Source organism: Nicotiana sylvestris, chromosome 6 (assembly GCF_000393655.2).
Source record: "Nicotiana sylvestris chromosome 6, ASM39365v2, whole genome shotgun sequence".
Classification (NCBI taxonomy): Eukaryota; Viridiplantae; Streptophyta; class Magnoliopsida; order Solanales; family Solanaceae; genus Nicotiana; species Nicotiana sylvestris.
The window spans coordinates 66,691,933-66,764,021 of NC_091062.1; the positions used below are offsets into that span (position 1 = coordinate 66,691,933).

At 39.8% G+C, this 72,089-nt stretch overlaps 2 protein-coding genes and 1 non-coding gene across 3 annotated transcripts; 1 reads left to right on the top strand and 2 right to left on the bottom strand.

Moving 5' to 3' along the window:
- Positions 1-26,935: 26,935 nt before the first annotated feature.
- On the bottom strand, positions 26,936-27,042 carry LOC138872237 (small nucleolar RNA R71). The gene has a single exon (XR_011400705.1). It is a non-coding gene; the product is annotated as a small nucleolar RNA R71 (small nucleolar RNA).
- A 3,905-nt stretch (positions 27,043-30,947) lies between these two features.
- LOC104223146 (phospholipid scramblase family protein C343.06c) lies at positions 30,948-50,149 on the top strand. Its single transcript, XM_070150212.1, has 12 exons — positions 30,948-31,061; positions 33,034-33,621; positions 34,449-34,535; positions 38,948-38,989; positions 39,118-39,162; positions 44,688-44,753; positions 44,870-44,926; positions 45,017-45,078; positions 47,366-47,486; positions 48,843-48,914; positions 49,383-49,489; positions 49,636-50,149. Exons 2-12 carry the CDS (start codon positions 33,034-33,036, stop codon positions 49,664-49,666), a joined length of 1,278 nt encoding a protein of 425 aa, XP_070006313.1. The 5' UTR covers positions 30,948-31,061; the 3' UTR covers positions 49,667-50,149.
- Positions 50,150-56,033: 5,884 nt separating this feature from the next.
- On the bottom strand, positions 56,034-58,579 carry LOC138870725 (uncharacterized). The gene is made up of 6 exons (XM_070148559.1): positions 58,196-58,579; positions 57,691-57,857; positions 57,243-57,557; positions 57,018-57,187; positions 56,685-56,872; positions 56,034-56,435 (listed from the first exon to the last, which is right to left on the bottom strand). Exons 1-6 carry the CDS (start codon positions 58,577-58,579, stop codon positions 56,034-56,036), a joined length of 1,626 nt encoding a protein of 541 aa, XP_070004660.1.
- Between the last annotated feature and the right edge of the window lie 13,510 nt (positions 58,580-72,089).

Consider the following 72,089-nt stretch of genomic DNA (forward strand, 5'->3'; position numbering starts at 1 on the left):
CGAGGCTCGGAATCGATAAGCCCGAGGTCCCGAGTAACTAGCATATCAGTTTGATTATAGCTCTATCCTTAACTGTATTTCGTTTCTAAATCTCATACACTTGGTATCGATTGCTTAACAAACTAGCATAAAAATATATCAAGTATTTTTAGAGTTCCATCAACAAACTTAATTGTTATTACTATTTTCACGGTAAACAGTTTGGCGCCTATCATGGGGCTAAAAATAATAGTGATTATTTTCTTGCTGGTTTCATCACTCAACGCAAGTTATCTTTCATGCTTTTTCTTGTCCAAGATCTTCGATTTCAGGTCAATATGTCTAACTCAGTGAATGGAGGCGAAAAAAACAATCCTGAGGACCACGGGGAAAACGGTGTGGTTGTTCTAGGCGTTGTTATGCCACCACAAAATCCCGGGAATGCACTGGAGCTGGTCCCCCATGGACGCGGTCTCACGCGACGCCCAGCGCATCAACATAAGCTCCCATACTGACAGGAGCATGCGCCAAGGGGATCAACAAGAAGCACAGAAAACCCCAACTAGGGAAGAACGTGAGGTTAGCCTTCATGTTATTTTTGAAATGTTGCAGGCATAATAGCTAGTTATTGCTCAGTTGCAAAGTCACTAGAAAACTCCCAGCACGGTAGCACCGGGGACAACTCCTCCAGCCGAACAGGTGCCGGAGAGATCGAGCAATAACGGGTCGATGATCGATCCCGCCATCATAAAAATGCTCGAGGACCTCACCAAAAGGATCGAATCGGGCGAGAAAATGATAGAATCCAATGACAAGAAGATCAAGACCTACAACTCCAGGGTCGACCAAATCCCAGGCGCACCCCCGATCCTAAAAGGTGTGGATTCGAAGAAGTTCATACAAAGGTCGTTCCCCGAGGAAGCGGCCCCGAAACCCATTCCAAAGAAGTTCAGAATGTTGGAACTCCCAAAATACAATGGGACCTTAGATCCCAATGAGCACGTTACTACATACACTTGTTCAGTAAAAGGCAATGATACAAGGGATGACGAGATCAAGTCCATCTTGCTAAAGAAGTTCGGAGAAACACTCTCGAAGGGGGCCATGATGTAGTATCACAACCTGTTACATCTCGTACTTTTCTACAAAGGATTTGAGACATTATTTTTAGTAACCACGACTGTTAATATTAGACAAAGTGAGTATAATAACTTGAATTAAAGACCTCTTATCGATTAAGACTTTCAAAAATAGATCCTACATTGTACATATCCCGATGTTAGCAAAATAATAAAAATAGAAATTTATTATGAAAGTCTCGATTTTATTTGAGCAACCTCCTTACCCTCATGTCAGCTCTAAGCCATACACGTGATTTACTATATGCATGATTGCATCAATCCTTGATAAGTAATTGTGTAAACTGAACCAAGAAGTAATTATAAAATACGTAAAATTCAGTAAATATTGTAATAAAGTTGGTAAAACAACCTTGATACTGTTAGATACATTTTGATATGGTATTTATATTGAGTGGAACGCTTTTGTAAAAAAGTTTGAAAAATAAGATTTTATATAGTTATTAATATTATTACTTTCGAATATATTTTAAATTATACACATAATATGAGGAAGTTTATGAAATTTTTTTTATTGTAAAGATAGAAATTATTTTCTCACAAGAAAAAAAGGGTTATCTTTTTACCATTTTAAGAATTAAGCATACGAGAATTTTTACTCTTTATATGAGATTAAGAAAACTATAAGTTGAGAAAATATATGTATTTTTATATGGACGTTTTAATGAAATAATAGTATATGAATTTATTTTACATGGTACCACATGATCGTAATAGTACAATGTATAAAGTGTATTAAAAATAAGTAGAATTTTAAGTAAGTCGAGATAATTCTTAATTATGTGAATAATCGGGTAATTATTTATTTTAGTGGGAGATTAATTAAAAGTTGGATAAGGCCTACAAGGCCTTAACGTGGCAACATGTGTGGACTTTAAACTAAACCTAAGGTGACTAATTAGGTTGGGAGGCTAGATGGCACCCTTAGAGGAAATCTTGGCTAAAGCCTTAAATCACTCAAATTCAAATAGGTGGTGGGGAATACTACAAAAGAAAGTGCTGAAAATTGAAAAAAAAAAATTAAGGATACAGTACTGGAAAGTGGTACAAGCTAATAGAATAGTAATGTTATGTAGCTATCGTTGCCCTTTGAAGAAGACTTAAAACTCAAGTTAATGAAGGTTAGTTACACAACACATGCAATGGTGAGAGTTCAACATGCCAAGTTTGTCTTGCTTCTTATAACAAATGCAACGAAGAACTTTATCCCGAACTAAAGAGGAAAACAAGAGCGGTGAATTGACTCAAGCTACAAGAAAGTCAACAAATCCAATGGTGAGTTTTACCTGCCAAGTTTAACTCTTGCTTGTCAGAGTGAAGTGTCAAATGCATTAGCAAGTAAATAATTATTAGACAGAAATCAATCACTGTCTCAAAGTATTAGGAACTTCTTTCATTAATCTGAGGATAATTCTCTTGAATATGATCCAAGTTTGAATGTTCATCTACGACCTTCTCGAGTTCTTATGAGCAATTAAGGTATGTTAAGGTTATCCCTTATTTCTTTTTGGCATAAGCCATACGATGCAAACGAAATGAGAAAATGTACAATTCCATAAATAACTCTATTCATAGAAGTATTAGAGATTTCTATGTTCTTGAATTCCCATATGTGTTATTATTCTATCGTCTATTCATGGGTCTCAGAAAATACGTAAGTTGATAAAGTTTGTTTCATGATACTAATCAAAGGCATAATGGTTTTATGACACTCCGAAAGATTTTATTGACGTACTTATCATGCATTGTGACCAGATGGCATTATATACATGTATATATATATATATATATATATATATATATACCACCTTTTGATCAGCTGGTATACGTTGATGATTTTGCCCACAGTGGCTGAAATGATTTGATGGGATGCCCTCAGAGGCTTGATGATATTATGTATGTACAAACCTATGCATTGCATGACATTCACACGCATATGCATGACATTATAAATATTTCATAATTTACGGAGCTATCCAGACTTACAGGTATAGATAATCAGTTCAACGAGCCTTCATAGTAGACAAAATTGACATTCAGCAAAGGATTAGTACGACTCCACCTTATTTGGAGTGCAGCTGAGTCTATGAGTCATCGTGTCAGAGTTTTGCTGCAAATTTATGGGTAGGCCGGTACCCTGTCTCATCTGATGTCAAGTAATCTTAGAGGCTTTGTAGACAGAGTTTCATTTTGTACAGTATATCAGTGGCCTTGACGGCCCATATGTATTCATGTTTTAAGAACGGCGGTTCATTAATATAGCATTTGCCCACATACAGTTATACATTATGAGTTGTGGCCATATTGGCCCATGATAGTTACAAAAGGAATGAATAAGTTACAGAGTAGTTCGCTCGGTCCACTACGGCACGGGGTGCCAGCCATGCCTCCCCAGGTTTGGGGCGTGACACAACCTAGCTCCTAACTCCATAGATTCATTTTGCCATGCTCGCAGACTCCTTCATAAAAGCACATGTCGGTTCCATCAAAGTAGCAACGAGGAAATCCGATGTGTTCAAAATCAAACAGAGAGAGAACTAAATCCTACGAGAATTCGTATCCCGCTTCCAAATGGAACGGATGGAGCTATCGCCAGTCTCCGACGACAGGGCAGTACAGGCTTTCACTCAAGGTCTGAATGAACAAAGCTCGGTGGCTTCAAAACATTTGAAACAGAATTTGATCGAATATACTGCTGTGACCTGGTCGGACGTCCACAACTGATACCAGTCAAAAATCAGGGCCAAAGATGACCAGTTGGGAGCCCCCTCGGGCTTAGTATACCCAAGTAGGCTCTTGGAAAAGGAGCTAAAACCAAACAAAGAAAGATATTAGCCGTACATCGAAGACAGGAGGAATGCCCCGAGGCGCAACCTGCCTCGCAATGATCGAAGGATAGATCGAGGAAAGGATCCTCAAGGACTCATCAACAAAGCCAGGTTCGATAAGAACGCATGGCCAACGGGGGCACCCCACTTATCAGAATACAACTTCAACGTCGACGTATTGGACATTGTGTTCGCCATAAGTAAAATCAGAGACGCCAGGTGGCCCAAACCTGTACAATCGGATCCTTCACAAAGGAATCATAACTTAGTGTGCGAGTTTCACAACACGTACGACCATAGGACCGAGGATTGCCACCAACTCCGAGAAGAGGTAGCTCGACTACTTAACAAAGGTCATCTCCAGGAATTCCTTAGCGACCAAGCCAAAAATCAGTTCTGGGAAAGAGAGGCGGCCAAGTAGAACGAAGAAAATGAGCCACAACATGTCATCCATATGATCCTGGGAGGCATCAATGCCCCACAGGAACCCGTAATGAGAAGGACAAAAATATCCATCACCCGAGAAAAGTGAACTCGGGGATATATTCCCGAGGATGCCCTCACATTCAGCTAAGAGGACACCAAGACCTTGTCTCAACATCACAATGACGCACTGGTAATCTCCTTCCTTGTAAAGTCTTTTCAAATAAAACGTGTACTCATGGATCCAGGTAGCTCGCCAAAATTATCAGGTCGAGGGTGATAGAGCAGCTCAGACTGCTTGACCAAATCGTGCCTGCCACTCGAGTCCTCAATGGATTCAACATGGCAAGTGAGACAACAAAAGGAGAAATCACCCTCCCAGTCACCATGGCCGGCACGACCCAAAATGCCAAATTCCATGTCATCGAAGAAGACATGAGGTACAACGCCTTATTCGGACGACCGTGGATACACTGCATGAGAGCAGTACCATCCACTCTACACCAAATGATGAAATTCCCGACAAAGGATGGGACTAAAACCATCTACGAGGAATAACATGCGCCAAGGGAGATGTTTGCGGTGCACGACGTGACACCGGCATTAATACCTCCACTCGCAAAAGAGCCAAAGGGTAATCAAGCCACACTTTCGATTAAACCCGATCGAACTAAGTAAAGGACCGTACCGCATCCTCGTCTCGAGTAACTAGGACGTATCGGTCCTCGAAACGTCGCCGGCACATCCTACACTAAGGTATAACCATCTCCCTTTCCATTTTGTATTTTGTACTAACCCTTATGCAGGCGCCCGATCGAAGCAGTCAGAGCGTTAACCCAGCTCGAAGACCTCAAGGTCTTAAAGCATCTATTGCACTCTTTTCCTTCGACCGAGTTTTTATCCCGAAAAGGGTTTTACCGGCAAGATTTATAACGAGGCAACATTTGCATGCTACCTATGGGGGACACAACAAGTGTTCGAGGCTTCTTTTGCAATCGACCCAGAACACTAGGGGCATTCCTCCGGAGGGTCATACGCTCGGAAAAGCTAAGAAACGCCAAAAGGGGTCCCAGTAGGAAAATGATGTACCGGGCCGAACGGTCGAACGAACTGTATCCGTATATCCGGAGCCTCCTACGGCGAATACATGTACACTTTGCACCAAATAATTGAAGAATATCTTTTATCAAGGCATCTCACACTCCAAATGAACCTCAACACCTTCATAAAAATGACTCCTCCGCCAAAATTGTCCTGAACACTCGGGGACTGGCGTCCACAATTCAACACCTGAATGACCTCCGGGTCGGGACTCCAAAATCATAAGCCCCAAGATGAGGCAACATGAAAATCTTAAAACATCTCCAACACTGAAAGTACCCCGAATACTCGGGGACTAGCGTCGAAATCTCAAAAAATGCACGACCTCAGGGTCGGGATCTCTAAAATCTTAAGCCCTCGATGAGACAATACGAAGTCTGCAAATAATGGCTCCTAAGTCAGGAAATCCTCGACGACTTGGGGACTTCCGTCAAGCGCCACCTCCATCGACTTATCAAAACCCGAGGCCCTAAGAACCCGAGCGGGCAAACTCAGTCCCATAAGACCTCAACAGCATGTAAAACCTATAAGACCTCAACGACATGTAAAAACTGTAAGACCTTAATGGCATGTAAAAACTGTAAGAACTCAACGGCATGTAAAAACTGTAAGACCTCAACGGCATTTAAAACCTGTAAGACCTCAACGGCATGTAAAAACTGTAAGACCTCAACGGCATGAAAAACTTGTAAGACCTCACTAAAGGCATAGACCCAATCCCAAAGTTTCAGCTATATATCGAACTTGTAAAACCCCTAAAAAGGAATACCCTCGATATAGATGCTGAAACTACCTCATTTGGGACTCAAAGGCTCCGGTCGAACACAAGTGACCCCAGTCACATGGCTGTACCAGCCGAACTAGCATGACTCAGGGATGCCCGACCATTGCTACAAGGCGTAAGAGCCATTATCGCCAGCCCATACAGGCCTTCACATTACTCCGAATCTACTTTTGAAAGAACTGATTAAACAGGCTACCCTCGGCATAGGCAAAAGAGCTTCGACCATGTCAGCTCCAAATCACATGCTTCGAGCTACTCAACCTCCGAGCCAAACCTCCCGAGGTGCTCGAACATCACCGCAAGTTACTCAAAATCGAGGTTCTTCCTAAACTGACGACGAGTCAGGCAAAAATTACTTCAAAAGTCCTTAACGAGAGGAAAATAAAGCCTACATAAAAGGTCATATCGACCGAGCGCGTAAGAGCCATTGTCACCAGCCTAATTAGCCTCAGTTCCACACACACAAAAGGTCGCATCGACCAAAAGCGTAAGAGCCACTGTCTCCAGCCTGAAATCTAAAAACTTGAGGGTCAAAACGAGCTTGAGTCATAACCCGATTCGAAAACTGGATCCAAAATAGTTAACTATATATACCTAAGGGCAAAGCGTAAGAGCCATTGTCGCCAGCTTACATTAAAATGACACTTCGACCCAAGGCGTAAGAGCTATCGTCGCCAGCCCGCGCAAACGTAAAAGCCTGAGGGTCAAATGGTGCTCGAGTCGAAACCCGACTCAGAGACTAAACCCAAAATGGTTGAACAAAAGCATAAGAGCTCAAATGTCAGCTTATACCAAAGGTCGCATCGACCTAGCGTGTAAGAGCCCCTCGGGCCAGCCTAATAAGCCCCAGGGTCGTATCTTGACTCTAAGGATTCCTACCAACTCGCAGAACAGTCTGATGGACAAATTCAAGATAGTAAGAGACATAAAAAAAATAAAGCTACAAGGTTTTCTTTCATACACATGCGCGAAAAAGCGCAATCTCCGTCTAAAACATGCTTCAAAAATGCTACATACAGATGGAAAAATCTATGCCCCCCCCGGGGGCTACAGCCTGCCAGCCTCATCTTTGCTTTATTCGGCATCGGGCAAAAGCAACCGAGCATCATGCTCGTTCGCCCTTGCTAGCGCCAATTCCTCTAAGAGGGCGAAGCCCCTAGCACAGATCTCTTCGAGGGTCTTTCTTCGAGATTTGCAGCGAGCATATTCTCCAACCCTCCCTCTACGGTCGAGGATCCTTCTTAGCTCAGCTTGAGCATCGGTAGCATCCTTTGAATAGATCGACATCTCCCGGTCAGCCTTAGTCCAGCTCATCGCAGCTTCTGCCCGAGCATCGACGATCTCAGCCCTGACCTTCGAAAGCTCGGACTTAAGCTTAGCAATCATGTATGTCTGAACCGAAGAATTATCACGGGCTAAGCGAAGTTGGGTTTCACAAGCAGGAACTTTAGCCAGAGTGTCCTTCCCCTCTAAAGCCTGAGCCTCCGCCCGAGCTCTCAGCTCATCATATTCACGCCTGGCTCGGCCAACTTCATCTCAAAGGCGCTCCAGGGCCTCCATCTTTTTCTGCAACTGAAATAAACTAAGTATTAGCCTCAGGAACTAGGAGGTGGGGTGCACGCTCACCCAGGACAGAAAATTACCTGCTCCTTTAGGTGGTTCTCGTAATTCAAGCTCCGGCCCACCTCATACTGCAAATGTACCAACTCGACTTCTTTTTCATCACAAAGGAGCCTAAGGGATCTCTCCTCATCCAGAGCTTTCCATAGCTTGGCTTTACAACGAAGCGGCCCGGACTTAAGCTTGTCGAAGGCCTAAAAAAGAAAACCCAATAAGGAAGGGAAGGCGCGAAGCTCGAAAGACTTGTGCCGAAACTCACCAAAAAGTGAAACCGCTGGGCTTCCTCAAAGGCCGAGCGCACGCCTGCCAATCTAGTTCCTTCAGCCCTGAAAGAGTCGGCTCCGATCGAAGCATGGTCACTCGGTGTAAGTAACCCCGGGTTTCTAGTATCTCCCGAAGTATTGTTGATGGAGAAAGAAGGCGACAACAACGGATAAACCCTCTTTCCAGAACCGGGAACCACGGACACGGCAGGCTCAAACGATGTTTCCGCTCTGAAGCCCCGATCCCGTTCTACCTTATTTTGAGCATCGTCGCCCTGTAAAAGTATCTCTCCCTTATTGTCGTTGTTCTTTAGCCCGGAAGTTGGCAATCCTTCCCCCTCTCCGAAGGAACGCGGCCTCGCCTCAAAAATCTTTTCAATGCCTACAACAGCAAGCTTAATGCGCATAAAGGGAAATTGCCTCTCCATATGAAGGAAGGGAGGGGAAAGTATAACACATCGCTCACCATGGTGTTTCATTTCCCACTTGCCCCGGGACATAGCTCGCCACTTGCGCTCATCACAGGTCGAGTGGGTCGCTAACTTTCGGACCCAATTCGGCAAATCAGGAACATCGCCCAGCGCCCATAAAATAGCTGCGAGAAAAGAAAGGAAGACACGGTTATGAAACTAGGTTTTTGTCATAGGCAGAACTGAGAAGGCACAAGATGCACCACTTACGCGTATAGTTCCATTCCTCAGGGAATGGCGTGAGCTCCACGGTGATAATGTCAGCGGTCCGCACCCGGACGAAACGACTCATCCACCCCCGATCTCTATCTTACTTATCATCAACAACAAAGGTCATGGTCGATCGGCATCGCAAGGTCACACCCCGATGGTGGAAGGGCCAGTACAGCCTGATAAGATGACTAAGAGTAAAATCAAGCCTCGCCCTCTCCCCAAAAAATCTCATCATCAGCATTGTTCGCCAAAACGACGGATGGATCTACGCCAAGGTAACCTTATACTCTAGGCAGAAGTCAAGCATAACCCGATCAAGGGGGCCCAGTGTGAAAGGGTATGTGTACACATTCAAGAATCCATCGGCATGATCTGTGATGCCCTCACCCGGGGGGAGTGTCTATGACACTACCTTCTCCCCCCATCCGCAGTCTTTTCTCACTAGCCCAAGATGTTCTTCTCCTATCGAAGAATAAACTTTCAAGGCATACTCTCGTTGGTCCTGAATGCTGTAGGCGGAGCTCTTCCCTCTCTGCTGGGCAGACCCTGATGCAGCGATCATGGTTACGGCAAAATTGGGGAACTAAAGCAGGAATTTGTGCAAGTACATTAGTACTGAAATAACGAAAGGATTGACGCGGAAAGGGAAGGGCAACTACTTGAAATGGTGGGATCTCCAAAAAAGCAAAAACATCCTTGTATATAAAAAAATGGCGATGATCCGCTAGCCTCAAAACCGACTAAAAGCATCATCACCAATCCCGAGGTGGTACCCGACCTCGAGGACCTCCATCAAAACAAGGTTAGGCTCTAGGAATCCAATAATACCTTCTCCAGTCCCGATGTGGTACCTGACCTCGAGGACCTCCATCAGAACAAGGTTAGGCTCCAGGAAGCCAATAACACCTTCTCCAGTCCCGAGGTGGTACTCGACCTTGAGGACCTCCATCAGAACTGTCATGACCCCAGTTCTCCCTCCGTGAACTATCGTGATGGCACCTAGTCACTCCGACTAGGTAAGCCTAACAAATGTGGAAAAGAAATAATTTGCGGAAAGAAAATAATAAAAAAACTGAGACAACAAAATGAAACAGTGTTTAAGATGCCACCTGGAATATAATAGTACAAAATCTCAACCTAACACTCCCAAAATCCGGAACCCCATGAATCACAAGTTAAGAGATTACATAAAAAGCTCTAACTCCAGAAGTGTCTATCAACAAGGAAAATACAGAAGGGCTATACTAGTATTGAGGATAGAAAGAGACTCTTCGGTCTGCGGACGTGGCAGATATACCTCGAAGTCTCTACAACAGCGCCTCGCCTCAAGGATGATAAGACTGAGTGGACGTACCTGGATTTGCACATCAAAAACATGCACAGAAAGGGCATGAGTACACCACAGCGGTACTCAGTAAGTGCCAAGCCTAATCTCGGTTAGGTAGTGATGAGGAAAGTCAGGGCCTTACTGAGATTAAATGAAATATAAGGTATAACAGTGTGGAGTAAGACAGTATAATTAAGTGCAACAGTAAGGAAATAAAATAGCATAGAAAGAACAACAGATATTATAACAGAGACAAAATAATCACAAAAAGGAGTACAGCTCAACACAGAGATAACAACCGGGGATCTCCCAAGATGCCGTCTTGTGGTCCCAAATATAAATATCTAGTAGATCTCACGGGTGCAGTCCCGTAGTCCAACTCACAATGAATGGGGATCTACCAGAAATCTGATCTGTAGTCCTAGATGTAAATATCCAGTACAAGGGGAATCTACCGGGTGCAGTCTCATAGTTTCAAAGTAAATGTGCAGGGGGATCTACCGGAATACAAATCTGTAGTCCCAAAGTAAACATGCAGAGGGGTCTACCGGGATACCGTCCTGTAGTCCCAAAGTAAATGTGCAGTGGGATCTACCAGGATACCGTCCCGTAGTCCCAAAGTAAACACACAGCAACAACACGAAGAATACACAATTCAATTCAAATTCCATACTAAGGTAAAACAGGTACTTCCAGCCTAGCATATTACACATAACCCAAATAGGGCAGTTGAGCAAGTAAAGCAATTAAGTCAATTAGACATGCTTCCCTAAGCTAACAACAGACTTAAATTGCAAGTAGTATAAACAGGAAAAGAAACACAATTAAATTTACTTAAAAACTGGATTTTCAACAATTAGCATAAGTACGCACTCGTCACCTCACGTACAAGGCATTTCAAATATCAATAATACCAAATCCTAAGGGGAGTTTCCCCCACTCAAAGTTAGGCAAGCCACTTACCTCGAACCTGCTCAAAAGTCAACCCGAAACCGCGTTCTTGCCATGAGTACTCGACTCCAAATGGCCCAACTCTATTCAATTCAATTGCATAATGTAAATAACACTTCAACTAACTGATTCTACAAATAAATTCAAAGCCAATACGCGAAATTAGGTAAAATGACCAAAATTCCCCTTGGGCCCACATCTCGGAATCGGGTAAAATTTACATTTTCAGAAACCCCGTACTCTCACGAGTCTATACATATCAAGAACACTGAAATCGAAGTTCAATTGACCCCTCAAATACCCATTTTAAAGTCTCTTAATCTCAAACCCTAATTAACCATTTTGCACTTTTTTCCTAATTTTTCACCACTAATGAGACCTTTAATCGCATATAAACGAGTTATGAAGTCCAGAATATTACCTCCAAGTGATTACCCTTTGATTTCCTAAAAATTCCCCCTCAAAAGCTTCAATCTCATTCAAAAATGGTGGAAAAATGAAGAAGGGTCGCGGATTGGCTATTTATATACTGCCCAGTTATTTCCTTCTTTGCGAACGCGACCACTACCTCGCGCTCGCGAAGCACAAAATCACCAACCAATTCAACTCCTCTTTCGTGAACGGGAATACCTCCTCGCGAACGCGATGCTCAAACTCTCCAAGCCTTCGCGAGCACAACTCCACCTACGCGAACGCAAAGCACAAAGCTCCTGGGATTCTAGCTGCCCCAAATACTCTGCGCGAACGCGGAACCTGACTTGCGTTCATGATGCACACTATGCCATACCCTTCGCGAATGCGGGAGCAGCGTCGCGAACTCAAAGGGCAAATTCTTTGCAACACAGAACTGAAGAAATCTGCAACTTTCAAAATAAGAGTTTGGTCTGTTTAACCACCCGAAACTCACCCGAGGCCCTCGGGACCTCAACCAAACATGCCAACATATCCCATAACATCATTCAAACTTGTTCCAGCCTTTGGAGCACTCAAAACAATATCAAAATACCAATTTTACATCGGATTCAAGCATAAGAATTCCAAAAACTCTCAAATTATGCTTTCGATCAAAAAGTCTATCAAACCTCGTCCGAATGACTTGAAATTTTGCACACACATCACATTCAACACTAAGGAACTACTCCAACTTCCGAAATTCCATTCCGACCCTCAGATCAAAATCTCACTATTGAACCAAAAACTTCAAAAATCCAACTTTCGGCATTTCAAGCCTAAATTAGCTACGGACCTCCAAAACACAATCTGAACATGCCCCTAAGCCCAAAATCACCCAACGGAGCTAATGGAACCAACAGAATTCCATTCTGAGGCATTCTTCATACTATTCCGACTGCGGCCCGAATTCCACAACTTAAACTCTCATTTAGGGAGTAAGTGTCCCAAAACTCTCCGAAGCTCCAAATAAACCCTCCCGACAACTCACAATAGCAGAAACAAAAATGGGGAAAGAAGTTAATAGGGGATCATAGCGTTAATTCTTAAAATGATCGGTCGGGTCATTACATCCTACCATACTTAAACATTTGTTCGTCCTCGAACGAGCACAGACACATATCTGAAGTAGTGAAAAGATGAGGGTAACGGCTGCGCATATCCTGCTTGGTCTCCCAGGTCGTCTCCTCGACTGGCTGACCCCGCCACTGAACCTTCAGTGATGCAATGTTCTTTGATCTTAGCTTCCGAACCTATCTGTCCAATATTGCCACTGGCTTATCAACATAAGATATATCCTTGTCCAACTTGACTGAACTGAAATCTAACATGTGCGACAGATCACCGTGATACCTCCGGAGCATCGAAACATGAAATACCGGATGAACTCCTGCCAAGCTGGGAGGTAAGGCAAGCTCATAAGCAACCTCCCCAACACGCCTCAATATCTCAAAAGGGCCAATAAACCTCAGACTCAACTCCCCTTCTTCCCAAATCTCATAACGCCCTTCATAGGCGAAACCCGAAGCAGAACCCGCTCTCCAACCATATAGAAAACATCACGAACCATCCGGTTCGCGTAACTCTTCTGTCTGGACTGTACGGAGTCTATCCTGAATCACCTTAACCTTCTCCAAAGCATCCAGAACTAAGTTTGTGCCCAATAATCTGGCCTCACCTGGCTCAAACCAACCCACTGGGGATCTATACTGCCTACCATATAAAGCCTCATACAGTGTCATCTTAATGTTGGACTGATAGTTGTTGTTGTAGGCAAACTCCGCCAATGGCAAGAACTGATCCCAAGACCCTTCAAACTCAATCACACACACACAGAGCATATCCTCAAGTATCTGAATAGTGTGCTCGGACTATCTGTCCGTCTGAGGGTGAAATGTTGTACTCAACTCCACCCGAGTACCCAACTCATGTTGTACGACCCTCCAGAACCGTGATGTGAACTGAGTAACTCTATCTGAAATGATGGAAACTGGAATACCATGCAGACGAACAATCTCCTAGATATAAATCTTCGTTAGACGCTCCGAAGAATAGGTAGTACACATAAGAATGAAGTGCGCAGACTTGGTTAGCCGATCCACAATCACCCAAATACCATAGAACTTTCTTAAAGTCCGTAGGAGCCTAACTACAAAGTCCATGGTGATCCACTCCCACTTCCACTCCGGAATCTCTATCTGCTGAAGCAACCCACCCGGTCTCTGGTGCTCATACTTTACCTGCTGACAGTTGAGGCACCGAGCTACAAATCCAACTATATCTTTCTTCATACGCCTCCACCAATAGTGTTGCCTCAAATCCTGATACATCATCACGGCACACGGATGAATGGAATACCGCGAACTATGGGCCTCCTCTAGAATCAACTCCCGAAGCCCATCAACATTGGGTGCACAAATCCGACCCTGCATCCTCAATACCCCGTCATCACCAATAATCACATCTCTGGCATCATCATGTTGAACCTTGTCCTTGAGGACAAGCAAATGAGGGTCATCATACTGACGCTCCTTGATACGATCAAATAAGGAAGATCGAGAAACCACGCAAGCTAGAACCCGACTGGCTCCAAAAGATCCAATCTCACAAACTGGCCGCCTAAATCCTGAACATCCATCGTCATAGGCCTCTCTGATGCTGGTAAATAAGCCAAACTCCCCAAACTCTCTGCCCGGCGACTCAAAGCATCGACCACTATATTGGCCTTGCACGGGTGATACAAAATAGTGATATCATAGTCCTTCAGCAACTCTAACCACCTTCTCTGGCGCAAATTAAGGTCCTTTTGCTTGAACAGGTGCTGCAAGCTCTGATGATCAGTATAAATCTAACAAGGCGTACAAATAATGACGCCACATCTTCAAGGTGTGAACAATGGTAGCTAACTCAAGGTCATGGACAGGATAATTCTTCTCGTGTACCTTCAAATGTTTTGATGCGTAGGTAATCACCCTACCATCCTGCATCAATACCGCTCCAAGGCCAATCTGTGAGGCATCACAATAGACGGTATAAGTCCCCGAACCTGTAGGCAATATCAAAATCGGGGTTGTAGTCAAAGCTGTCCTGAGCTTCTAAAAGCTCGCCTCACACTCTTCCGTCCACTGGAGCGGAGCACTCTTCTGGGTTAGCCTGGTCATAGGGGCTGCAATCGATGAAAACCTCTTCACAAAACGACGGTAGTAACCCACCAAGCCAAGAAAATTGCGGATCTCTATAGCCGAGGATGGTCTGGGCCAACTTTGCACTACCTCTACTTTCTTCGGATCCACCTGAATACCCTCACTCGATACCACGTGGCCTAAGAATGCCATGGAATCCAACCAAAACTCACATTTTGAGAACATTGCATATAACTTCTTTTCCCTCAGAGTCTGGAGCACTATCCTCAGGTGCTGCTCATGATCTTCCCGACTCCGGGGATACACCAGAATATCATCAATAAAGACAATGACGAACAAGTTAAGATATGGCCGGAACACATTGTGCATCAAATGCATAAAGGTTGTTGGGGCATTGGTCAGCCCAAATGACATAACAAGGAACTCGTAATGACCATACCGAGTCCTGAAAGCAGTCTTCGGGATATCTGGCTCCCGAATCTTCAACTGATGGTAACCTAAGCGCAAGTCAATCTTAGAAAACATCGTGCGCCCTGATTCTGGTCAAACAGATCATCAATACGAGGCAAAGGATAATGGTTCTTCACTGTAACTTTGTTCAACTGGCGATAATCAATACACATACGCATAGAACCATCCTTTTTTCTTCACAAACAAGACAGAAGCACCCCAAGGTGATACATTGGGCCTAATAAAACCCTTATCAAGAAATTCCTGTAACTGATCCTTCAACTCCTTCAACTCAAGAGGGGCCATACGATACGGAGGAATAAAAATGGGCTGAGTGCTCGGTAACAGATCAATGTCAAAATTAATATCTCTATCAGGCGGCATGCCTGGAAGATCAGTTGGAAACACATCAGGAAAATCCCGTACTACTGGGACTGAATCAACTGAAGGGGTATCAATACTAACATCTCTCACATAAGCTAAATATGCATCGCACCCCTTCTCAACCATTCGTTGAGCCTTAAAGAAGGAAATAACTCTACTGGGAGTGTGATCTAAAGTATTCCACTCAACACGCGGTACACCTGGCATAGCCAATGTCACGGTTTTGGCGTGACAATCAAGAATAGCATAATAGGGCGACAACCAGTCCATGCCCAAGATAATATCAAAATCTACCATGATGAGTAACAATAAATCGACTATGGTCTCAAAACTACTAAGAGCAACCAAAAACGACCGAAAAACACGGTCCACAACAAGAGAATCTCCCACAAGAGTAGAAACATAAATAGGGGAACTCAAAGAATCCCAAGGTACACCCAATTACGGAGCAAAATAAGAAGACACATAAGAGTAAGTGGAGCCTGGATCGAATATAACCGATGCATTTCTGTGAAAAACCAGTATAATACCTATGATGACAGAATCGGAGGCAACAACCTCGGTACAGGCAGAAAGGGCATAGTATCGGGCCTGGCCTCCCCTTCTAGGGCGACCTCTACCTCCCCGACCTCCACCTCTAGTTGGCTGAGTAGGTGGGGTAGTAACTGGAGCTATAACCATAGCCTGAGAACTCTGCAGGGCACGTTGTGACTGACAAGTCTGTGGAGGTGCACCTCTCCTAAGCCTGAGGCAATACCTCACCATATGGCGTATGCCACCACACTCAAAACAACCTCGCGGCTGATGTGGCAGTGGAAACTGTGCGGTACGGATACTTTGAGACCTTTGAACACCTGAAACATTATGTGAAGTCTGAGACGCAAACTGAGCTAGCTGACCCACAAAACCTCTACCATGTCGTACTCTTCCTCCAAAATAAGGACTAGTGGATCTCTCCGGTCTAAGAGGTCTCCTCGTTTCCCTATACTCTCTCTCTTGACCTTGTCTATCCTCTCTCTCCTCGACCCTCATGTCCTCTACTCGATGAGAGATCCTCTTCACCCGCTTGACTAGGACCACAGGCTGTGTCTCCATGACACCTAGAACCCGACCAATGTGAACTCGCTGCTCTAGAGTGGGGGCAATGGGAGTCTGGGTCCCTCCCCCGATTTGTGAAGTAGTTGGTATAACCTAAATCAACCCTGCCTGAACCAATGTACCAAGCATGCTCAGGAAATGTGCTAAGGTCTCTTGAAGTGCTGGAGTAGTAATAGTAGTAGGCATATCTGGTGCCTGGGCTCTGGCTGGAACTACTGGTGGCTCCTCGGTGGCAGCTCGCGCGGGTGCTCTGGCTACACCACATGCGCGCCCTCGGCCTATACCCCGGCCCCGACCTCTGACGGCTCTCGTAGGGGGCGCGGGTGTCTGATCATATCTGGTAGCACACATCCTCACCATCTATGAGAGAATGGAAGACAGAGGTTTAGGATTGTGATGTCAAAAATCTCACACGACAGGGAAAAGAAATGAAGTGGAATTTTCCTAATGGTTACATAGCCTCCCGTAGATAAGTACAGACGTCTCTGTACCGATCCGTGAGACTCTAATAAACCAGCTTGTGATTCATGACTCCTATGAACCTAGAGCTCTAATACCAACTTGTCACGACCCTAGTTTGCCCTCTATTAACTATCGTGATGGCACCTAGTCTCTACGACTAGGTAAGCCTAACAAATGCGGAAAGAAAATAATAAAAAAACTGAGACAACAAAACAAAATAGTGTTTAAGATGCCGTCTGGCATATAACAATACAAAATCTCAACCTAACACTCCCAAAATCCGGAACCCCATGAATCACAAGCTAAGAGATTACATAAAAAGCTCTAACTCCAGAAGTATCTATCAATAAGGAAAATACAGAAGGGCTATACTAGTACTGAGGATAGAAAGGGACTCTTCGATCTGCGCACGCGGCAGATATACCTCGGAGTCTCTACAACAGTGCCTCGCCTCAAGGATGATAAGACTGAGTGGAAGTACCTGGATCTGCACATGTAAAACATGCGTAGAAAGGGCATGAGTACACCACAACTGTACTTAGTAAGTGCCAAACCTAACCTCGGTCGGGTAGAGACGAGGAAAGTCAGGGCCCTAATGAGATTAAATGAAATATAAGGTATAACAGTGTAGAGTAAGACAGTATAATTAAGTGCAACAGTAAGGAAATAACATAGAATAGAAAGAACAACAATAATTATAATAAAGACAAAATAATCACGGATAGGAGTACAGCTCAACATAAAGATAACAACCGGGGATCTCCCAGGATACCGTCCTGTAGTCTCCAAATATAAATATCCAGTGGGTCTCCCGGGTGCAGTCCTGTAGTCTAACTCACAATGCGTGGGGATCTACCGGAAATTCGATCTATAGTCCCAAATGTAAATATCCAGTACAAGGGAATCTACAGGGTACAGTCCCGTACTTCCAAAGTAAATGTGCGGGGGATCTACCAGAATACAAATCCGTACTCCCAAAGTAAGCATGCAGGGGGATCTACCAGGATACCATCCCGTTGTCCCAAAGTAAATGTGTAGAGGGATCTACCGGGACACCATCCCATAGTCCCAAAATAAACACACAGCAACAACACGAACAATACACAATTCAATTCAAATTCCATACTAAGGTAAAACAGGTACTTCTAGCCTAGCATATTGCACATAATCCAAATAGGGCAGTTGAGCAAGTAAAGCAATTAAGTCATTAGACATGCTTCCCTAAGCTAACAACAGGCTTAAATTGCAAGTAGTATAAACAGGAAAAGAAACACAATTAAAATTACTTAAAGAAAACTGGATTTTCAACAATTATCACAAGTACGCACTCGTCACTTCACGTACAAGGCATTTCAAATATCAATAATACCAAATCCTAAGGGGAGTTTCCCTCACACAAGGTTAGGCAAGCCACTTACCTCGAACCGGCTCAAAAGTCAACCCGAAACCGCATTCCTGCCATGAGTACTCGATTCTAAATGACCCAAATCTATTCAATTCAATTTCATAATGTAAATACCACTTTAAGTAACTGATTCTACAAATAAATTCTAAGCCAACGTGAAATTAGGTAAAATGACCAAAATGCCCCTCGGTCCCACATCTCGGAATCGGGTAAAATTTATATTTTCAAAAACCTCGTACTCTCATGAGTCTATACATATCAAGAACACTGAAATCGGAGTTTAATTGACCCCTCAAATACCCATTTAAGGTCTCTTAATCTCAAGCCCTAGTTACCCACTTTGCACTGATTTTTTCCTAATTTTTCACCACTAATGAGACATTTAATCACATATAAACGAGTTATGAATTCAAGAATATTACCTCCAAGTGATTCCCCTTTGGTTTCCTAAAAAATCTCCCTCAAAAGCTTCAATCCCATTCAAAAATGGTGGAAAAATGAAGAAGGGTCGCGCGGATTGGCTGTTTATATATTGCCTAGTTATTTCCTTCTTCGCGAACGCAGCCACTACCTCGCATTCGCGAAGCACAAAATCATCAACCAATTCAACTCCTCTTCTGCGAACGCGAACACCTCCTCGTGAACGCGATGCTCAAACTCTCCAAGCTTTCACGAGCGCGACTCCACCTACGCGAACGCGAAGCACAAAGCTCCTGGGACCCCAGCTGGCCCAAATACTCTATGCGAATGTGGAACCTAATTCGCGTTTGCGATGCACACTATGCCAAACCCTTCTCAAACACGGAAGCAGCGTCGCGAATGCGAAGGCCAAATTCTCTACAACATAGAACTGAAGAAATCTGCAACTTTCAAAATAAGAGTTTGGTCCGTTTAACCACCCTAAACTCACTCGAGGCCCTAGGGACCTCAACCAAACAGACCAATATATCCCATAATATCATTCAAACTTGTTCCAATCTTCGGAACACTCAAAACAACATCAAAATACCAATTTTACATCGGATTCAAGCCTAAGAATTCCAAAAACTCTCAAATTACGCTTTCAATCAAAAAATCTATCAAACCTCGTCCGAATGACCTGAAATTTTGCACACATGTCACATTCAACACTATGGAGCTACTCCAACTTCCAAAATTCCATTTCGACCCTCGGATCAAAATCTCACTATTGAACCGGAAACTTCAAAAATCCAACTTTCGGCATTTCAAGCCTAAATTAGCTACGGACCTCCAAAACACAATCTGAACACGCCACTAAGCCCAAAATCACCCAACGGAGCTAACGGAACCAATGGAATTCCATTCTGAGGCCGTCTTTACACTGTTCCGACTACAGCCCGAATTCCACAACTTAAACTCTCATTTAGGGACTAAGTGTCCCAACACTCTCCGAAGCTCCAAATAAACCCTCCTGGCAACTCACAATAGCAGAAACAAACACGGGGAAAGCAATTAATAAGGGATCGGGACATTAATTCTTTAAACGATTGGCTGGGTCATAACAAGAACAAGGTTAGGCTCTAGGAAGACAATAACACCTTTTCCAGTCCTGAGGTGGTACCCGACCTCGAGGACCTCCATCAGGAACAAGGTTAGGCTCCAGGAAGCCAATAACACCTTCTCTAGTCTCGAGGTGGTACCCGACCTCGAGGACCTCCATCAAAACAAGGTTAGGCTCCAGGAAGCCAATAACGCCTTCTCCAGTCCCGAGGTAGTACCTGACCTCGAGGACCTCCATCAAAAAGAAGCTAGGCTTTAAAAGGCCAACGACACCATCTCCAGCCCCGAGGCAATATCCGGCCTCGAGAATCTCCATCCAAAAGAAGTTAGGCCCTAGGGAGCCATTGGCATCAGCACAAATCCCGAGGTAGTACCTTATCTCAAGGACCTCCTTCGAAAAATAAGTTAGGTTCCAAGAAGCCTTAAACAACATTGCAGGTATCATCCTAAACCGGACAGTCCCTCATCCGGGACCTATCTACAATGCCTTAAGATTGCATACATTAAGTTCAAGACAAGTCTCCAAATTCCTCGAGTCAACCCTAACTCGGGGACTGTTCTCGATGGTCTAAAGATTGAGTCTCCATTTAGAGGTTCGAAGCCCTACTTCTTTTCGACTCGAAGTCAAGGTCCCGGCGACCCGAGTTTATTGGCCCGATCCAGGTTCGATCCAAAGGATCGCAAAAGGTTCTGTGCAAGGCCATATTAATCGACCAAAGGCCAGAAAGAATACTCACACCCAGATTTGATATTGGCAACAACAAACAAAGTCATGCATTCAGAGTCTCCACAAACATAAAAGAATATAGCAAGCATCGAAGACAAATTGGAGAAATATCTTTGTATTCATGAAACATTCGATTACAAAAGCCCAAGAAGGGTCCTTACATATGATTACAAAGGCCCACGAGGGTCCTTACATGGAAACAAAGAAGCAAAAGGGTACATATGTAGTGAAAGCCTGGGAACTAATCTACTCTCGAAGGTTCATCTCCGATAGCAGCATCTCCTAGCACCACCCCCTCGAGCATGCATCCTCGACGGTGATACCTTCGACTGCCACGTTCTCTAGGTTCACATCTCAATCTCACAAAGCAGTATCTCTAAGGGCGAAGATAAAGAAGAGGAAAGCGGGAAGGAAAAGAAGAGGAAGGTGATGCAGAAGAGGCAGAAAAAAGAGACATAGCCCGCCGAAGCCAAAGGTTGAAGATTCAGCGGGCCTCAACTCTACTCGCACGGCCACTCCGAGTCCACCTTCCGAGACATCGTGTCGTGCGAGCTTGGCGGACGATGCGCCATTTTATCCCTTAGGAAAAGACCCGAGGGGTGAAATGTCGTACCAGGTAGGAGAGTGAGCAGCACTGTATAGTCCGAACACTCTCCCGAGCAGCGGTATAGAGTCCAAATGTTCCCCCAAGTCGGAGCAGGTCAACCCCCTTTATCTCGTCATCTCGATCTAACGACGACAGTAGTGATAGTCGTAACAATAACAACAACACCAACGAGACAGTACAATCTCGCTCGACACAGCAAAGCCCAGGTAAAAGGCCATGGCGTGAATAATAATAATGCCGCCATAAGACCTGAAGACTAGAGACCCCAAACATGGCGGGTGGAAATGGAGAAGAATAATGAGAATGAGAAGAAAGGAATGGAAAGATGTTCAGAGGCACTTGGATACAAAGATATCATGGAAAGGCCCTATTTATAGGGGATGATAATGTGGCCAATCAATACCTTTGAAAGATGGATCGACAGGCGCAATCAATGCACCATCGAAAACTGGATCGACGGTGATATGGTCGCCTTGAAGAGTGGGAATCGGCAGCGCATTGAATGACGCTGAAAAGAAAAGTCCATGGGACTTTCTGGTTATCGAGAAGGTTTACATCATAAGTATGATATCGTCAGCATGACATCATTGCGGGAAGTCTGAAGAGTTGGATGTCGAGATCATTTCTTATCGCTCCTCTCTAAGAAAGGTGGAGACTATCTGTATACGGTGAAACTGGAGGATCCAATTTCTCATTATTAGAGCACCTCGGAAGACCATCTCGAAGTCCTGAGGCTACAAGGTTATGATCGAGTCTCCTCCCTCAAGGTTAGTCGACATTCGATCCCAGGATAACGTCGACCACGGCCATAGTAGAAACGGGGATTTCTCAAGGCACGTGGCTAGGGCTGACAGAGCCTAGAGAGCTATTCTAAGACCCGAGTCAGGGTGTCATCTAGTGGTCACATCTCCATATCTTTGTAATTAATATTTGTTGTACTATGATGGGATTTCCCTCCTATTTAAAGGGGATCCCTATCATTTTATAAGGGTTGGTCACTCCAGTTGCTCCACCGCTCCATAAGAAATATACAAGAACTTTCTCTTTTCCCTCTAACATACTCTCTTGATATTATTGCTCTCATTTAATGTATTTATACTTGGTCTCTATTTATTACTTATCATTGGCCATAAAGAGCCTCCCTCAATTATCCCATAACTCTTATCCCTACCCCGATTGCCATCAACAACTCGTAGCCGAGCCCTGAGATCGACCTCGAGGCCCGGAATCAACAAGACCGAGGCTCGAGTAACTAGCATATCGGTTTGATTATAGCTCTCTCCTTAACCGTATTTCGTTTCTAAATCTCATACACTTGGTATCAATTGCTTAGCAAACTAGCATAAAAATAGATCACGTATTTTTAGAGTCTTATCAACAAATTTAATTGTTATTACCATTTTCACGGTAAACAGGTATGTATGGCTAAAACCCTTCTTCTTAGAATGGAATCTTACGGTGTTCACGTAATTGGTGTAAGTCCCCCCATTGATCAATATAGAGTTTGCTATTCCGAATATGTTTGTGTTGTAAGATATATGTTCAATGTGTAATCCAAATGCCTTAATGCTTCATCATGTTATCTTATCAATTGAGGATGTGTTCAAAATATGGAATATGTGTTAAAATGTGGACTTCAAGTCAAATTCGAATAATTATTTTTATGCCAAAGTATATGAAAAACCTCTATGTGCTTAAGATTCTCAAATTGCTCATATGTGTACTAATGTCTTATATGATAGGCCTTAGTGTTGTTGATGATGATAATAATGTTGAATGTAAAAAAGGAAACTGGAATTGTGAAATTCGGCCAAGTTACATGAATGACGTTATAAATGAGGGCACTCATGCCAATGTATTGAAAAGATGGGAAAGAAACATGAAGTGAGATGACTGATTGAAAGGATGATTCAAAAGACGGCCTAGCCGATCGGGTCGTGATCAGATGTCATGCCGTACAAATGGTGGTAACTGTGCTGGAAATGGTAACTGAAATTGTGGATATGGTTGATGTCTCAAATGAGATGACCTGGCCGATCGGGTCGAGATCGGACTCCATGTAAGATCATGGTGGTATTGCGGATTGTGGCATATCGGCACTAAAGATTTCCCAACCTAATAAGATGGAAATTGGGATGAGAACTTATGTGATCCTTACTTGATGTTTTAGTATTGTTTGAAGCTCTTATTTAACTTATGACTGTTTCCCCCTTGTATTATTATTCATCCTATTGAGATGGTATTTTAGCTTTACATACTAGTACTATTCGACAATACTAACGTCCCTTTTGCCGGGGGTACTACATCTTTAAATTGATACGTGTGGTTCCATAGCAGACAGTGTTGATCGCAATTAGTGGTGCATCTTCTTCCCAGTAGACACGGTGAGCCCCACTTCATCCCTTCATGTATTGTATCTCTTGTCCATAGTGTTGTCACGTTTTGAGGTATAGCCGGGGCCTTGTTGCCGGCACTATATTAACACTCTTTTGTATCTTTAGAGGCTTCGTAGACACTATGTGGGTTGTATATGGGTGTTAGAAAGGTCAACGAATTATATTGTGTTTTAGAATCTTGTTCCATTCAATCACAAGGATGTGTGTATTTTGAAACTTAACAATGATGTAACTTATGAAATGATTTAGTAATGTATATATGATCTTCCTATTGTCTAATTAATGAAAACATGCCCTCTCTTGATCATAAGCGAGTCGGGTAGAAAGTGTCTAACATGCTTGCTTGACCGGGTCCACTCGGTTGAGCGCCGGTCGCGCTCCCCGAGGTTGGGGCGTGACATGAAGACTTGAATGGAGGATTACTCGGTTCATAGTTTAGAGGTTGGCATTTAATTCCAGCGGATGAAAGGCAATTGAACTATTGATGTTTAGGCCTTTGTTGACGGAGTAGCGAGACTTTATATTTCCAAACATGGTGGAATTCTCATTTGTGATGTGGTGTCGTCGCCCTTGTAGAAACGCATTAAGGCTCATCGGTATTATGGTCTCCTTTGAATTGCCTTCAGGGCAGAGTGTTGTGGAATGGTGCCTAAGCAGCGATTGTCAAAGATGGTAATGAATGGCGGCTTCAGAGTCGAAATGGTGTTTTTAGTGTTGATGGCTCGAGAGGGATGATCTTTATAGAGGCTCAGAGTTGGTGGCAGTTTATCTGTTCCGATGCTACAAAGATGGATTATGATTTGAGGTAGTATTTTGGCAGCGAAGGAGGAGGAAGGACATGGTGGGAGTGGCGGGGTAGCGTATGGATTCTGTGGTAGGATAGCCACATACTTCAAGATAGTTTAGAGCGATTTGGGGATCCTGGTAGACAGTGACTAAGTATATACATTTCTTTGGGTGGTGGCTACTATATGATGGTAGGCTATAATCTCGTGTTTTAATTGCTTATTGCACTCTAATTCACTGCACTTTACTTGTGTTTGAGTTTTAATAGCTAGTATTTTGTACTTATTGTGTGTTTTATACATTGTAGGAGTGATTCCGAGTGATGTAGATGTTATGGAGCTAATTCGAGCTATTTGGAGCTTTGAAGTCTGAGTAAAAGCCCAAAGGATTAAGTCGAGATCTTCGAGGGTCGAGGACCAAGCCCGGACATCAAAAATCAAAGTTCGAACTTCACTATAAGAAAATTCCACAGCCACGGCGCATGGGGCATCGCAGCTGTACAAATCCTGCTGCCTGTGAATTGTTGAGCTCCCTGAAGATCCCCACAGCACCCTATGTGGTGCGTCGCTTCATGCGGTGCGCCTGTGCAAAGTTTATAGAGCCAATGTCCTATTTTGGCTATGAGAAGGTGGTTTCGTCTGGGCCCGACCCTACTTGGTAAAATACATGGAAAACGTTATTTTCTGGACTTTTGACACATATTCGACCTAAGGAAGCTAATGAGGAGTTGGAGGAGAAAAAGTACAAGGATTTCATCATTCCTTCCTCACTCAAGACTCAATTTTGGATTGAATTTATATTTTTCTATACTTTTATTATATCTGTGATGAATTACTCCATGTCTATGGAGTAGTTCCCTTTAGGGTTTGATGGATTTGGTGTATTGATATTTGTTTGTGGATTATAACTCTAGTTTTGTATATTGACGCGTTTTTGGATTATTTAATCGTTGCATCTTTATTCACTTGTTCATGTAATCGAGAGAGGAATAACTTGTGATATCTTTGCATTATATTGTTGGTTGAGTTCATTAATTCATCTTAGTAATTGAAAGAGGCTAGTTGAATCATTGATTAAATCAAGTTAGGAGGATAATTGAGAGAGGTTCTCCTAAAGACCAATTCACTACGCATCCTTGCATATCTTCACAGAGCTTAAATTGATTCATCTCGTGAGGTTGAGACTTAATCGAGGGAGGAGTTTCTACTAAACAATTGAACTAATAATTGAGTGAATTTGAGAGACTCACTTGAACATTAGACGTGAATTATCTAGAGTTAGATCCCAAATAATTATCTTGCACCTATCCTATCAAAACCCTATTTGCTCCCATTGATACCTTCCTTTTCTTACTCCTTGTGTTGATTGTCACTAGTCAATATTCTAAATTCTTAGTTAATTTTAGTATTAATCACACAAATCTCAACTATTGATCATCTTGGATAGCAATCAAGCTAGAAAATACGATAATAGTGTTCAACTCCAATCCCTTTGGGTACAATATTATACTATACTATATTTGATTAGTGAGCATATTTTGAAGTGGTGTTTTGTGCTCGTCAAATTTGGGCATCGTTGCCGGGGATTGGCAATCAATAGTTTTTGAAATAGTTTGTAGTGCTAATTTAGGAACTTTTCTTTTTATTTTTTTATTTTTCTCTTTTTACGTTTGGTGTTTTTTGACTGTGCGCAAGTTACAGGTAAGAGTGGTGCATGACTCGAGCTTCTTGGAAAGAAGTGCTACTATACGAACCTGAGATAGAAAAACAACTGCGACAATTGAGGAAAAAAAGAAATCTCACAGAGACTTTAGAAAAGGTTGGGCAATCCTCAAGCAAAGGAACTATGGTTGGAGACGGTGATGAGATTGTAGATTTGGTTGCAAGAGAGACAGCCCAACAATGAGAAAAAGCTGCACGAGATGCTGAGGAAGCAGCTATTAGAGATACATAGATTATCTATGAAGAGGAGAGGGCTCGGAGAATTGCTCAAAATCAACCCTTGGCTGTAAATCAGCTTGGAAATATAGCTCCCGGGCCTGGGAGATCACCAGGAGATTATGCTAGACCGGTCTACAACCAAAGATTATCAAGTGTGAGACTACCTCCAATCGCAACAAACAATTTCGAGTTGAAGCAAGGGTTACATCAAACCCTTCAGAACTACTATGTCTTCAAAGGAAAAACGAACAAAGATCCAAATATACATCTAATGGACTTCGAGGAGATTATGAACACCTTTTAATACAATGGTGTGTCACAAGATGCAGTATACTTAAGGGTATTCCCCTTCACACTCAAAGATGATGCAAAATAGTGGCTTCGAAGTTGCCCACGAGATCAATTAGAACATGGGATGAGATGACTAGAAAATTTCTTGATAAATATTTCTCATCAGCTAAGACGAGCAAGTTTAGAAGAGAAATCCATAACTTCTACCAGAAAGAGACTGAAACTGTGTTTGAAGCATGGGAGAGGTTTAAGGAGATAGTCAGAAAGTGTCAATATAGTAGAATTGAACTCTGGATGCAACTCCAATATTTTTGGGATGGACTGACACCAGACTCACGTAGAACATTGAGCAATGCAGCTGGAGGTCCGTTGATGAAGAAGACTCTAGAGGAGACCTTGCATGGTTGAGATATGTAGAATCGAAGAAGGAACTTAGAGTTAGAAACGAGAAGAATATAGAATAAGAAGAAGAAGAGAGAGAAAGATAAAAGAATTTGGATATACCAGGTATGTGTTGCCTCATCGTTGCTTTTTGTTACCTATATAACAGAATGACTGAGTTGGCATAAGCTGAGTTGGCAAAATCTCCACAATCGAACGCTCATTAATCATCTTACAATATGGATCGTTCATTTTCACCTGCCAATTCTTTTGCTTCTTTCTTCACAACCCCACATCGACTCTTAACAACTACAATTGTGTTATAAATAGAATTGTATTTAAGGTGAATGTCTATATTTTAGAGAGATTTTAGGGATTATTACTTGGTGATTAAGTCACTATTTTCCTATAAATAAAGAGGTTTTATTCAATTGTAAATTATCCCAAAATCAATAAGAATTCTCTCTTCCTACTATTCTCTGCAATACTCTTTTCATCTTTTATTGTTCATAACATGTTATCAGCACGAGACTCTAAACAATTGAGTAGAAGCTTTGGGATTGAGCATAATGATTGTCAATTGCTCCATGAACTTCCATCATGATTAAATTCTGGATTTAAGGTAAGTATTTTACTTTATTTTTCTCTTTTAAATTCTTGAAATTCTATATTTTTATTTTAAATACAAGCAAAGACAATAAACTTTGATTATAACTTTCATAGAGTTTGCAAGAAATTATAACCAACCAAAGTGGTAAAATTTCTATGCCTTACCATGATCAAATTCATGTATGATTATGGGCAAAGAAGTGAAACACCATTCCATTGAATTTGCTTCATTCTCATTCCCTTAAGAGAATATGATAGTAGCATGTGATAAGTCTGAAAGAAGACAAAATTATTACCGTGAAGGTATCAATGTATGTGGACATGGTAATAGACGAAATTATAATCGTCATCATTGTGTAATGAGAATAATAAGGATTCTCAAAATAATCCTTCACCCTATGAAAGTAATATTTGTTATCGATTTGACATGAGATTTTGTAAAGCACATATAGATGATTATGGTCCATTCATGATGTGAATGTGATAATATCTGATTTATGAAGACATATTCATTCTTGAAAGAATATGAACATGCTAGTGGTAGTGAATATGCCACACTCACCTCTAGAAAGAGGTTTTAGATAAAAAAAAATATCATTATGATGGTATGAATGGTCATTGGTTAAGTACCTATTGTACGCCAAAATATTTTGGATATGTAATTATTAAAGGACAATAGTAATGCAAAAAACAGATCTTGCATATAATTTTGACCATGACCATTATGGTATATCTTTCTCCTTGAAAGAGATATATACCATATGGATGTTGATGAATATGTAGTAGTACAAAATTAATTGAAAGCTCTAGAAGAGCCACTTATGTATGATGTGCAAAAACAAAAGAGAATTCACATGGGTAAATATTAAAGAACTAGAAAGTTCTTTATGAATTCTCTTATGTTGTTTGTTCTCATTAATTAATAGACCAACTAAAATTGGGATTGAATCCCATGAATACTGAAAATATCAAAGGTGAATATGAGCCCATTCACCTGCCATGTATACCACATAAGATGCATATATGAGATGGTTACATGTACGATTATTATTAATCTGCAACCTTTTATTTGCGAGGTAACTTGCTCAATAATTTAACTTTGAACATAATTTTCATATTTTCTATTCAAGACAGTTCATCTTGATAAGTTGGTTTACATCACAACTAGTTTAGCAAAATGATTTATTGAGTGCCTCCATTTAATAGTTAAACTATTGCTTATGAGAAAAAAGTTATCTATATCAATTTGATATAGGTTATATACAAAAGTATATTACATTCTCCCCTTACAAGTGGTTCACGATCAGGAAACAAATAATTCCTTCATTATTGATATGTGGTGTATATTTTGATTAACACCATAACGTACAAAAGTGGGTTTTCAAAGTTGAGGAAGTAAGTTAGTTTTTCTAACATGAAGGGAGACAAGATAAACAATTGAGAAAAAGTTACGTGGAATGAATTATAATTTGTACATATAGATCCTCAAATAAGATAATATGAACTTGCAGTTCATAAAAAGATAATTGATCTACAATATCTTGTAAAGCATGCCAGACGCATTTGCTGACCCAAAGAAAGTAACGATATCTCACTGCAAATGCTCCTATTAGAATAAGTCCTAGAAAGACACAGTCTATGGTATACTTAAAGCATATAGACAAATCGGTTTCAAAAAAAATTCTTGATAAAGAAGATGAGAAAATGATCAAAATGATCGTAATAAGGAGGCAAGTGATCTAGAAGATCACATGACATAATAATTCATAAAATCTCAGGAGAGGTTTAGGTACCTGAAAATATGAATAAAGAAGTCTCTATGTCATGTCTTTATGAAAAAAGGTGGTTGAAACTGATATAAAATATTCGCGGATTACATATATGATAACGTTAAAATATATATGAAGATCTTAAGTCTGAAGAAACAATTCCAGTAGAATTGGTTTCATATGAAAGACATATAGTTTTGGACCTGCAGTTCAAACACTTGAAATTATAAAGTCAATAGTGTGTGCAATCGTCTTTATCTATCTTATATCTCTAGCATGACATGAAAACTTGATGTAAATCTAAAGTCATCATATGGCTTATATGACTTAAATTATATGACAATCCCTGAAGGATTTAAATTACTTAAAGCATATAGAATTCTTGGCCATGAAGTACTACATCCTAAGTGCAATTTGTGCATATTTGTATCTTGCTATAACTATAGGCATGATAATATGATAGCGAGAATTTTTACCTCTATGGAGATATTGAAAAGCCATTTCACGACATTATATGAAGACATTATATATCTATCAGGAATGATGATTTCAAGGTGCAATATATTCATTCAAGTTAATATGGCTGATTTGTTTGTCAAATCTGTACCAACGATCTTTTGAAGATGGTGCACAAGATTGGAATGCGAAGGCTCAAAGATATGAATTGATGCTCTCATCAGGAAGAGTTAATATGTGTTGTACTCTTTTTTCCTTACAAGGTTTTGTCCCATTGGCTTTTCCTTGCAAGGTTTTTAACGAGGCAACCAAAAGACGTATTTCTAAACATGTGTACTCTTTTTCCTTCTCTAGAATTTTATCCCACTGGATTTTATTTTAGTTAAGGTTTTAACGAGACATATTATCTATTGAATAAACATTCAAGGGGGAGTGTTATAAATAGAATTGTATTTAAGATTAATGTCTATATTTTAGAGAGATTTTGGTGATTATTACTTGGTGGCTAAGTCACTATAGAGGGGTTCTATTCCATAATAAATCATCCGAAAATCAATAAGAATTCTCTCTCCCAGCTATTCTCTGCAATACTCTTTTAATCTTTTATTGTTCATAACAAATTATTTTATTAGCCTTATTATTCATAACATGTAGTAGAGGAGTTGATATCACTGAAGCTATTTTAGTCCAATTTTTTTTCCTAGTAAATTCTGCACAGATTTCTTAAACGGGGAACAAAACTTAAAACAGTATCGGGTACAAAACTCGGCCCGACCATAGATAATAGTCGGAGTTTTTAGCTAAAATTATCCCTTATCTTTGAGGGTAAGTATGATTTTGTCCTCTAAATATTCCACTGAGCATCTTTAATCCCTTAAGTTTGCTAAAGTGGAGTAGCTTTGGTCCTTCTAGCAAACTCTAGCTAAAAGCCTAAAACTAATGGTGACCCGTTAAAACTCACGTGTCACCGTAAAAAAAAAACCAACAATTAAAAAAGGTAAACCCATTCCCGAACCCTCAAAGCTCAAATACCGCAATCGCCATTGAAAAGCTTTGATTACGAAAAAAGGCAAGAAGAAAGGCATTAGGTGAAGCTTTGATTTTCTTTGTTTATCTACTTTAGAGTTGGATTTGATTTTATAGTGCGTAGAAACTTTTCTCCCTTGTGAATCATTACTTACGTTCGGTTTTATAAAAATTTCTAACATCCATCCATCTGTTAATTTTTTTTTTCAATTTCTTCCACTAGTTTGATAAAATTTCCCGTTAAATTTATGAAACAGTTGTATCAACTATCGAAAAAATTAGAATTCCTTTTTGTTCTCTAGTCTGCTAAAAATTGAAAGGGAAATTAATTGCAAGTGATATCATGAGGCCCTTCATTGTTTTTTATAAGTTAGCCGCATATTTGTAGATTTCAACGCTTTATGCAGATAAGGAGTGGCATCTACTGTCACTTTATATATCGAGTGAGATGAGTGTTTTTCAAACTCTAGTTATCATGTTGAAAATCTAGTTTAGAATTTGTGAAAACTGTTGAGTTCTTCTAGCTTAAGTCTTTCACTTGTTTGCCATTTCTTTTGCTTAGTCTGCATGTTTACACTTAATAAGGTCTTGCAAATTCTGACATTGGAAAGATTATGACGTTTTTACTTACACTCTGTTTGGATCATTGTTCCCCATCATTTTATAATGTATTGTATTGTATCGTATCATCTTATGAATATAATGATCGGATAGATTGTATTATTTGTTACTGTTAAATAATATTTTGTTGTTTGGTTTAACTGTATCGTACTGTATTGTAACCGATAAGTTTACTGAAATACCCTCAATTGTTTAAATATTAAATTTATAAAAAATTATGCATAAAAATAATTTTAAAAAATAAAACAGAAGAAGGCAAAATGCCTTAAGAAAGTAGAACAAAGGAGCGAGACAGAGGAAGGCAAAACAAAGGAGCACAACTAATTAGAATTGAGTGAAAAGCAAATTAGGAGAAAGAATAAAACAGAAGGCGGTAAAATACTTTTAGCGTTGACGGCAGAAGTTTTGGAAAAAAACAAAGTAGGTTACCAATTAGAGATTTGGAGTTAAAATAGCAAAAAAAAATAAAAATTAAAGGGTAAAATAAAATTGTGGAGTAATGAGTTAAGGCATAATTAGAAGAAAAATAGGAAACAATCCCACCACACCAAATCGGTTGTTTCAAAAAAGAGGACTTTTTATTGTTCCGGAACAATGACTTTAACAATACAATACAACCAATTTTAACTAAACTATCAAAACAAATATTATTTTGGGATTAAAATATAATACGATACAATGTGGAACAACCGTCCAAACAAGATGTTAGCTTGCATGCCTCAAGTTTCAAACATGAAGGTTGAAATGGAGAAACTATGGGACAGACAAAAGGAGGAGGATCAAGTTGATAATCACCGTTAGTTTTTAGTCAGGTTCTGTTAGAAGGATTAAAGCCGTTCTACTTTAGCAAACTTTAAGGGATTAAAGATGCTAAAATGTATACTTTAAGGACAAGGTTAGACTACCCACAAAGAAAGAGGATAATTTTGACTAAAAACTCGTCTTTCTCCCTTTTCTATCTTTCTTTCTCGCAACTTCAAAGAAAAATTCTATTGCTTCCTTACGATATTGGGGTTCCAACACCTCTACAAGTTCTACAAATTCTCTGTAGCATAATATTTTTGATATTCAACTCTGTCATGTAAAGGTGAGACAATTCAATCAAAGTGATTCATCTGATTCTTGAACTCTTCATTTGAATTCGATGACCCTTCTCTCTCTTTGGTGTTCTATAACAAATAACGAAATACAATTTGTGTTCTTGATTCTTGTTTGTCTGTCTGTTTTTGAGATAGATATCTCGAATATACTTTGTATTTATCAAATTTTTGGTCTATATGTTGGTTTGTTGCTGCAATTTACTACTCCCATAGTCCCATATGAAATATTGTTTTTTGTTTTCTTGTTACTACTTAAGAATGCGCATTATATCTAGATTGATAATATATTCGACTGAGATTACCGTATCACCAGATGAGCTGGAGGAACAGTTTCCGTTGTTTAGCCAAGCGATACAAGTGCAGATCATCAGAAAGTTTCACGATAAATGAGCTTTGGGATGGGATTTTTGTTGCTACAAAGGATTCTCTTTTCCAGTCACAATCACAAAGAGGATACCTATCATCTTCGCTTAGTCCAACTGGAAATCCTTCTGAAGCATTTAATTATGAAAGAAATGTCCCAGGGAGGGCTAAACTGCCTGGATTTGTTACTGGCCTTGCCCAAGGGACTGGACCAGGTGCAATTGTTTTATCTCGCCAATATGGGCAGAGGTCGGGAGATGGTCCTGATTTAAGCAGGGAATTTTTTGTGCAGCTTTGGCTTGCCGATGAAAAGAAACAAAGATCTGGAGGACTACAAAAAAGAAAATTGAGAAATACCGTAGACCAGAGAAGAACAGGTTTTGGAAGTCAAACATCTTCCCAAGTTCCATTTGGAAAATGGTTCTCAGGTGCGTCCATTCCAGAAGAGACATCTTACAATGAAGTCAAGCCAGTTCTCAAGCAACCACCTACTAGCCAATCTGTGACAGGTATTTTGGAGCCAACATCACTTGAGGAGGTAGAGTTGTCAAACCCTTCAACCATTCATAGCAAAGAAATGGAGAATTTTATGTTCGACATATATGAGTCCAATATGAAATTGAATTTCCAAGTTAGTACTTTGATTGGTCTCCTAGCTGCGAAATGGCCAATCTTTTATGTCTTTGTTGCTTCTTTAAATTTGAATGTGTATGCAGTTTAGTGTTTGCTCTAGGAACTGATTAGGTTGTTTACTTCCTAATTCATGGCTCTAATGAATAATGTGTCTAATACCACTCATGCACTATGAGAAGTGTTTATACCCCAATGGCTTTTTGTTCACTTTATGGGAAATCTTTGGCTCTACTTAGTGCTCTACTCACCTTGTTGTTTTAAGAGTGACAGAACCTCTAAATCCTCATATTTGCAGCTCATGGATTTTATCTTAGAGATATTTTTTCCGTGCTTAAGGAACTATATATCTATTTGCTTGGTTCTTGCTCAAGTTCTTCATCTCAAATACCGGCATTCCTGGCTCCTAAGTGAGCAGTAGAGGCTTTGCTGAGCCGAAGTCACACTTCCATCAACTGCCTTGGGAACATTTTAAGCTGCTTTGGCTAGGATGTATACACGACTCACTTTATATTTTCTTTTACAGACACTGCTAGAATGTCTCTTTTGTAGTTTATGAGCTCTTTATTTCAGGTGGAAAATTTTCATTGTAATTTGTTACTTTTCCTAATCAAACATGTACATATGTAGCTATTGTTATCAATCTAAAATTTTATGATTTCTGCCTTAGTAATCTGTTTATAGTTTATAAAAAATCATCGAGTTTCCAATATCTTAATATCTTTCTTTTTTCAGGCCAAGGTTGCACCTCTTCTTGCAAGATCTAACTTGCTAATTACAAGAGATATAGAGTGGGCTAATCTTATGCTTGGTTTTGAGCAAGTAAGTTTGTGGTGTTTGCTAATTTATTCTTATTAATATTCTTATTATTATTACTATTGCAATTATTATTGTAATAATAATAAAGTGTTATTATTATTGTTGTTGTTGCTGCCTTTTGGGGCGGCTGGTGGTAGTTATGGCGAGGTGCATGGTGGCTTTGGCTTTGGGGATAGGAACGGAGGAGGTACTTCACTGTTAGACTTCGCTAAGGCTTTCGAGCTGGTGATTGCGAACTCGACTTTTCTGAAGAGGGAGGAGCATTTGGTCACTTTCCGGAGTTCGGCGGTGAAGACTCAGATCGATTACCTTCTCCTTAGAAGGTGTGATAGAGGGTTGTGCAAGGATTGCAAGGTTATCCCGGGAGAGACCCTCGCGACTCAGCATAGGCTCTTAGTGATGGACATCGGCATTATGATGAAGAGGAAGAAGAGGTATGCTCGTGGCCGACCGAGGATTAGATGGGGAGCTTTAACCAAGGATAAAGCCCGGGAGTTGGATGGGAGGTTATCCGCTATGGGAGCTTGGAGGAGTAGTGGAGACGCGAGCACTATGTGGTCGACGACGGCGTACTATGTGAGGGAGGCGGCGAGAGAGGTGCTAGGTGTATTGAAGGGTTTTTCTGGCAGGCACCAAGGAGACTGGTGGTGGAATGACATAGTCCAAGGTAAAGTGAAGGCGAAGAAGGTAGCGTACGCGAAGTTAGCAGGGAGCACAAGCGAGGAGGAGAGGAGTGCGAATAGAGAGAGGTACAAAGTGGCTAGGAAGGAGGCAAAGCTGGCGGTCACGGAGGCTAAGAATGCAGCGTTTAGTCGTCTATACGAGGAATTAAGGGAGAAAGGCAGGGAAAAGAAGTTGTTTCGGCTGGCTAAGGCGAGGGAGAGGAAGGCCCGGGATCTGGACCAAGTAAGGTGCATAAAAAACGAGGATAATAGAGTATTGATGGGAGAGTCCCAGATTAAGTAGAGATGGCAGACGTAATTTTACGGTCTTCTGAATGAGGAGGGGGACCGGGATATAGCGCTAGGGGACTTGGGGCATTCGAAGAGTCCCCGAGATTTTAGGTATTGCAGGCACATTAAGGTGGAGGAGGTCGTAGGGGCGTTGCGTAAGATGAGTAGGGGTAGAGCGACCAGGCTAGATGAAATTCCGGTTGGGTTTTGGAAGTGTGTGGGTAGAGCAGGATTGGAATGGCTGACTGGGTTGTTCAATGTAATTTTTAGGACGAAGAGGATGCCGGAGGAATGGAGGTCGAGTACAGTGGTACCGTTGTACAAGAACAAAGGTGATATCCAGTGTTGTAACAATTATAGAGGTATCAAGTTACTTAGCCATACCATGAAAGTCTGGGAGAGGGTGGTGGAGGTGAGGGTGAGGAAGACGACGTCTATATCCGACAATCAGTTTGGGTTCATGCCGGGCCGCTCCACTACGGAAGCTATCCACCTTATTAGGAGGTTGGTGGAACAGTACAGGGATAAGAAGAAGGATCTGCACATGGTGTTTATTGACTTGGAGAAAGCGTATGATAAGGTTCCTAGGGAGGTACTCTGGAGATGACTTGAGGCGAAGGGCGTGCCGGTAGCCTACATACGAGCGATCAAGGACATGTATGATGGAGCTAAGACTAAGGTTAGGACGGTGAGAGGCGACTCGGAGCATTTCTCGGTTGTTATGGGATTACACCAAGGCTCAGCGCTTAGCCCGTTCTTATTTGCCTTGGTGATGGATGCTTTGACACACCATATTCAAGGGAGGGGGTGCCATGGTGTATGTTATTTGCTGACGACATAGTTCTAATTGACGAGACGAGGGCCGGTGTTAACGAAAGATTGGAGGTTTGGAGACAGACTCTCGAGTCTAAGGGTTTCAAATTGAGCAGGTCTAAGACAGAGTACCTGGAATGCAAGTTTAGCGCTGAGTCGAGGGATGTAGGCGGGGACGTGAGGGTTGGGCCACAGGTCATCCCCAAGAGAGATAGCTTCAAATACCTTGGGTCGATGATTCAGGGGACGGAGAGATCGACGAGGACGTCACTCACCGCATAGGGGCGGGCTGGATGAAATGGAGGCTTGCATCTGGAGTCTTGTGTGACAAGAAAGTGCCACCGATACTCAAAGGTAAGTATTATAGAGCTGTAGTTAGACCGGCCATGTTGTATGGGGCAGAGTGTTGGCCGGTTAAGAACTCCCATGTCCAGAGGATAAAAGTAGCAGAGATGCGGATGCTGAGGTGGATGTGCGGGCACACTAGGATAGACAAGATTAGGAATGAAGATATTCAGAAGAAGGTGGGCGTCGCCCTTGTGGATGACACGATGCGGGAAGCGAGACTTAGATGGTTCGGGCACGTGCAGAGGAGAAGCCTCGATGCACCGGTGAGGAGGTGTGAGCGGTTGGCTGTGGTGGGTACGAGAAGAGGTAGAGGGAGACCTAAGAAGTATTGGGGAGAGGTGATCAAGCAGGACATGACACGACTGCACATTTCCGAGGACATGGCCCTTGATAGGAAGGCCTGGAGGTCAAGCATTAGGGTTGTAGGATAGGGGTAGTAAAGCTTTCCTTACTTCATTCCGGGGGTGAGACGGGGTTGGATTAGGGTTGGTCTTAGATGGCTTGCAGTTTATGTTGGACCCACACTATTCTTGTTGTTTGTCTTAGCCCCGGGCCTTAGATTATGGTTACTGTTATTACATGTCATTCATCTTTCGGTTTTTATGTGTATGTTACTATTATGGTTTCTATTGGAGTTACTAATGAATTCTCTCCTCTTGTTTTTTTTTTTACTTTATTTTCGTCTTTCTGAGCCGAGGGTCTATCAGTAACAGCCTCTCGGCCCCTATCGGGGCAGGTGTAAGGTCTGCGTACACATTACCCTCCTCAGACCCCACTATGTGGGATTTTATTGAGTAGTTGTTGTTGTTGCTGCCTTTGAGGAAGAAAGTGTTGCTTAATGTCGTTCTCCACTTATTGGACATGTCTATCACAAGAATGCTAGGTCCTTACTTTCAAGGCAATGTGTTCATGTTTACACATGTCATGTGTATGTGCAGGTTGTGGTTTGGAGAGAGGGAAGAATTTGTGACTTTTGGAGTGAGGGGGAGAGGAGCGATATGCATCTGCATATGAAGGGAAAAAGAATAGTTAGGGGCGAGGGGTTGCAAAATGAAGCTTTTTGTCTTTGCTGTTCTTCAACTTTATGTTTTCTTTATGTTAAACACAAGGACTCGACCCTTCTAGATATTTGCAAGATTATTTGGATAACTGGATTCTGCTTTAGAGTCATTTGGTATTGGCTAGCTTTTAAGCATTATCCATCTGACTCAGGCATCATATTTTAGAACATCTGATCTTGGATAATTGATTGAAGAAGGAACAATGAATTGCTAAACAGAAGTACTAGTTATCCTTGTCAAACGGAAAAGAAAAAAAGTGCTGTCCTCCAGAATGTGAAGCTAGTAGATTGTTTCTTCTCTATTACTCCATCTTTGTGTTGGAGAAAAGTTAAAGGAAAGCACTTTATCTTTGGGTTGGAAGCAAGGTAAAGGGAGACACTGGCACCCTGGGAGATTTTTGAGCACTATATTGCTTAATGTGTATTGGCTCTAATAGTATCGAGGGAGAAGAACAATATACTGAAGAAAGAACCATTTTCCTTTTAGAATTATCGATGATATTCCTTTATGTTTTAATGATCAAAATATAGGCACTGATCTAGCTAGGCTACCAATTTAAATATATTGTACAAGGACTAGATATTCTCTAGAATTAAGTAGGTTATGTACCTCATGGAAATAAGATGTCCTACTGGCGATGTAAGAGGTTCCAACTGAAACGGCCCTAGCCCCTAGGCTGCTTTCTTCATTGTGGTTGAATGTTTGCATTCTTTCATATTGAATTAAACGTAAGTTTAGTGAACTCCTTTGCTATTCAGAAGTCTGATGCAACCATTCGCTCTCTAATTTTGGCTCAATTTTATATTTTATCTGCATTTCGCTCACTCGGGGTTTTTCTCTTGTCTCAACCATCAGAGCAATATTTTTGCTTCAAGCTCATTTCTCATCCTACTTAAACCTACTCTGCTTGCTTCGGGCCCATTATTTTTGTTGAGTTTCTTGAACTCCTCAAAAATCAACCCTATTGAGCACCCAAAAAGCTTGAAGAGAAAAAGAGAACAAAAATATTTACTTCAGTTGCAAAGCCAAATTGAATTATACATGCCAGAGGATGTTAGAGACATCAATTGTACATGAGTTTCTTCCAGGGTTTTATCGTGGTCTTGAGATAAGTTTTGGGGTTGTATATCTGTAAAGTTTTCAGTTTTTTTTTTTGGGTCTATTTTGGTCTTTTTCTTTGATCTACTTATCTTCACTATAAATTTACTTTAGGGTTTGTGATTGATTTGTCAATTTACAGGAAAACAGATATGCAGTTATGGATGTCTGTTACCCACAGTCAGTAAGTAACCTCTAACGCCTTCTAGTTCTAACTTCTAAGACTGCAGTTCACTGCTTGCATGGAATGTTTGATCTAACAAGTTCGCCCTCTTTAATCAATTAGTTCTTACTTGTATATTGTCTTTCTAGCCTGTAGGTTTTATTCGTGAACAAAGTAACGTCCTTGCCAGACAGGTACTTCCAGTTCTTCGTTTTGCTCTCTATTTTGACTTATTTGTCATATTTAGCTTTTTGCTCAAAAATATCTTTTATTTCTATTCTCGTTTGGGTTCCAATGAGGATGTGAAGAATGTTCTTAATTCAATGATTAGGCAGTATTGTAGAGTAATGCAAAGGAGAAGCTAACTGCATATCTTTATGAACATATATCATGTACGTTGTTTTCACATGGCTTTACTTCACTGACATGGTCAATCAATATCTTTATTGTAGTTTCTAGTTGATGAATATGCATGCAATGCATCCTTAATCAACTTTAACTTTTTGAATATCCTATACCATGTCTCTGATATTGGTTAAATGAGATTGAGAAGTCTAAGCAGGATCAAATTGTTTAGGTATAGGTCTACCTGCATGAATTTGGAGGACAAAAGAATTGGTGTCATTAATTTTATTTTCCTCTCAATGGCCAAAGATTGTAGAGGCTGAGTGATTGTGTTTAGATGATTGACATGGTTCAAGCTTTAATTGTAAATGCATCTGTAGCTCTATGAACCTATACCAGATATCCTGTGGTTAGAGGAGAGTAGCATGCATTAAATGTTGGTCACTTTGAGGTTGAGAAGTATACGAAGAAGTGAATAGTCTAAATAGAAGTTTATGGATTTAGCTTCAGTAAACGACATTGTTGTCAAAGGCGCGCTTAAAGCACGCGTATGCCTTGAAGCGAGGCTCAAAACATGTTGCGCCTCGCTTAGCGGACGCCTCTGTGGTGCAATCAGGGCTCTAAGGCATACTTTTTCTTGCCAATGAGCATAACCTGAAGTGGCGACACGAAACAATTGATATATCACTTTATTGTAATTGTTTTTTTTTTGTCTATATATTTGTTAGTCATGCTTATAATCATTAGTCTTGGACTACACATATATATATTTATACTTTTTCTCCCTTGCGCCTTTTTCCATTAAAGCCCACACTTTATTTGCGCTTTGCGCTTAAATCCCCAATGGACCTTCGAGCTTTTTTGCTCTTTCGCCTTTGATAACACTGGTAAACGGGAGGGGGAGGGCTGCAACAGGGAGCAGTGATGGTGATTCTGCCTGTACAAATCGTGTCTGGGGTATATGACAATGCAAGTTGCAGCTCTTTGAAGTTGAAAGCTCGATATTGAAAAGTGTTAGATATTTATACATTATATGGAGATCAACAAAAACTGGTCATTTATGTAGTTGGTCTTCTTTCATGTTGGTAGATGGTTGGCTGATCTACAGATGCATATCCACCCTCATTTGTAGGACGGCGTTACTGATGTTATTATCTTCTTCAATGTCTTAGAGAATATGATTAACTTAGCAGTATGTGCTGAAGGCTGCAAAATGGGAAGTGACAGAAATTCTGCATGTGGAGAGTGGAATAGGAGATCTTGAATATGAAAGATTGATATTGAATGGTGGCGGCATATTAGGCTAGATATTATACAAGGGTTCCTTTACATTGTTGGTATTTCTCCTGTTGTTGGCTAGTATAATGCATTCCCCTATATATAATCATGGAGAAAGGTATCTTCATCAAATTCTAATCTCATCATGTGGAAAAGGAATATGATCATTGCCTACACCATTCAATAAGAGCCAGAATGTGACATTTTACCAGTTCATGGTCTTCACTCCTGTCTAGATATTCTTACAGTTCATGATGTGCCATTCATGAATGTATTTTCTGACTTCTGTGCACATATATTTCACTTAAATGTTCTCCTCTGTCAACCTATGCAAAAAAAGGAAAGAATGAAAAGATACTCTTAAAGTTGAAAGATGCTTGGAGTTGTCATGCGTTAGACTCAGTGCACTTGTGTGTTTGTTCTCTAAGCTGCACTGCGGGAGTGGAATAATGATAAACTAAGAAGTTCTCTAACCTGAGGTCAATAACCAATAATATGGCTGATGAGTTACCCTGAATGAAGAAATATCGTTTGTTCAATATCTTAAAAAGTTTGGAAAAAATTTGATAGTGGTGAACTATTGCTTATCAACTGTGCGCATGAAATTTGATATAAAGCAGAGAACTACATGCATAATAAACATTTCATTAGTTTTACTGGAGTCAATGCATATCCCTCTTGTTTAATCTTTCCAGTTTTTCCTGTCTTGCCATGCACGAGTTTTTCGGTTCATCATTTTTGAAGTGCTCTCTGTCAGAGGACTGAATAACACATTCCAAATTTAGGCTGGGCAAGAAGTTTGTGAACGATATTTTGAAACCTGATAATCTTCTTGTATGTCAATCTATGACAGATATGCGTACTGTCTTCCAGTGAGAAGTTATTAAAACAGAGAGGAGATAGAGAGAGAGAGAGGCAGAGACTCCTCACTTGCTTTAGGCTCCAGAGAAATTGAACTACGTTGAAAATGTTGGAACTCTTTCTACGCTGTTAATGATATTATACATCTGATTAAAGCTGATCAATTAGGTGTATATCTTTGTTTCTCTCCGAGGGTGGGGCAAGAAGTCACGACATTCTATCTTAAAACTAAGGGTTTAGCACTTCGCCATCTAAGCGCTATACCCATTCTATTTGCCTATTTGGCCAAGCTTCTACAATCAGCTTATTTTGAAAAGTGTTTTTCTCAAAAGTGCTTTTTTTAAAAAAGTACTCTTGGTGAGAAACAATTTGTGTTTGGTTAATTAATGTGAAAAGTATTTTTGAGCAGCAATTAGTGTTTGGCCAAGCTGTTAAAAAGTGCTTATAAGTGTATTTTTCTCAAAAGTGCTTTTGGGAAGAAGCTATTTTTTTCCTGCTTCTCAGAAACTGCTTCTACTCAAAAATACCCTTTTTTCCTTCTAGACGCTTGGCCAAATACCTTAATTTTGGGGAAAAATACTTTTGCCCAAAAAGAAGCTTGGCTAAATAGGCAATATGTTCTTGAAGGGGATCATGGGTTTGACTCTACTCATCAGTCCTAGTATTAGTTAGGATAAGTTGGTTTTAATACACTTGTGATGGCTACATGAGTGAACTTTAGGAGACACTTGGTTGCTGTTTGATGCGTCATGTTCTTGGTTCTATCCTCTGTTAATTGGTCATGTACACTTAGAGATTTCATCAATGAGTATTGTTCTTTACCTATCAAAAGAGATAAAAGAGAGAAGAAAGCATCAATAGATGGGTGCTAAAAAAGGTATTGCGTCTACTAAGAAAAAAGGAAGAGAGATGCTCTTCCCTCTCTCTAACTTTCCAGTCTTTGGGAGACTGGAAAATCCCTTCGCATTCCCTTCTCCACCCTCTTACCACTACTGTTCCACTCTTCCACTTCTATTTTTCACTCTTTTTCATCTTCTACAACGCACATTTTCTTATCTTTCTTTCTAAATCTTTTTTGTACGGGCTTTCAGGTCATCTTCAAGTTTGATCATCTACAAGCTGTAATCTTTTTTCTTTTTCTTGTGGAACACATGCCTTTGTTTGTGTGGACAACAAATCTTTTGAGGTGATAGAGAACATCACCGAAAAAGAATGCAGGTATGAATGGATTAAATGCAAGCCCAGATTTGTTAGTTGAATTTTCGTCAACAAGGTTTCTGATCTGGCTTTGTCAAGTCATGTATGTTGCTTGGTACTAAGAGCCACTGAAACATTTGTAGCAGATGGTAGCTGCACAATCATTATGTTACCCCAGAATTTCGACGTTTATGGTAGATTTCTGCGTATCGTCACTTCTTAGGGGAGAAGTTGGAGTGCAATTACTGTTTCAGAATTTCAAAGAACTCTGGGTGGTCTGTTATTACAGATAAGCTATGGAATTTCATAGAAAAATCTCCCAATTTAGAGACTCTATCTAAGCCTAAAAGTTGCGCAGAAGTTACCAGATTGAGAAAATGATCTCTAGACTCTGTTCGTGCCAGTAAAACAAAAGACCAGGAAACCAATAGAATTCTCATTAATGAAGCCTTCACTTTGTTCAGGAAAGAATTTTTCAAAAGGTGTTTAGTAGGGAGCTTTATGACATGCCAATCCCTGCCTTATTAAATGATGTGATGCTTTGAGTTCGTAATAGATGGAGGATAGAAGTTGTGTAAAAGAACACTTTGGTGGTCTTTTCCTGATTGAATTTCCCTTAGTTTACATGACGATGTCAATTTTAAAGTCTAACTGGGTTTAGAGGGGCATGTCTTGCTTCTGTTTTGATCAGACTTCGAATATTTGCTTTTCCAAGGGAAAAAAAGGTCCTTTCTTCCACTTGGATCAGACTCATGGAATTACCTCTTCATTTGTGGTCTGAAAATCTCTTCCAAGAAGTTGGAAGTTTTTTGGGAAGACTTGTTGACTTAGATAGATAGAAGTAAATCTGAAAAGGCAAGGATTTGTATCCGAAACCCACCCTCTAAGATACCCAGGTTTCCTGAATTCATCTCTAATGAAAATTTTGGTGCATTCTAGTGTGGGTGGAAAAGCATTTTTCTTATGGTTCGGCAAATGTGGTTCTGTGAAGAAGAAAGCTAAAGTGGTGATTTTGTTCGGAGCGGATCTTTCCATGGTCTATCAACAAATGTAATAGCTCCCCCCCCCCGGTAGGGGGTGGGGGTGGGGAAGAACCCATCAGGCGTGGAGGATTTTCAAATTTCAAAATTTCGTGGGTCAGTCATCTCTCAAATACCTGATATTACTCCAAGTTATGTTTCTAACCCTCAAAGCATTTCTCTCACTTAAATTTTCACTTACTGAAATATCCATATGCTATTTCTTTTGGCTCATTCAACCCTTCCCTCACGCTCTCTCAGTTACTTTCAGAAAACCCCACTTCTATAATGTCACCCGAATCAGGCCCGACTTAAAAAATCAGCCCTCTTAATCGAAAGAGGGGTTTTCAACTCTGCTGTAGATGCATTTTGTGTGAAGAGCCAAAAGAGGATGTTTATCATCTTTTAACGCATTGTAATATCACTCGGCAGATATTGAACGTGTTTTTAGCAATACTTGGCATCACTTGAACAATGCCTGAATCCACCTGTGACTTACTACTTTGTTGGAAAAGACACAGACTAAGCTACCCTTCTGTAAAACTTGCAACTCCAATCCCCTTGCCATCTGGTGGACTTTATGGATTGGAAATTTTTTTTTTTGAAGGCAAAAATAGAAACATACTTAGCCTTAAACATAGTTGCATTTCTTTTTTAGCTTTCTGGTGCAACCTTACATGATGTAGATTTTAATGATTTATCCGACAGGGGAATTGCACTCTCTGTTACTACCTTTTCTAGCACTGGCTCAGTGCAGGTTACATTTAAAAAAGTTTCCCCATTACTTGTCCCAAAAAGGGACCCAAAAAAAGTATCAATAGATGAAAGAGCTTTTGAGAACCTGGCATTTGCTACAGGTTTCGCAAGTGAAGCTGCATCTTGTTGCATTAATTGTACACTAATACCTTAAACTGGCAGCAAGCTGATTTTTTCTTTTTTTTTTTCTTTATTAGAGTGTTCCAGAAATTTTATTATTTTAGTATCTCTTCACCTAAATGTGTTGTTTTTCTTTATTGTAGTTTCTTCGTACAAGGCGTCCATTTGTGGCTTGCATAACTGACGGCCTGGGTAATGAGCTCTTTAGGGTAAGAAATTCAAAACAGGGGTTTTCTATTGTTCATTGAGCTATTCAGTTAGCTCTAGTTTCAGAATATATGTATACCCGAATATATACTTTAGCCATCTTCTCTTGTCGAATAAGGTTCGGAGGCCCTTTTGGTGGATCAACAGCTCAATTTACGGAGAGATAAATGGAAAAGTATGCACTTCTACAATCCATTCTGGTGAATTGTCATTTTTTACTTCATATATTCCAATAGTTTTAAGGTCTTGCTGTAAATGTTTCCAGGAGGTTGGTGTTGTCCACAGAAGATGGCATCTCTGGAAGAGAATTTATGATTTGTACTTGGGGTAATCTTCTTTTCCAGTATTTCCACGTATTCATGTTAGTCACATATTTATCTTTCTCTGTCAAATCTCTTGTTTCGAGGGGTTGTATGATTCGAAGATCGAATTAGGTGGAGACGGTAACAATGATTTTACTAAGGGATTGTAAATTGGTAGAATAACTTGCATGGTTCATTAATTGAGAGTGGATTTAAGTTGGATTAAGGTTTTTAACATGTAAATTGAAGTCAGTTGGGTTCATAAAGCTGAAAATATTCTAATTTCACATTCTACAATGTGAAAGAAAAAAAAGTTCAAGTTTCATGGGTGGTATGGTAGTATCAAGTTCTTGAAATTTATCACATCTCCTGGTTTTTCTATAAAAAGGAGAGATGGTCGACAAGAAGGGAGCAACCTTTGGGCTTTACCTTATTATCGGGTAACATTTTCTTCTAGAACTTGTTAAATCATACTAGGTAATAGACATTTTACATCAGACACCTCCTTTTTCAAATAAATATCGTGCTTTTCATCTATAGCCATCGCAAATCCATGTTCACTTTGCTAATATGAAATATCTTGTTACTTATTTTCTACGAAGAAAAGTTTTTTTATTCCACCTTTTGCACTTCCGTCTAAATTAACCAAATTTAACCCTTACTTTGGATCCATTCATAAAAATTAGTATGCAAATCGAGCCATAATTTAGTAAATATGGAGAGTCAGTTAAATCCTGAAAATTATGTAAAACTTGAACCGGAATATTGCTTGAGATGAAGTATGATTTAGGTTGTCGACTTGAGAGAACTAGTAAAGATTTTTGAAGTTTCTATCTTAGACTTAGTTAATAGGTAACAGGAACCAGGTAGCAGTTGAATTCAATAGCTATGCAAGGCTTTGCTATGGTAAATGTCTACAGGTGCTTGTTGGTAAGATGGTAGACAGATACAATCGAATATAGGAAAGAGACATTTTACCCATGGCTTTTTTAAATGATTGAGAAACTATCTTAGCTTATCAGTATAAGAAGCAAATTGCTGCCGATTTACTTTAGCTCTGTAGCTGAATATCAGCTATAGTATGTGAACTTTCACAAACTTCTTGTCTTAACCAGCTATCCATATTGACAGCTAGATTAGCGATATAGGTATGTTATCTGCCTGAATCTGCAAATGTCACTTCAGATTCAGATATTGCAGGTATTAGAATTTGAATCAGAAGATCTGCCAGTAGATGTGATGAAATTAGTCATCATTAAGAGATATAAGCTTCCTTTATGATTTTGAGCCCTTTTTCGGGGTTGGATCATAAACTACTGAACCTGACCAGGCCATCGGAGAACCTTCAGTTACATTTACCAAATCATTCTTATCAACTCATAATAAATAACCATTCTTTACTTTGTTTCGGCGATTTTTGTGAAGTGGCAAGTCTAAGTTTACATTAGATCCAATATTAGGAGTTTGCTTTTTACAATCTTGTTAGAGATTTTTGTGTCAGTAGAAAATACACTCCTTGTATTGGAGAACCTAAACTATTGTTTACATCTTTTTCTTGCTATGCCATCTAAATCATCGATGACTCCAAGGCTATATTGTGAGTTGGGGGCCAAGGCTCCGACAGGACCTTGCCCGAATAAATCTTCCGATGAGGAGTTTGAAGGGCCCGGAAGAGGAAGTCCTTGCCCTCCCCTCCTACTCAAAACCAAAACGAAAGAGAAAAGATCAAAAATTGCGGGAAACATAAACAGTGACCTGGAGCTACTTCATTTATGATTCCACCTTCTAGTATTTATTGAATATGGGGGTTTATTTGGATTCCACCTGTGCTTCTAATTTACTTTTTATTTTTGTTTCTTTATTTTGAACTGTTAATTTCTTCCTTTAATTTTTCTTTTTTTATTTTGTACTGTTAATTTCTTCCCTTTGTTTTCTGTCTCTGTAGTGTTCATCTAACTTTTTAGTTCTTCTCTATGTTGAACTTGTGTTTCGAAATTTTGTTTTGTAATAAGCTAGAGTAACTTTTTGATGCAGTCTTTTATTTATTCCAAGTCTCTAATTGCTTTTGTTGCCTCAGTTTCATTTACATTATTAACTTATTCTAAGTTTAAAATTAATAAATTATTTTTAAAAACTTAAATTTCAGAATAGGAAAATTAAAAAGTAGAAAATAAAAAGAAATATGCGGGGCGGGTTGAAGATGTACAAAAATGCTATGCAGGGAAGGGTGAGTTGAAATTTTGTGGGTTAAGCCTCAACTCGCCCCGCCCCACTGCACCCCTAACTAAGAACATGTCTATCACATGTTGTAGGAATAAGCAGTTTGCTGTTGTTGAAAATCCTGGCTTCTGGAATTGGACATTTACTTTAAAGGACATCGATGGGAAGGTGCTGGCTCAGATAGATCGTGATTGGAGGGGTTTTGGTTTTGAGGTGATTCTTTATTTTCGAGCTTTTAATGATATTTACCTGAGGATGCATGAATCAGAATGGTTCTACATACCAGGGAAAGCACTTTATGTCTTTGTCATGAAGTTGAATGTTTCTACATTCTAGCCTCTAGGCTAAACTTTTTATTGTCTTCTTTGGTCTAAGGTACTTCCTAGTCAAAATTCTGCGTTTATAGCTGTTTATTATTTCTCATTTTCCCTCACATTGTGGTACACCCCCGCCCCAACTAAAGTCGAATATTCAACTACACACGTAACCTTTTCGGGTCCTATTACCCTCCTGAACTATAAAGTGAAATTAACACACCCTTGACTGATGATGTGGTACAGAGTTTGTGCTCACTCTCTTGGAGGTGTGAGGCCAAAATGAGTTAAAAGCTGACTAATATGTAGACGTGTCATTTTTCAATTGGCCACTTTATATTTAGTTACATCAAAATAACTATTACTAAAACTGAAACTGATGTATCTTTTTTTCCTTTCTTTTTTTTCTTCTTTTTTGAAATATAATCAAAATTTCTTTCTTCTTTTTCTTTCTTTTACATTAAACTAGTAATATTTTCCCTTTCATCTATCATCTCAAACTTCCCTCTTTCACCAGATCGGCTGACTACCCCACATTAAATGGTGAACTGTCAAGCTTATGATCAATATTCTGAAAAATTTCCAATTGCTTGAAGAAATACTTTTGCCTTTTTTGGCCTAGTCCATGTTTTCTGATGAATTCTAGTGTACAACATTCATTCGATCCTGTAAATTGAGACTAAATGGCAAAATTGCAGACCATCTTGACATGAAAGTAATGAAGAATAGTTTGCAATTTCTGAAACTAATCGAAAATTGGATAATACTGTTGAACCTCCATCGTCGTCCTTCTACTGTAAAACCCAAGAAATCCATCCCAATTCCAGACACGAAAGAGAAGATGGGTGTGAAAGAAAGAAAGAAAATGAAAAAATAAACGAAAAGGAATGCAAAAAGAAAAAAAAATTGAAAAGAATGAGAAAGAAAAATGGAAAAAATTATAAAATATACACCAGCGCGTGTATGTTGTACCAGAAATCTGGCTGTTCAGTATCAGGGTAATATTAATTCCATTTTTAAATAGTTCGGGGGGGGGGGAATATACCCCCGCAAAGATGTGTGTAGTTGGAAATCAGACTTTAGTTCGGGGGTACTTATGTCTTTTCGATATGTGTCTCTTCTGCTGCATAATCAGATTTCAGTTCATGGTGGACCTGAAAACATTTTTGTGAACTGTTTTGGGCCTGTTGGAATACTACCTCAGCTTCCATCATTTTTTATGACGAAGAATTAATGTTTGTTGTTTGTATGACAGATTTTCACTGATGCTGGCCAGTATGTGATTCGGTTCGGGAATGCATATTCTAGTATTTGTCCTATTACAGGGGTAAAGCACATCTACTATATCTAAAACCTTCACTTATTTTTCCAATTATCTATAAGCATTCCCCCCCCCCCCCCCCAATAAAAAAAAAACAAAAGAAAATAAAAATAAAGAGCAAAAAAGAAAAACAGGAAAAACTCCCTATTTTCGTGTGTGGTTAGATTGTGTGAGCCTGTGAGGTGCTAGAAAGTATATTGGCCTTTCATGTTGTGGTATATTGTAATGTCCGAATTCAACTATCAAACAACCTTTTGTAGACTAATTTACCAAAAGAATAGTCGGTGAATCCGTGGCGGGAAGAGCTGAAAATTGTTATTAACTTGTGTCAAATAGTTTATTGGTTGCTGTGTTATGTGAATGTGTTTTGAGATCATCTTGAGCGAGCTAGAAATGCAAGGTGGCATATATTGTGACAAGTGGCTGGTGTTTATCAGTTGTTTTGAAATGATTCCTTTTTCTGTATTAATGTAGATTCAAGAGTTGGAAGTAGCTCGCCCATTAATCCTATCAGAAAGAGCAGTAGCTGTTGCGCTTGCTATATCTCTGGATAATGATTATTTTTCAAGACATGGAGGCTGGTGAGTAATTTGGTAATCGATTTATCCTGTGTTTGCATAACTAAGGAACTGTTTACCCATTACGAGGAAAGCTGCTCATATGCTGCCACAGTATTGCTTTTTGAGAACTGACTGCTAACTTCAAGTCAAATTTGATTTATTCTCAGGGGAATACCATTTGTTGTAGTCAGTGAATGAGATTAAATATGTATACTTAACTAGAAGATGTATAGAGCACCAAAGTGGGAGTAATCAAGACCCTGTTTTCTCAAGATCTCTACAGTATTCTTCATTATGTTTTAGATCATCCTACTGGTCAAAGAGATCATCATCCTCATGAAAAAGATCATCCTGCTGTAAGAAAATGCTGCTCGGTCAGGTACTCACTGGTTACTCTTTCAAGTATTAGTCTCTGCCTGTTTGTTGGCCTTCTAGGTTTTGCTACACAGCTTGTTGTGATGATGATAATGTTAGGAGAAGTCTTCGCGCTGGAGTAGCTCCCTCCATCTTAATGTTTTTGATGGGGTTTGTTACGTGATAACAATGCATTTTAGCTAAAAACTTTGACTTGATGTTTATGCCCTTGAACTTGTAGTGCTTTCTCTACTGAGAATCGACACGAAATGTTCTGTCAATGTCAATTTGATATGTATATCAGCTGAGAATTTAAGCGTTCCTGGACTACTTGGAATCATACATTTTAAAGTATTATCATAGGTTCAATTATCAATTATGTACTTTACTGTTGCTACCAATGCACAATTGTCTACCAGATATGTTTGTAGCTTTGTTTTAAAAGGCAGAATTGGGACTCGCCGGGAGCTCGCTCCGAGGCGGAGCACTCGTAAAACGCCCCAGGGCTTATGTGTGGGGCTTAGTTCCGTGAGACTTACGCCTCGGCCATCGGGGCTTACGGCCCGGACACGCCCAACACCCAGCTTACTGGGCTCGCCTAATAGAACTTTATGCATTTGTATGTAACTAACTTTGTAATCCTCAAATTTTCTTAATAAATCGTTGACTATTCAAAATTATTTTTTTCTTAATCATAAATCATTCAATTGAGAGTATTTTATATCATAATTAAAATAAAAATTATTGCACATTATCCACTAAGACTGCTATGATAGTTAATTTTAAATAAATCTTTCATTTAAAAAGTATTTATTTATTAACTTTTGTTATGTTTTTACTATATAATAGTCCATATTTTTTTTATAATTATTTTTCTAAATATTATTTTTTTTCATGTTTACGAGATACAAATACTTATTAATTTAATAGCTTAGTATTAGCTAGTAACTATTTATAACTAATTAGTTATCATGGTATTGTATGGTGAATTATGTGTCACTTTATTAACTTGTTGAAACTTAAAAATAAATGATGCTAGAGAATCATATTTAAATTGTGAATGATGTTTTATATAAATTCTCTTTCAAATAGAAAGCATGTTAAATAAAAGGAGTATTTTAAGAAAAATAACAAATTATAATATCAAAATTATTTCAAGATTCTTTACTCCTTAAGAGATAAATATAAGATTTCGTATCGAATACATTACTTTTGATGTTTAAGTTGTAACGACGTTGCAGCTATTTTGCATATTATGATATATGTAGTGTTTTTCGTTTTATTCGTAGTTGAATTATAATTTATAAATATTTTAAATAGATTATTTGTTATAATTTTGTGATCTTAATGTAATTTTTATAATTATTTTTTATTTTATACTATCTTAAAATTCTTGAAATTAGTAAAATTTAAAGATCCGTGGGACTTATGCCCCATATCTCAGGGCTTACGCCTCGCCTCCTCAGAGGTAAAACGCCTCGCCTCACGCCCCCACCTTTTAAAACATTGGTTTGTAGACAATAAATTGCGTCGAGAAAATATAATCGAGACCGAAAAATATTGCAACAATCGTAGTATTTGATTTCAAATATTTGAGTGTACAATCTCTATGAATCTTCTGATTTTTCCTTCCAATAGTAAATAAATTCAAGGGTCTTTGAGCTTGAGCTTGAATATGTAGTTGTTGCCACGAACGATGATCTCAAATTCAATTAGCACGAACTTTGATTTGAACTCGTACCCCTTGAATCTTGATTTGTTCTTTGTTCTTGAGCTTGAACTTGATTTCTTGAACTTAAACTTGATTGCTTGAAGCTTGAAACTTGTAGAGAAATTTGCGGCGTTTGATCCACGAGCTCTCTTTTGCTTCTTGTTATAACTTATGGTGTCTTTTCTGAGTTATGAAGACCCCTATTTATAGTTGTGGGATGAAGAGTTATGACCCGGTTTAATACTCTAGCGCAGTCGCACTAAGGCAGCACTTGGCCCGTGCTAGAGTGAATCAGCATTTTCTCTCTTCTTTTCTTTCTTCTTTCACACGTACTCAGCTCCGAGGTGCTTCCCTTGCTTTAATTTAGCTCCAAACACTGTCCTAAGTCCTCATAAGCACAACTTGCTCCTACAAAACATGAAATTCACAATTAGCGCCAACTTATCGTCATTTAACTATCCTAGAATGGTGAAGCATAGTCAAGTTGGGGCATAAATAGTCGCCAAACTACATGAATCTAGCCTATTATCAATACCCCACACTTAAATCATTGCTAGTCCCCGAGCAATCCACCATACTCTATAAAGGTTCCTTCACTAAGCTTTTCCTTACGTATCACACCAAGAACATATCACCAAAGTTGTGTCTAGTAGTGTAACAGCTTTGCCTCAAGAGTCGACTCTCACGTGCCGTGCAATATTCATACTTACTCAAATTACTCTATACAGAGGTCACGACTTACCTTTCCTTCGTGAATCAAATGCCCTCACATCGCACAAGATGTAGTTCCACAAATAATAATATTGAGAACAATTAGGAACTTAGATAGACAAAATTCGGTCACTCTCAGAAAGAAAATTCATATGCCACACAGATGCACCATAGGCTTGCCCGTTGTGTACTACTCTACTAATCGAGCCCATTCAGTCTAAGATCAATTAGGACTTCATTTGGTTGTAATGTAGGCTAAGGGACGGGTAGGATATATTTGGATATAGTGACTAACATCCCTAAGCACTTTTAATACAATCACTTTTGCATTCAGAACCATACTTATGTCCGACCAGACATTCCACCACACTTCTATTTATAATACCCCAAACTCCATTAGGTGCAATTGTATCAAGTCACCACTTATCAAGGACTACATTTACTATTTTCTTTTCTTTTTTTTTCTTTTTAAGTGGCTCTTATTCTTTTATTTTTCAAATTACTGCACCTTTTTCTCTATTTCATTGGTTCCACTCAAAAACCAAACCACCACCCAACATTTTAACTTTTGCATATTTCATAACCATTCAAGTGCTCATGGGAGGTAAATGGGTTCAAACAGATGGGCCGTTCAAATAATTGTATAAGGTTTGTAATGTGGTTGCCAAAGAAACAGGCTTATAAGCTCAATGAGGTTAACTATGATGTATTGCATTTAGGTGAGTCTACTTTATATATCTGGCTTAATAAAGAAATGCATATATCACTTCTAAGACTGAATAAAACTACTATTTCGCTTTGCAAACACACGGGGCAAGTTCTAGGCATCAAAGGCAGAGCATAGAATACAATACACTCACACACACATGGCACATGACTCACTCCAGATTGGCTTATCAAGATACTCTCGTTTGAGTACTCAAGTCAGTTACAAACATACATTTTAAGGCACTCTAATAAGAATCAACCACTCAGAGTAAGTGTCACACTCTAGTGTCTACTGTGTTCAGGTGTATCAACGTCAAGGGCTTCTCTTCCTATTTCAACACATCACCTATAAGTACAAACTAAAAACTAGAAACAAAATAAACAAAAACTAACTACACCCGGTTCAAGCAAAACCCTTGGAAAAGAACCGCGGCCCAAAGAAAAACCAAGGGGGAGTTACTACACTACCTAAAACAGAACAAAAAATTGGTGTTTTCTTTAGACTTACTTCCCTCAAGAAAACTGTCTAAAAGATCCGTCATCAGGAAGAGTCCAACATATTTCTGGTTTTTTTTAGAGATTTTCTCATCGACTTGGACCCTCAAGAACCCCGTCGAAAGAGATCCGTCGTCAGGCCAAGTCGACTTACCTAATGCGACTGCTACTCAAAACCACAAAAAACAAAGAAAACACAAAAATATCAAGTGCTTACATATATGCACATACACCGAAGTATCCCTCACCCCACACTTGAAAAAAAGACATGTCCTCATGGCATACAAAATAAATAACAGTGAGGTAAAGGAACTTCCCTGAAGGATCAATCTTGATCGGAGACCGTCCCCGGGTTCAGATGACATGCACGACCCAGAGCTCGCAGCCAGCTCAATATTTTCTTCTCAGATTTAACCTGCTGGGTAGCCACCGCATCAATACGCGTACTTAAGTGATCGACCGAGGTACGCAAAACAGCCACCTCCCGCTCTAAAGCTGTTAATCGGGTAACCCAACCAACCCCAGATGGTCCTGCAGCTTTTGCAACCGGCGCATGGACGGGCGGCTCGGCTTCCGCTTCCTCCTGCTCATCCTCGCCCTCCTCAGATGCATCGGAGTCATCACTATCATCACCACTAGGTGCCACAGGCTCCTTCCCAGTAGTCACCTTGTCAGTTCGAAACTTTGACTCTTTTGTCACTAATTCATCCACATTCAAATTTTCCGACACCCGAGCTGCCTGCAAAGCCTAGTGACTAGTGAGGGGAAAAAGAAACCATACCTCTTTATCGGACAACGTGTAAACATCTCCTCGTGCAATGGCTTGGCCACGTCAAAGTTGTGACCATTTATAAAGCACCAAATTAGAGCAGCTTGAGGAGCATTCACTTCCGTGGTGTTGGAGGACGGGAGCATGCGGTTGTTGATGACATACAACCAGCACTTCCCTTTGAGCACCGCAGAATGAAACTTCTTCCCATATTTTATCCATACAATTTCCTTGCCGGGTACACAAATGGTTTCAAAGAACCTCTCCCACTGGGTGTATCTTCGACCATACAGTTCATAATAGTCGTCCAACTCCTCCACAGGTCTGGGCAGCTGGTATATCCTCCGAATAGCCTCAATAGAGGCATCCACAACCTTCTTGCGCACTGTTACTACACCATTTACATGTTCTTTTACGTTGGCATAAAATTCACGTACAACCATTAAATTCCCAGCGTGCGGCTCTTCAAAGAAGATTTGCAGCCCCCGCCTGACCAGCTCATTATACAAGTTGGGTCAGCCCAGTTGGAGCGACCCTATATCTATGCCCCTCTCCGGTATTGGTTTCTTGGAGGCCTTATCAGCAAAACGGTCTTGAGCCTTAGCGGAGATGAACTTGTTACTATCAAAAGGATGAGCAGGAGCTGACCCGCGTGCCCTGGAAGATCCAGCTTAACCGCTGGATGAAGCACCGGTAGTTCGGTGTTTCCTGGAGGGTGCCATAGTACCTGGAAGAAGAATATCATTAGCACAACCCAAATAAAATGTGACTCAACTGCGGTTACTCAGACTTCACCTTTAGAGTTGGTCACAATTATCATTGACACTCATTGTGGCATTTTAACAAACATGTTGTGGGCATCATTCACCGGAACCCCCAATTAAACATGTTGTAACCCAATTACCACCTCAATTTTCCCAAATTCACCCAACTAAGTTAATATATACAACTCCCCAAATATTAGCACTCACAAGCACTACACATACACTACAAATTACTTCTAAGAAAAGAGAAGAAAAACTACTACACAATTAAGAAATTAAACGAAAATTGGCAAAAAGAAAACCTTACCTGTAGTGAGAGAAGATTGTAAGAAGTGAAGGAGAGTAGTGGCGGGGGGGATTGACTTGAGTCGTGGGGAAGTAGGGCTGGGATTATTTGGGAATGAAGAAGAGGGGAATTAGGAGAAGATGGGAATTAGGGTTGGGTTCTTAGACGTTGGGCATTTGATAGGAGAAGAGGGGAATAGTTCGGGTGGGGGGAAATAAACAACTAAAAAAATTAACATACAAAATAAGAAAATAAAAAATGTTAAGTTATACAAAGTGGGAAGCGGAACGGCGCTAGCGCGGTCGTAGCGCGATACGAGCACGGCCGCGCTAGTGAAATAGTGTACTTGGCCATATGCGCGACCCTAGCGCGACTGCACTCCTGGGCAAAAGTTTGAGGTAGAATACTTGGCCTTTTGCGCGGCCACTAGCGCGGGCGCGCTCCTGAGCGACAAGCTGAGGCAGAATGTTTGGCCATTTGTGCGGCCACTAGCGTGGGCGCGCTCCTAGGCCTAAAAATTTTTCCACTTTTTAACCTTTTCCTTCAGTGTTTGATGGACTTAACAGTCGCCCATGCTCACTTGCACTGGTTAGTACTTACCAAAATCGAAACTAACAAATACCAACTATACTAAAGTCACTACGCATTGGGTTGCCTCCCAACCAGCGCCTTAGTTAATGTCGTGGCACGACAGTTACAACAAGTCAATGGGTTGCCTCCCATGAAGATCCTGATTTAACGTCGTGGCACGACGCAGATGAGCGCATTTAAGGCTCGCTCGACCTCTGAGGTTCAGTCAGATGGATCACTAACACTTTCTTGGGTTCATCCATGCCCACATATGGTTTCAATCTTTGCCCATTGACTCTAAATGTATGGGAATCTTTTGCTGAGCCAATCTCTATGGCACCTGAACAGAGCACTTCGACCACCCGAAATGGTCCAGACCATCGTGACTTGAGTTTACCTGGAAATAGCCTTAATCTTGAGTTATAAAGCAACACTATGTCTCCGGGATTAAAATTTTGCTCAACAATGTTCTTATCGTGCAACCTCTTCATTCTCTCCTTGTACAACCTCGTGCTCTCGAAAGCAAGAAATCGGAACTCGTCTAGCTCATGCAATTCTGTGACTCTATTTGTTCCCGCAGCCTCAATATCCAGATTTAGCTATTTCATTGCCCACCAAGCTCTATGTTCTAGTTCTACTGGCAAGTGACAGGCCTTCCCGAACACCAACTTGTATGGTGACATACCAATTGGTGTTTTGAAAGCAGTTCTGTAGGCCCAGAGTGCATCATCTAGCTTTTTCGCCTAATCAGTTCTTGTGGCGTTCACCGTCTTGGTTATCACACTCTTTATTTCTCTATTCGACACTTTGACCTATCCACTGGTCTGAGGATGATATGGGGTTGCCACCTTGTGGCGCACATCATACTTTGGTAGCAATTTCTCGAAGGCTCGATTGCAGAAGTGAGTGCCTCCGTCACTGATAATAGCTCTCGGGGTCCCGAAATGGGTGAATATATTCTTCTTCAAAAACCCCACCACCACTCTTGCATCATTGGTGGGGAGTGTTGCAGCTTCCACCCATTTGGACACGTAATCTACAGCAACAAGTATGTACTTATTGCCAAATGAGCTGACAAAGGAGCCCATGAAGTCTATCCCCCATACATCGAATACTTCAACCTCTTGAATGGGGGTTCATGGGCATCTCATGACGACGGGAAATGTTCTCGGTTCGCTAACATTCATCACAGCCCTTCACCCATTGATGTGCATCCTTAAACACTGTTGGCCAGTAGAACCCAGCTTCTAAAGCTTTTGCTGCCATCTTGACTCCTCCAAAATGTCCGCCATATGCCGATGCGGGACATGCCTGCAAAATAGAAAATTGTTCTATCTCGGGGGACACACCTCTGGATCATATTGTCAATACAAATTCTAAACAAATAAGGTTCATCCCAGTAATACATGCGGTAGTCACGGTAACACTTTTTCTTTTGCACAGAGGAAAGGTCATAGGGAACTATACCGCTTGTTAGGTAATTTGCAAAGTTTGTATACCATGGTACTTCCTCAAGGCTTGTGGTGAGTAGATGCTCATCTGGAAAGGTTTCCAGAATATCGTCTGTCTCAACTGAGTGTTCAGCTCCTTCAAGTCGCGATAGATGATCAGCAACCTGGTTTTCCGTGCCCTTACGATCATGAATCTCCAGGTTGAACTCTTGCAGTAGCAGCACCCAACGAATCAGGCGCGGTTTGGACTCCTTCTTTTCAATCAAGTACCTGAGAGCAGCATGATCAGTATATACAATTACCTTAGAGCCAATCAGGTATGATCTGAACTTGTCGAATGCGAACACCACGGCTAGCATCTCCTTTTTCAGTCACAATGTAGTTCAGTTGGGCGCCACTCAACGTTCTATTGGTGTAGTAAATTGGGTGCATTATCTTATCTTTTCGCTGTCCTAGCACTTCCCCCACTGCATAATCACTGGCGTCACACATGATTTCGAATGGTCGCTCCCAGTCGGGGGGCAACAATGATGGGTGTTGTGCCTCTTTTTCAACTCCTTGAATGCTAACCTACAATCGTCAGAAAACATGAAAGAGTGATCGTTTTCTAACAACTTACAGATAGGGTTGGCAATTTTTGAGAAATCTTTGATGAATCTCCAGTAGAAACCGGCATGCCCGAGGAAGCTCCTGATTGCCTTGACTGATGTGGGGAGTGGTAGCTTTGCTATCACATCAACTTTAGCATGATCCACCTCGATTCCCTTGCTTGATACCCGGTGTCCCAAGACTATACCCTCTTGTACCATGAAATGACACTTTTCCCAGTTAAGTACAAGGTTAGTCTCGATACATCTTTTCAACACTCAGGTCAGGTTTGTAAGACACTCATCAAATGAGTTTCCTACCACTGAGAAATCGTCCATGAACACCTCCATTATGTCTTCGACCATATCGGTGAATATGGCCATCATGCACCTTTGGAATGTGGCGGATGCATTGCATAGGCCAAAATGCATCCTCCGGAAGGCATAAATCCCATAAGGACATGTGAATAAGGTCTTCTCTCTGTCCTCTGGTGCAATGCAGATTTGGTTGTACCCTGAGTACCCATCCAGAAAACAGAAGTGGGACCTCCCTGCCAGTCTGTCAAGCATCTGATCAATAAAGGAAAGTGGGAAGTGGTCTTTCCGGGTGGCCAGATTCAATTTCCTATAGTCCATACAAATTCTCCAGCCGGTGACGGTTCTTGTAGAGATCAGCTCATTGTTATCATTTTTTACCACCGTCATACCACCCTTCTTAGGAACACATTGCACTGGGCTAACTCAGTTGCTATCAGAGATGGGGAAAATGATTCCCGCATCCAACCACTTAATGACCTCATTCTTCACCACTTCCTTCATGTTGGGGTTCAGCCTCCTTTGGTGATCCCTGGAAGGTTTGTGCCCCTCTTCCAGCAGAATTTTATGCATACAGTATGCCGAGCTGATCCCCTTAATGTCTGCCACAGTCCACCCGATGGTCGTCTTGCACTCCGTGAGTACCTGCAAAAGCTGTTGTGCCTGCACATCTAACAAACTAGATGAGATAATAACAAGTAATGTGGAGTTAGGTCCTAGGAACGCATACCTGAGATGGGCGGGCAGTGGCTTCAACTCCAGCTTTGGTGGTTTTTCTATGGATGGCTTGGCTAGAGGAGTTTCTCTGTTTTCTAAGTGCAGGGGCTCGAATTCAAGTGTTCTCTCCCAAAACCCCCTGCCCTCTAGAGCCAGCACCCATACTGCCAATTCTTCCCTATTCACCTCATCTAAATTCACAAGACATGCAGCAAGAGGATCCTCAATAGTCAATGTCTCATCATCCTCTTCCATGATTATATCCACGACATCAATAAGAGAACAATTGGCGAATTCACTTGGTCGCCTCATAGATTTTTGCACGTTGAATGTTATCTCCTCATCGTTCAACCTCATCTTGAGCTCCCTAGTTTCAAAATCAATGAGGGCTCACCATGTGGCTAAGAACGGCCTTCCCAAATATATGGGAATTTCTTCATCCACTCTACAATCCAGAATCACAAAATCTGCAGGGAACACAAATTTCCCTACCTGTACTAACACGTCATCCAAAATACCTGAGGGTCATTTCACAGTTCTGTCAGCCAGCTGTAACAACATAGACGTGAGTCTAGCTCTTCCAATCCCCAACCTCTTATAGATCACCAGGGGCATAAGATTTATGCTAGCCCCCAAATCACAGAGTGCCTTGGCAAAGGCAAAGTTACCAATAGTGCAGGAAATTGTGAAACTCCCTGGATCAAACAACTTCTCAGCAACTGGTCTAGTCACCACAACACTGCAGGTCTGAGTTAGAGTCACTGTGGCCAAATCTTGGAAGTCGAATTTTCGGGACATCAAGTCCTTCATCATTTTTGCATAACCAAGCATCTCCTTCAAAGCATCAATCAATGGAATATTTACCTGGATTTGTTTCAACATCTCCAAGAATTTCTTGTATTGTTCCTCTTTCTGATATTTGGCCAGCCTCTGTGGGAATGGTGCTGGATGTCTCTTCTTCCCAATGATTTGGGTTTTCTCTTTGTCAGACACCACCTCAACTACTGGTTCCTGGGTTGTCTCAGCATCTTCCTCAGCCTCAATCTGTGTGTTGGTTTCTTCTTGGACAGGTTGTACTGTCACCTCTGTCAGTTTTGCTGAATCATCTAGCTCAATGGGCACTGGTACAAGTGTCTCAGCCTGTCTGCTTTCTCGAGCCCTCTCTTGCTCCAAGTCTAAGTCTCTGCCATTACATAGACTCACTGCCATCAGTTGCTTCGGGCCTTGATCTTTTGGATTTACCTGAGTGTCTGCAGGCAATGTCCCATGAGGACGATTATTTAAAGACATCGATATCTGGCCTATTTGCACTTCAATATTCTTTATGGCTGACTCATGTGCATCTACTCTTTCACTTATTTTCGCATTTGACCCAATAACCTGTTGCATCATTGCCTCAAGTCTAGCAAACCCATCTTCCTGTCTCCCACCATGTTGCTGCTGAAGAGGATGATAACCCTGCTACTAATTTTGGTTGTTGTATCCCTGTGGCCTTTGGTAGGGCGCCACATTATTGTGAGGTCGCATGGATCCCATATTTCCATTATTATGTTGTGGCTGGATTAGCCTGTATGACTGATTCTGTTGGCCCCAATTCTGACCACCCTGTCTCTGGCCCCCATAATTAGACACATAATTCATGTTCTCAAGGTAATGATGATGATCATTTTTCGCATTCCACTGGCTACCAATTGGCTGACTAATGCAAGATGTGCATAAGCCTCCATTGGTTGTATCTACAATGTGCACCTGCTACTTCTGCCCTGACTCTTCCACCGTTTTGGCGAGTATACTCATTTGTGTCATTAAGGTGACCATATTTTTAGCAAGGGTGTTGGCTGGATCTAAGGGCACTGAGTGAACTACTGGAGTGATAGGTGCATTCTTGGTTGTCCACCCTGAATTCTGTGCATCTTGTCAAGCAGGATCTGGCTTTCTCTCCATGTTTTGCTCAAGAATGCTCCACTAGCTGAAGGGTCTGGAATACCATGGTGTGGACATATAACCAATATCCATTTGAATCGTTCCCATATTTCTTGCAATGTTTCCATTGGTTTCTGTCTGAAGCTCAAAATTTCATCAATTTGCTGAGTAGTCTTGTTAGGTGTATGAAACTTATTCACAAATTGCTTTAGTAACTCCTCCCAAGTCGTGATGGAATTAATAGGGAGTGAATTTTAGCCAAGTCTGGGCAGCTCCTGTCACTGAAAATGGAAACAACAACAGCTTTATTGCTTCCTAAGTTACATTGGGTTACCTTTGAGTTTTGCAGATTGACAGAAAATTCTTCAAGTGCTGTTGATGATCTTCAATGTACGACCCCGAAAATAGTCCCTTGTTTTGCAACAAGTGCAGCATGTTATTTTTTATTTGAAAAGATTCAGCATGTATCTGCGGACTAATATCGTTGTGGCCAAATTCTCTGTTGTGGATTGCGCCCAGTCATAAAGAGGAGCCTCTGGCACAAGAGGCGCCACTACCTGCGCAGCTGGGTCTACCACGTTATCCCCGTTGTTGTCTCTGTTGTTTACCTGGTCTGCCATGTCTGGTTCAGGTTGTTCAGTTGATTGTTGTTGTTTGTTTTTCAGGTTGGCCCGATTTAAGGCCTTGAAAACTTTCTCGAGATCTGATAATGCTTCAAACACTTAACCAGTTCTCGATGAGTTTCTAGGCATGCACCTGTACAACCAAGTTAACAAACGTTAAAATTTCAATGTTTGGATTGAAAATAGAGAAAACTGACTACACTAAGAATTTTTGTATTTCTTTCAACTGTAATTGATAACACCGTTAATTCTCCGGCAGCGACGCCAAAATTGGATCATGCCCAACTATGCCTTATAAAAAGGACAAGTGGTCGTTGCAAATATAATCTGAGTATTTAGCCCAGAGTCGAATCCCACAGGGAATTAACCTACCAATTACTTTTGTCAGACTCATTGAATTTTCCGTAATCAACTTTCCAGATATTTTGAATAACACTTGGTGATAATTCTACTAAATATAAATAAATTAAGTAAACTAAAAAATAACTATGACTGAGTTGTAAACAGATAAGAGAAGGATCTAAGGTTGTGATTTCCCCTATTGATGAAATCCCTTCCTGTTGTGTTTCGCATAGATTTGCCTAATCGTCTCTATCGATCATGAGCACTCTTACTATCATAAATCTCTCCCGAGTAATTACGACAATTTACTAGACGCACTCTCCCAAGTTACGCTAGCTGACTTTTATTACATCTCACTTAGATCGCACCCAAGGTTTTGTTATCCCTAATCCCACCTTTTAAACCCTCGGGTATTGCTTCCTCATATACTTTGGGAGTGGTGTTGTTCAACAACTACCTAAATATGCACTCTCTTCCAAGTAATACAAATTAAATAGGCACAGCTAATTGAGGATCATATCAATTAATTACAACAAGAACGTAGTTGAACAAATAGAAATTAAACTAGGCAAACCATATTAACACAACCAGAAGTTCATCCTTCAATAGGTTCCATCAAAACCCTAGACTAAATAATTAGCTATTCATAATTGTGTTCATAATAACAATAGCAAAATTCATCATGAATGATAAATACAAAAGGAAGAAAGGTAGAACTCGATGTCGAATTATCCTCATTGCCTCTTGCCTCTTCTTGCTTTCAACAAAGCTATAAAAACCTTGATAATGTCTTTTTGGGCGAGCTGGACCTCTTATAAGTTAAGTGGAATTACCCCCAAACTTCCTAGTTTACTCCTGAACTTCTTGCGCTCCGGATTGACTAGCGCGGCCGCGCATATTGCATAGTGTACTGTCTCGGTTTCCTGCTCTAGCGCGGTCGCGCTAAGACCGCGCTTGGCCCGCGCTAGAGTGAATCAGCATTTCCTCTCTTCTTTTCTTTCTTCTTTCACACATACTCAGCTCCGAGGTGCTTCCCTTGCTTTAATTTAGCTCCAAACACTGTCCTAAGTCCTCATAAGCACAACTTGCTCCTGCAAAACATGAAATTCACAATTAGCGCCAATTTATCGTCATTTAAATATCCTAGAACGGTGAAGCATAGTCAAGTTGGGGCATAAATAGTCGTCAAATATGAATTTAGCCTATTATCATACATCATGTGTATTGGGCCCAGGGTGAACAACCGGGCAATTCATAAAGATAATGTATCTGAACATGAAATACGACAAATTAATTTTAGATTATTGTCATGAGGATTTAGAGTTCTTTTTATTCTTAATAATTTCAAGTATTTTTTTGTAGCTTATATATTTGGAGATAACAAAGTTGAAACAATTATAAATTATCTATTTAATTAATAATTTTTTTGGTTTCGCGTATTTCTGTAAATTGTTTGAAGTTAATCAACATATCTATTAAGGGGTATTAATAGTTTTATTTGGGAGTGTTCAATGTATGGCTTCATTAATTGTGTATTTTAAAATTTAATTGTATCTTTTATTTTGGAATATATTTTTTTAAAACTCATTATCAAATTTTTATTTTTGAGTGTAAAAAGTATGAAGGTAATAATTTTAAAATTTAGAGCATTAAAATGGAGTATTGTTGGTGTATTAATATTTTTATTTTGGAGTCTACAATGAAGTATTGATTTTTTAACTTTAGCTATTATTAATTAAAATATATGGAGTATTAATTATTTTTTTAATTTATACGTTCTTTTATAATTCTTTATGCCAAAATTTCGGCATAGTCTTCTTTTTAATTACGTCATTCCAATTTTTTTAAACAGTCACCAAACAATCTCGTAAACTATCCGACAAGCATTTAAACAAGGAATTTTTACCTCCTATAGCAAAGGTTAATACCTTATTTATTTTAAATAAATACAATTTAAAAAAATTATATTTTATAGATACCTTTTAAGGTTTATAGCAAAATATTTAATTTTGGTTACTTCCTAGCCTTAAGCCACTAAATACGCTATTTAGTTACACTATTTTCTTTCTCTCTCTACTTTGATACATCACATTCTCTTCCCCCATTCCCTGAAAACACGATGCTCAATCTCAAAATTCCTCTCACCAATTCAAAGTTGCCGTTATGCCTGGCTCAGTCTCGAACAACCATCGGGTTTCAGAGCAATTCCAGTGTAACAATGGTGGAAGAAAATTTGCGTATACACATGTTCGTCGAAATTCCGTCACCGGAGATATTCTTTTCTCAAATTGAACCCAAAAATGTCCCAGCGGTGACTTTTCTAATTGAGAAAATATTCCATAGCAGTATATAAACACAATACTACATTTGTGCGGATGTGCTCAACAATGTTTTCTTTTTGTTGGGTTTAAGTTTTCAAGGGATGCATAAAGCATTGGAAGGCTTTCTCAAAATGGAACCCGTCAGACGGTGGCCTAATATAAAAAAGGCTAATCTTTTCAATCAAAATAGAAGCCCTGGTATTCAATTAATCGCGATGAAGAAGAAGATTTTTGTTAATATATTTCAATGTATTTTCAACGTATCACGCTGTATTTTTATGTATTTAATTGTATTCATTGTCTTTTTTTCCATTGTAATTCAATGTCTCGCTGTATTCCATGTATTTCATTGTATTCACTACCTTTTTTTTCATTGTATTTCAATGTATCCCGTTGTATTCTATGTATTTCATTTGTATTTACTGTCTCGTTATATGCCATAAATGTATTCATATTTTTTTAAAAAATTAATATAATTTATGTATTCAGATGTATTATAAATTTTTTCTGAAGATTGCTATATTTTTGGAGTATTTTTCGGTTGAGAATCTTTTTTATAACGGGAAATACAAAATTTGTGTGTTATAATTGAGTTTGCTGAGTTATATTAGGAGTCTATTATGTTAATTGATTCACTTTCCGTTTAAAAACAGTGTATTCCCCTGTTTCACGCCGTGAATACAGCCAAATACAGTCGAATACAATAATCTGTCCAGCTGTAATCCCATGTTTCACGCCATGAATACAGTCGAATATAACAACTGATTAGCTTGACTTCCCTGATTCGCGCCTATTTTTGCTACTGTATTCATGAATACAATAGCTTAAATACATCAAATACATCTTATAACCACAGAAAAGGTATCTATAATCCGTAATATTGTAAATGGTATCTAATTACTACTAAAAGATAGTGCTTTATGAAAATTTCCCTTTAAACAAACGCTAAATTCACCAAACTGGCCAATTCTTAATTTTTTTCCATAAAAAAACTTTAAACATAAATTATTAAATTAAGTCAAATTATTTAAGCTGAATATTAATTGACAGCAAAGTTTTAGAATAAAATATGAAATTGGCCACACAAAAAAAAAAGTAATGACAGAAATTCAAAAAATAGACAAATATTTCGGGAAAATTTGCAAAAAAATAAAAAATTAAAAACTAAACTTACAGAATTTAAATACTAAACTTCCCAAAAAAAATTCGAAATACAAAAATTTCCACAAGATTTTAAATTCAGATAAAAACTATCAATTCAAAAATTACAAAAAAATAATAAAAACGGAAAAACACAAGAATACATGGTTTAATATTAATATTAGCTACAAAATCTCTAATTACTATAAGCAATAAATTAGAAAAAAGATCCTTAAATTGAAGCTTTTTCTAGAATGTTCAATTTGGACAAACGACTTTTTTTTTTTTTTGAAATTCGAGCAAGGTATTTCGCTTTCTCTCTCTAAGCTCTCGGCGCACGTTATGTTAACGTACGCCATCTGAGAATTAGCCATGGCGAGAAAGCGAGGCCGGCCAAAACGAGATCCACTCGTGACGGTCGGAGAAGTAGTAAGCACAACAGTTATAGTAGATATATTAGATAAAGGTAATACACAACACATAACTACTCCAATTTGCATTCAATTTCAACCTAGCTCGCAGAAATTTGGATCTTCAAGCACAACAACAGGACCCGCGAAATGGCTAAACCTAAGTGCAATCTAGATGAATGTAGCATCGTCATCTTGTGAAGGCACGCCAGTGAATAGGGGTGGGCATATATCGGGTAAAACCGATAACCCGGACCGTTAATTACTTATTGGGTTATCGGTATTGGGTTATTGGGCTAATGGTTCGGTAACGAGTAAAAAAAAAATTCTTATTGGGTTATCGGTTCGGGCTCGGTTTATCAAATCTGTTATTGGGTAAACCGATAACCCAATAAGGGTTTACTAATTTACTAGTATACCCTTTAGTCTAGTAATACTAGGGTTTCATTTTCATTATTTCATATAGTGCTTTGCTTTCTCCGGTGTCCGCCTCACAGCCCACCCCGTTTCCCTCCCATTTAAACATCTTCCCTTCAAGTACTCAGATGGGTTTGCATATTTTCACTTTTATATGTAGCTAATGTTGAATGTTCTCTTAGGTCATTTTTGTAGGATTTATTGAGAGAAAATTTCAGTTTCGTGGACTTGTTTCATAAATCTTAAGAATTCACTGTTAATGACTTAGTTGCTTTGTCATCTTATGTGCCACAGAAATCCGTTATGTCATATGATTTTTCCTTGTTATTGTGTTTTGCAGAGATGATTTGCAAGTTCCATCATCACCTTATTTTCCTACATATTCCCAAGCTCAAGGACCACCTCCGATGGTACAAGAGAGATTTCAGAGTGTGATCAGCCAGCTCTTCCAATATGTAAGGATTTGTGTTTTTATGGAAAATTTTACACTGACTGCCAAGTTTTGAAGTATATGCTAAAATTTTAACTCTTGTACTATTATTATCTTCTTGTAGAGGATCATACGATGTGGTGGAGTATTATTATTATTATTATCTTCTTGTAGAGGATCATACGATGTGGTGGAGTATTTTAACTCTTGTTTTGAAGTATTATTATTATTATCTTCTTGAATTACATCATTTTAATTACTTTTTGCACGGCCTTCTCTTAATTCAACTGAGCAGCTCTTTAATTCGTTGCGCAGTACATTGTCATGTATGTCAACTCTCCAGGAGATCGTGATTTTTTCATGAGTGCAAAGGAAGCTAAAGAGTATGGGCTAATCGATGGTGTCATCTTGAATCCCATGAAAGTCCTTCAACCTCTTGTAGCAGCTGTTGAACAATCATAGCTGAATTTCGAGGCTGGTCAATTTTCTCCCATCATTTTTCTCTCGCGCTTGGATGATGTTATTGATAGTCATGATTAGATTTTTTTTGCAATTATACTACCCTCATAATATGAAATAAAACAAAAAAAATTAGCATAACATACAAGTAGTGACGTAGTTTAACATATAAAAATTCATTAAATGTGTGGCTATTCATTAAAACGAAGCTTAAATATGTCTAATCGAATATCACAAGGACAAAAATAAAATTAGTCAAGAATTCAGGGGCTAAAAGTGTACTTCATTCTTCAACCAAAACGATTGACAACTGATGAGATGGGACTTTAGCTTGAAGTGTCATATATAGCAGCTTCCAGTAAACTTTGTACAAAATTTACTTTGTACAAATATTAGCGTTCAGCACTCTTAATTTTAGGTAATATTTAGCGTTCAGCAATCATCACTCTTAGTTTTAGTTTTACCTTATCGGGTAAACCGATAACCGAACCGATAATGATCAATAACCGATTAACCGATAACCGATAACCAATATCTTATCGGTTTGGTTATCGGGTTATGATATTTGTAAACCGATAACCGATAAGGCAAAACCGATAATATTCAAAACCAGACCGAATTGACCGATGCTCACCCCTACCAGTGAACAATGTAGTGGAAAATACAAAGTTATCGAAGGTCAATGCAACAATTACAGAGATGGAGACAAAAACTAATGGAATAGTACAAGCGAAGGAGGCTACCAAACCACAGCAGGTGTATGCAGATCTACCACCACCGAAAAACCATGGGTCAATTTGTTCGCAGGTAACAGATCTTCAGAAAATGGTATGACACTCTCTTATATCCCACCAAAGATTATTGATGGTAATATTGTGGTGAAACTGGACAAGGATGAAATTGACAGTCAAACTAAGAATTGGCAATGCGCCCTAATTGTCTATGTTATTTGGGATGCACCTGGTTATAAATTCTTGCAGAGATACATAGCTCAAAATTGGAGTTGAGTGACTGCTCCAGATCTGTTTCTTCATGAAAAAAGGTATTACATTGCTAAATTTCATACACTAGATGATTTGAAGGATATTCTATATGGACTTATGGAGGAACATACACGATTAATGGTCGACTAATGATCTTGAAACAATGGTCCCCTGAATTTGACCTTACGACTGAATTCTTGACTGAAATTCCACTGTGTATTACCTTACCAAAGCTGCAAATGAGTTTCTGGGGAAATAAGGCTCTAAGTAAAATAGCAAGTGCCATAGGAAAACCACTCTTTCGGATGAATGCATAACAAAGCAGATGAGCATATCCTATACAAGAATTTTGGTGGAGGCAAATGTCAAAAAGCTTCCAACTGAGTTGACACTACAAGAGCCATCTGGAAGAATCTTCCAACAACAAGTGATATACAAATAGAACCACACTATTGTATTAAGTGTATGAAGATTGGTCTTGATTGTGAACTGACTAAACGAGAAAATAAAGAAGAGTAGCCTAGAGGAAGGAAAAGATAGGGGAAAGTCACTACAAGGTGGCAAGTTAAAGGGCAGGGACAACAACCTTTAGTTGGGCAGAACAATGCATTAACCAAAGCACAGGCACAGGATCAAACTATTGTAACAACAACTAGTGAGCCTAGTGTGGAAACTGCAACAACAAAGGACAAATGGAAAGCAAAAGAAATCCAAAACTAAAGACTGAATAGAGAATGACCAGCACTGACTAGTAACAGGAAAGTTATACCTGGAACAACTTCAGTATCAACTCACAATGAATTTCAAATTCTGTAGAGAGAAGATGAGAGAATTGAGAATCATATGCCTCCTGATAGAGGAGGTGGAGATACCTACTACAATGACTTGGTTGACTTGGAACATTAGGGGTTTGAATAAGCGATATAAGCAAAGAGAAATAAAGCAGTACATAAAGGAAAAATATATATAAAGCTAGCTGGTCTGGTAGAAACAAAGGTGAAAGAAGCTGAAGCAGAAATGGTGATGAGTAGAATTGCCTCTGGATAGAACAAGATTACTAACTATGAGCATGCAGTAAATGGTAGGGTGCGGAATATATGGGATGATCAAATGTATGATGTGCTGCCAATTGCAAAACAAGATCAATTTATCCATTGCCAAGTTACAGGAAAACATAATGGAATGCAATGTTATCTCACTGTGGTGTATGGGAAAAATGCAGTTGAATAGAGGAAGAACATGTGGCAACATCTTCAAAGGATAGCACAAATGACTACTGGACCATGGATAATTGGGGGAGATTTCAATGCACTACTTACTCCTCAAGACAGATTTTCTAAGTTGCATGTGACCAATGCTAACATTAGAGATTTCTCAGAACTATGCCACAACATTTGTCTTACAGAGCTTCCTTGGAGAGGAGACTATTTCACATAAACAACAAGGCGATGCCAGAGTGTCTAGTCGCATAGCTAGACTATTGGAAAATGATATCTGGATGATGAATTATGGCATATAGTCACAGAGTATGGAGAGACCTATATTTCATACCATAACCCTATTATTATTGCAATAAGGCAGCCTAAGACTCAAACCAAATGTCCATTCAGGTTCTTCAATGTTTGGGCAAATCATGCATCTTTTCAGTCGATGGTAGCTGAAGGGTGGAAAAAGAACAAAGCATCAGAGAAAATGAAGAACAACTGATTCAAACTTAAAGATCTTAAAAGTCAGTTTAGGCACCTAAATGCAATAGAATTCAAAGGAGCAACAGAAAAGATAGAACAAGCTCGGATAGCACTCTCTCAAGTCCAAAGTTAATGCAAACACACTACTCTGATACATGACTAGATCAGGAAAAGGAATGGCTACACAAACTGGAGACATGGTCACTTGTGGAAGAAGGGAATCTCCAACAGAAGGCTCGAGCAACTTGGATTAAATTGGGAGATTCCAATAATAAATTCTTTTCGGCTGTCATAAAAGAGAGGCAACAAAAGAACAGATCACGGAGATACAAGCTCTGTCAGGCTTTACTATTGCAGAACCAGCAGCTATTAGGGAGGAGATTGTATAATTCTATAGAAGTCTGATGGGGTCTAGGGCTAACAAGCTACCTGCTGTCAATATGATGGTTATGAAGAATGAGCCAATTCTAACACATTAGAAACAAATAGGGTTATGTGCAGAAGTGACTGACCAGGAGATATATGATGGGCTGAAAGGTATTGGAAGTGACAAAGCACCTGGAATAGATGGCTATAATACAGAATTTTTTAAGAGAACTTGGCTTGTGATCAAAGAGGAAGTGTAAGTAGCAGTGAAAGACTTCTTTCACACATATATAATGTTACACCCCATATTTTCGTACGTAAAAGTATGCCATAAGCAAATTGATAAAATCTCGGAAATGAGATATTACATCCCGCATTTTCGTACATTAAAGTTTTCTCATAAGTTAATCAACGTAAGTTCGGGAATGTGATTATTTTGAGATTATAAGCATTATACTATTTCAAACAAGTGATGAGTAAATTCGTGAAGTAAATAGGGTAAGCAAATCGAAGGAAATGAATTTCGTCAAAGTTTAACATTTTGGGATAAAATACGGACCAAGCTAAAATATTCGGTATTTATGAACTAGTACCATACAAGGTACCACATGGCCATGATAGTAAGGTGTATAAGGTATGTTAAAAGTGAGTAGTATTTTAAGTAATTTGAGATAATTCTTAATTATGTGGGTAATTGGTTAATTATTAGTTAATGAGAGATTAATTAGTTAAATAATGAATTAGTGAATAATTAATACTTTTGATAAGGATTAATAAACCCTCCCAAATGTGGCAGCCTAAGAATATTGCTTTAAGTGACTCTTTAGTCACATTGCTAGATGGCATTCTAAAGGATTTGGGTGGATAAGGTAAGCATTATTAAATGGGTCCCACACAATATAAAAAAGGGAAATTTCTAAAGAATTCATTCATGTTTAGGAAGTCATACGGATAATCTATGAAATACTTCATCAAAAGCCATACTTTTCCCTAGTAACGTGAATCATTTCACCAAGAATTCATACGAGACTTCGTAGCGTAGTAGTAACGGGATTTTGCAATTCTAAGGGAGCATGATATAATCTTTCTCAAGAATATCATACAGATTTTCCCCTACTTCGATCTGTCGTTACGTATTGTCGCAATCAACGGGTGTTAAAGGGATTGTGAAGAGAATCGGTTCAGGTATGTTAAGACTATCCCTTCTTTCTTTTTGAAATAATCTATACGACACAAGCGAAACGAGCAAATGCACAACTTCCATAAATTACTGTATTCGTAGAAATGCTAGAGATGTGTATATTCTTATTCTCCCATGTGTCATATTATTCTATCATCTATTCATGGGTCTAAAAAATACGTAAGTTGGTAAAGTTTATTTCATGATATAAATCATAGGCATAATGTTCTTATAACTTACCGAGAGATTTTATTAACGTATTTCATATGCATTTCATGCATTTATACATGCACATTGACCCATGGCCGGATGGCATTATATACGCGTATATAGGATATGAGAAAGGTATGGCGTTATATACGCACCACCACCTGATCAACTGGCATGCGTTGATGATTTTGCCCACAGTGGCCGAGACGATATGATGGGATGCCCTTAGAGGCTTGATAATGTTATGAACACATGTACTCATGCACGATATGGCATTCATACGCATATTCATGACACTATAATTATTTCATGAATTACAGAGTTATACAGACTTAAAGGTTGAGTCATTTACTCTATATTTCTTTCATATCTGTTATATACTTATTTATGTGTCTTACATACTCGGTACATTATTCGTACTGACGTCCCTTTTGCCTGGGGATGCTGCATTTCATGCCCACAAGTCCCGATAGACAGGCCGAGAGCCCTCTAAGTAGGATATCAGTTCGGTAGAAGATGTTGGTGTGCTCCATTTGCTTCAGAGTTGCTTTTTTGGTTAGTATGACTTAGACGTGAATAGTTTGGTATGGCGGGACTCTATCCCGACCTTTATGAAAATTATGTATTCTTAGAGTCTTGTAGACAGATGTCATGTACGTAAAAGATTGTATGGCCTTGTCGACCTATGTTC

What these genes read in the sequence shown, in the direction of transcription:
- LOC104223146 (XM_070150212.1), top strand. Translation starts at nt 33,034, where the DNA reads ATGAGCTGGAGGAACAGTTTCCGTTGTTTAGCCAAGCGATACAAGTGC. An exon ending in ATGTCTGTTACCCACAGTCA is followed by an intron (nt 38,990 to 39,117) that starts GTAAGTAACCTC and finishes TTGTCTTTCTAG; the next exon opens with CCTGTAGGTTTTATTCGTGA. An exon ending in GTATTTGTCCTATTACAGGG is followed by an intron (nt 48,915 to 49,382) that starts GTAAAGCACATC and finishes GTATTAATGTAG; the next exon opens with ATTCAAGAGTTGGAAGTAGC.
- LOC138870725 (XM_070148559.1), bottom strand. Translation starts at nt 58,579, where the DNA reads ATGACGGTGGTAAAAAATGATAACAATGAGCTGATCTCTACAAGAACC. An exon ending in TCATGGACGATTTCTCAGTG is followed by an intron (nt 57,858 to 58,195) that starts GTAGGAAACTCA and finishes TGACGATTGTAG; the next exon opens with GTTAGCATTCAAGGAGTTGA. An exon ending in GGTGAAGGGCTGTGATGAAT is followed by an intron (nt 56,873 to 57,017) that starts GTTAGCGAACCG and finishes TTGTTGCTGTAG; the next exon opens with ATTACGTGTCCAAATGGGTG.